The sequence below is a fragment of the Nelumbo nucifera genome, chromosome 1 (assembly GCF_055504915.1).
Source record: "Nelumbo nucifera cultivar China Antique chromosome 1, China Antique-T2T, whole genome shotgun sequence".
Lineage (NCBI taxonomy): Eukaryota > Viridiplantae > Streptophyta > Magnoliopsida > Proteales > Nelumbonaceae > Nelumbo > Nelumbo nucifera.
The window spans coordinates 27087176-27149447 of record NC_142649.1 but is presented as its reverse complement, the minus strand read 5'-3'; the positions used below and the strand labels follow the sequence as shown (position 1 = coordinate 27149447).

General features: G+C 34.2%; 1 protein-coding gene and 1 long non-coding RNA gene across 4 annotated transcripts; one reads left to right on the top strand and one right to left on the bottom strand.

Moving 5' to 3' along the window:
* Positions 1-17758: 17758 nt before the first annotated feature.
* LOC104609651 (uncharacterized) lies at positions 17759-22720 on the bottom strand. Of its 3 annotated transcripts, none has more exons than XR_016076628.1 (4): positions 22268-22720; positions 21630-21863; positions 21033-21083; positions 17759-18172 (listed from the first exon to the last, which is right to left on the bottom strand). It is a non-coding gene; the product is annotated as an uncharacterized LOC104609651 (long non-coding RNA). The 3 variants fall into 3 exon arrangements; XR_016076630.1 differs by lacking the exon at positions 21630-21863 and having other exon boundaries at positions 17759-17904; positions 17987-18172; positions 22268-22600; XR_002023343.2 differs by lacking the exon at positions 21630-21863 and having other exon boundaries at positions 22268-22620.
* A 31624-nt stretch (positions 22721-54344) lies between these two features.
* On the top strand, positions 54345-55948 carry LOC104609699 (uncharacterized). Its single transcript, XM_088889499.1, has 3 exons — positions 54345-54485; positions 54900-55825; positions 55936-55948. The coding sequence occupies exons 1-3, from the start codon at positions 54345-54347 to the stop codon at positions 55946-55948; spliced, it is 1080 nt and encodes a 359-aa protein (XP_088745625.1).
* The last annotated feature ends 6324 nt before the right edge of the window (positions 55949-62272 follow it).

Sequence of the window (62272 nt, the reverse complement as noted above, 5' to 3'; positions counted from 1 at the left end):
TCCAAGACCCTCTTTGTTTTAGCCTTCCTTGGTTCCTTATGAAGCCACCTCATCACTCCCTTCTCCCTCTCTCATATCAACACCTCGGCATGCCCAGCCCAGGTCATGGAATTGCCACATCAGCATGGCAATCTCTAAAATTTTTAGCAAAAAATAACAACTTATTTTATCACAATTCACCATCGTGACATAACAAAGACATATCTCTAATGATTTGTCATTCTCTAACTCTTCTTACCTTTCCATCTTCCTTCTCACTAATTTTTTTTCATTCTATTTATGTTTCACTATCCTTCATTAACTCTTTGTGCCTTCCCATCTTCCCTTTTATCAGCAATAGATTTTTGCTTGATCCATCATTTGAACCCCCCAATTCACCCTCAACCCTCAAATTAGACACCATCATTAGACTCAAGACCTTTCAAATTGCTTACCTAGCAAATCTCAACTCAAAATTCCTTAGTTTACCCTCTCATCAAGTAAAGATTTTATTTCGACCCCTCTCATTATCCTAAAACACCTACAACCTAGATCCCCTTAATCCAATCACATCTGAGCCCATCAAACCATACGATTGAGCCTTAAACACACCAAAACATCAACCCATAAAGTTTCAACCCAAGTTTCTCCCGTTTATCCCTTCATCAAACCAAGATTCCATTTCGAATCCCCTTGTTAACCCAAATTCCTACGATCTTAACTCTCCTAAACCAATCAGACATTGCCAACAGATTTTGGATACCCTTAAATACCCACTTGTAAAATTTCAACCAAAATACCCTTGTTTGCCCCTTCATCACATAAAGATTATATTATGAGGCCCTGGATCAATCGAAATAAGGCCTTTCCCAAATTTGCCTGGGGCCCAATTAACCCAATATGATATTGCCAACCAACTCAAAATGTTCTAAAACCCCATCCTGCAAAATTTCAACCAAAAAATACCCCAGTTTAACTATTGATTCGAAAAGATTCCGTTGTAGCCATCATTAGCCCACATACACAAGACCACTCTTTGCGCTCAAACCCATCTCAACCTTCTAGTTTCTGACCCAAAACCCCCTTAAACCCGGTTTAACCCAAATTTCACAAAATCATAAAATTACCCCTAGAAACCTTCGAAATTATAAAAATGGCCCTACATACTAATATATATATTTATATAGGGACGTAACTTTTTAATGAGAGGGGCACTGAAATTTTTGAAAAGGGACTGTTTGTCGTCTCTTTCCTACGAAAGGAATAGGGGAATATCCCGAATCTACTATTCTATTTCTACACTGTTCATCTTCGTTCCAATCAAACTAGAGTGGCAGCGACACCCTCCTCTTTGGTCAAATATTCTCTCTCTCTCAAGTTTCTTCCTCTTCCTCACCGTCTCTCTCTTTTCCTATCTCCTTCTTATTGCCTCCCTCTTCTCCGATCCTTTTCATCTTCCTCTCTCCGTTAACAGTCGATCCCTCTCTCCTTTACTTCTTAGTCTCACACCGCTACCACTGATCACCACTGGTTTCAGCTACAACAACCTAAATAAATAGCCATTGTCATCATCTAATTAAACTTCATATCTTGTCTCCAATCCATCAAAACCGAGACACGATTGCAAACCATTTCATCCCTTCCTTGGTCCTCTTGTTCATAGCATAATCGAACATACACGAGACCACCACCGTCGCCGCCGCGTCTTCTAGCAACAATGTCATTAGTCGAGAAGAACCACGGGTAGTAGTGCTACCATCCTCATTTAGAAGCAAATCAACCAGACTAAAATGGGTTGAGACACTACAACATGGGCTGATTTCAGGCGAAAATCCCAACTTAGGTGAAAACCATATCCAGACCGCCATTTCATCTTGCCAATCTTCAACATAAGTGCAAATCTCAAATTCCCTATTCTAGTAACCGTGTCTAGGCTGACATCCAAGTGACAATGAGGAGGTTGCTGAGTTAGCTCCCGTAAGCTCTCAATACCAGCCTAATCCCGCTATGATTTTTTCTATGATTGTTTTCAATCGTCATACAAATTTGCTTTGACTTTTATTAGTTTTATAAAGGATCAATCTCTCTTTTTTTTCGTTGCCTTCTTTTTTTTTTTTGTAATCATTTGATTTCTTTTTGTTGCCTTCTTTTTTTGTATCGAGTGGGAAGACTGATAAATCTTGAGGATTGCCTGCTATCTCTACTGTGCTTGGACCAATCTTAACTTAATGCTTGATCTCTTTCATTGGTTCCTAAATTGTGCAGGTTATCCTTTTCGTCTTTTATTTCGCTTACCTAAATTTGAAAGAAATAGTTGTTTAATTTGGATTCATGAAATTGTTGTAAGAGAAATTGTTCTGGGTTGCTAGCTACCCCTGGCATCGAAGTCGGAGAAGGTTTCCTAGTTGAACTCTTTGGTAAGCATGAGTCTTTTCTATAGCATACAAGATAAGTAATAGAAATAACGCATAAATAGGAAAACAATTGATAAAAAGTCAATTAAAAAAAGAAGGGAAGAGATCGGGGGTGATTCGGTCTCTATGCAGAGTAGAAGAATGAAGGAAGGGATATTGGTTGTAGAAAGCAAAACAACTTAAAAAAAGAATAAAAAATAATGATAATATTAAAAATAAAATAATAAAAGATATAAAAAAAAGGAAAAAGCAGAAAAAAGTTGAAAAATAAAAATCTACAATAATGGGCTTGATCAGTAGATCCAGGTGTTTAGCTTGATAGATTAGAATTAATTTGTTTGTGAGGAGAATCGACTCTTAAGAGGTAAATGGTGAGGTAAAAAAATAATGATAAAAAAAATGGATGAATAAAAATAGGCAAAATTTATTTTTATGATAGCTATTCTTGTGGTTTGCTCTGTTTATTTTTTTAGTTTGCTTAATTAATTGTTATTTATGCTTGTTTTGTACCCCCATTGGACCCCACCTATTGGACCCAGGAGAGGGGTTCCTAATCCCTTCCCTCTCCCATCCGAGTTTTACCCGGATTGGTGTAGCCAGTACCTCGGGCTTTGGAGTCATTACAAACGAAAATAATTTTTAGTGCCATTCTTAGGGGTCCCATCACCTCCAGTTCATGCAACTGATGGGTGGTGACTCCAAATCCAGCCCAAGTGATCCATTTTCCAACACTCACAAACTAGCGGCTCCCCTAGGGAACTCTTGGACCATTGGTAAAGCCCACATGAGGGAACCCAAGTTGTTTGTTTCCCTTCGAATAAAATTAGCTTTGTTTTGCTAGTTAGTCTTCCATTTAGATATTGCATTTTGATTGCTATATCTTGTCTTGTTGAAAATAAGATAGCTCTCTTGTTTCATTGTTTTTTTTTTTCTTTTTCTTTTTTTTTTTCTAGCATGCATAGCTTTAGGTTAGGTCTTTGGGATTGTCATTTAGTTTAGGAAATTTGCTTGCATCTTCCAACTTGAGTATGCTGTTTCTTCATTTACACTCATGGGTTTGTATAGAGTTATAGGTTTTTAGGAAAATTGCTAGAATGGATCCATGCTTATCCCTCCCACGCAATAATGTTGTCTTTACTTCTCTTACTTCTTTTCAAATTAGATGTTTTCCCTTTTATTTCTAATAATGGGTTTTTGAAGGAGATCTTGCATAGTAGAGTAAATTAGAGGAGCAAAATAAAGGGTTGAAATATTCTAGCACCGATACTTATTTCCTATGAATCATCTCTCCCAAAGAATTTCCCAAATGTTTAAGTTGCTTTTAATCCATCCAAGAAGATTTTCAAACATGTGCTCTTGTGCCATCATTGAAAATTGCAATATGAACGAGGTAATAAGTGCTAAAATGCACTATGAAGATGTTTATTCTCTTTTGGAGTATTATTGAATCTCTTTGTCTATTGCTTGATGGGAAAATGTTGGGGCTCACAAAGAGGTAAGTTTCTTCCTCATGCTTCATTCCTTTTTAATGCTACAAATTGATAACATGTTGAGATTCTCGAAATTTTTATTTGGAATGAGATGGTGTAAGATTTTAGGTGAGTTTACATTCTTGAAAGCATGACATGATAGGAGGATAGTGGAGCATTTATTTGTATGATTAAATTTCATATTGTTTGTTGTCTTTGAATCTAGTATGTGATAAGTTGGGATGTTTTAAGTAATGTGTCTATGTTGAAATATCATTTGTTTTCATATGGTTTATGAACTCAACACATGATGGAATTGATGATTTTTTATTTTTTTTTATTTTTTTTTATAAACAGGTCATTGCTGAAATTTCTGGGTCTTGGGTTGCTTTTGTTATTAACATGTGGATTTGAAGGTTTTAGAATCATGTCATTGATGAAATTCATGGGTCTTGGGTTGTTTTTTTCTTAACATGTGGATTTGATGGTTTTTAGAAACATGTCATTGCTGAAATTTCTGGGTCTTGGGTTGTTTTTCTTCTTAGCATGTGAATTTGGTGGTTTATAGAAGCATGTCATTGCTGAAATTTCTGGGTCTTAGTTTTTTTTTTTTTTTCCTTAGCATGTGGATTTGATGGTTTTTAGAAAAGCATGTCATTGCTGAAATTTCTAGGTCTTGGGTTCTCTTAACCTCAATATGTGAGAAATGTTTGTTTTTTAGAATCATGACTATGCTGAAAATTTTGCGGTTTTGGGTTTTTTCTTTTCTTTTTATTTAAATACATGAAGAATGCATGATTTCAAATGCATGTTCTTTGCTGAAATTTCAGGTTTTGAATTCCTTTTGACTCTAACATTTGAAGAATACATGATTTTAGAAAACATCTCTCATGATAAAAATGGAAGTTCTACATGGTTTTTGAATGCATGGTGTGGGGGTCATGTTGACTTAGGAACTTGTTTTAAATGCTGAAATGAGGTGCTTCATGATGAGTTGGGACCGACATATGATAAACATGATGCTTCTTTGATCAAATGATAATGTTGAAGGGCTATAATGTTCATGATAGTGAATGATTATATCTGTTCATGGGCCATGCTTTGCATCTTTATCAATAGAAAATGTTTAGGCTCGAATCTGAGCCCGGCCCTTATATAAGGCCCGAAGCCCGATCTACATATAAAATGTCCTATTTTTTGTGTAATTTAATAAACTAATATTATATTAATTTGGTAATAATTTAATAAATTAATACATTAATTCATATTTTTGTAAGTAGTAAGTTAGTATTTGATAATAGTTTAATAAATAAATAAATACATATTATATATAAATAATGTATATTTCTATTATATGTAATAATATCGGGTTGGGTTTATTTGAGAAAGCCCAAACCCGGTTCGAAAAATAGTTGGGCTTGGTATTTAAAGCCCAAGCCTGAGCCCGCGGGCCTAAACTGAAATGCAAATACTTATTTGTTTTCTTGGAATCAATACTTGAAGGTAAATAAGCTTTTGGGATGGGATTTTATGATGAAATAAGCTACACATGTTAGGTTCAAGGATATGAATAATGCAAAGATGTTGGGTGTTTGCGCTCAAATAAAGAAAGAATTTTGTTTAATTAGGCTAATGGAAATATGTCACATAGTGGAAAAATCTAAAATTTGAATCTTGGAACTAAAATAAAATGTGTAAGATAGGGGTAGGTGAGAGCTTTAACATCTTTTTGTTCTAGGTTAGTAGGTGAGTAATGTAATTAATTGTTCCAAGGGTAATCATGAATAAAATGCAAACAAATTGGGCATCATGTGTTGTGAGGTAGAATAAATCAGCTTTAGGATAGAAAATCAATTCCTCTTTTTCTTATTAATAAGCAATAAAAGAAACACTTAGGCTAATTTAGTTTGGGTGAGCGACTTCTTTGTGGCACTTGATTCTTGGGCTTGTTTATCATGGAGACATTAGAAGAGATTCCAGCTTTGTTCTTTTGATGTTTATTGACTTGGAATGCTGAAATTAGAGTGAGTTTCTAGCTTCTTGGGTAGATTTGGCTCTCTTGAACTTGATTAAGTCATTGATTTTCTTGTTGGGAAGATGATTGGGAGAATTTTGTAGCATTAATTAATTAAAAACAATTAATTAATTATATATATAATTAAATAAAAAAGGAAAAAGAGAAAAAAGAAAAAAAGTAAATATATATAATAATCAAAATTCAAAAAAAAAAATTAATTAAAATCAAATAAAGAGTAAAAAAATATAAAAATAAAATCCAAAAACTAAAAAGAGAAAAGAAAATTTAAGAGGAAGTTTTTGTAAAAAAGAGAAAAAGAAAAATATAAAATATAAAAGTAAACTAAAATAAAATATAGAAATGTAAAGAAAAAAGGGTAAAAAATTAAAAAATAATAACAAAAGAATAACAAATTTATATAAATATAAAAAATAAAGTGTCAAAAAATTAATAAAATAAAATAAAATAAAAGTAAAATTGAAGGAAAGAAAAGGAAAAGTGAAAAAAAAGAAAAATAAAAATGGGAAAAAAGAAAAAAAAAGTAAAATTGAAGGAAGATAAAGAAACAAGAAAAAACAAAATCATTTAAATAAGAATGATTTGCGATATTTATTTTGAGAAACTAAGAAGAATTAATCATAACACGAATATTTAAAAAATCTGCAGAAGCATATATAAAAAAGTAATCAACAATTAAAAGTCCAAAAGATAAAATAAACAAATGGTATAAATTCTTAGTAAGTAAAAAGTTTAAAAAATCTAAAAAGAAAAGAAAATGAAGAAAATAGGAAGAAAAAGAAAAGATCAAAATTTCAAAAAATAAAAGTAAAAGTCAAAAAATGAATAAAATAAAATTCAAAGAATAAAAATAAAAATAAATAAATGAAAAATAAAAATATATATGAGAAGTCAAAAAAATATGATAAAATAGATTATAAAATTCAAAAGAAAAGAAGAAGAAAGAACAGTCAAAAATAAAAAAGGGAAAAAAAGTAGAAAACTTGAAATAAAAAGGGAAGGAAAGGTTAACAATATTTTTGGTTAATTAGTATGAGAAAGGCAGTAATAGCATAAATACAAAAAGATATTAAAAAACGAGAAAAGGAGAAAAAAGAACAAAAAATTAAAAAAGAAGAGAAGAACAAAAAAGAAAAATAACAAAAATAAAAAAATAGATAACTAAAAGGGAAAAGGAAAAAAGAAAAAAATATTTAAATAGGAATTATTAACGATACTTCTTTAGGATAAGTAATTAGAAGATAAGAAAAGTTAATCATAGCACAAATAAAATGCCTACATATTCTCTATGGGGCTTGCGTAGAATGACAATATAAAGTAACAAAAAGTCGAAAATAAGTCAAAAGTTCAAAAAAATGTAAAATAAGAAAGCAAAAAATAAATAAGATAAAATAAAAGTAAAAAATATAAAAATATAAAAATGCAAAAACATATAAAGAATAATAAAATGTATTTATAAAATAAAAATTCAAAAAAATCAAAAAGAAAAAAAATCAAAAGAGAATAAAAAGGAAGAAAAAGAAAAGAAAGGAAAAGATAAAAAAATCAAAATAAAAAATTAAAAAGGAGGTACATAAGGGAATATTAAAAAATAGTAATAAAATGAAATAACGATAAATAATCAAGTTTAAAAATTGAAAAGGACTAAGAATTAAAAAAAAACATAATAAAATTCAAAAACAAAAAAAAGAATGCCAAAAAAATAATAAGAAAAATTCATAAAGAGAGAGAGAGAGAGAGAGAGAGAGAACAAACATATTAAAGAAAGAAACAATTGCTAACTAAGTTATGTTGATAGGAAAGAACCATCAAGAGTCCTCGACCAATTCCTCATCGAATAGTGACTAGATTAGTTACCGAGTTGTGGCATAAAATCCTTTCCAAAATCTTGCAATCACTTCTTAACTATCAAACTTGACTACTTCCTTGTTAATAGAACCAAGGGTGTCAATTTCAGCCCCATACTGAACTACGTTCGGCCTAATCCCTTTCAAAGGGGTACATAGAGTAGCCCATCTCATGGGCCCGACCTCTTTCATCAATACATACTAGTTTTCCCAATGATTTTTTTTTGCCATATGCTTTTCTCTAAATTGCCTATTCATGGTGGAACAATAGGTCCTATTGGGTCCTACTACCCTTACAAGAAGATGAAAATTCTCCCTTATAAGAGAGTTTCATAATTGAAGCCTAAGAAAATTGTGGATCTGCAATAAATCACAAGGACATGTCTTCATAAAAAGCCACTTGACAATTATTGACTCACCTTTGAAAATATTCGACAAAGAGGATAGCATTGTAAATAAAAGCATTGATTCCTGCCTATACCCACTACATTATACATTCCAAACAACCTTGAGCTTACATCCCAATCTTTTTTCAAGACCACCCAAGTATCATAAACTGGGGCTTTTTTGATCATTTAAAGATGTATCCTCCAGCAATTCTCCCCCCCTCGAGCTAGTATAGAGAGCAAGGGTATCATCATGACCTAGTGCTTCACCAATTGATAAAGGAAAGGGTTATAGTTCACCTTTGGCCATCTTAATTCTTAAATGATCCTATTATCTCTTGAAATCCGCTAATTAGCTGGTTTGAGCTAATGCTTAAATACCTTTTCCTTAGTAAACTAGTTAAATTCCCAAGGTACCTTATGTAAGGTCAAAGAGAGGGAGAGAGAGAGAGAAAGAATGAAAAAGAAGAATAAAAATAAAAAACAAAAAAATGGTGAAAGAAAAGAAAAAAAAAAGAGTAGGAATGAACAATAAAGAAAAAACTGGGGCGACTTAATAGGAAGAAATGATCAAAGAAGATTGGTAAAATTGGAAAACTTTAAAGAAACGTAAGTCAAAGAAAATCAAAGTAGGGAATTTGGGCCAGATAAAAAGTGAGAGGGAATGATAGAGAAATATTTGTAGAAAATTGAAAGAGAAAGAAGTTGTGTAAAAAAATTCGGGCAGATATATGCTTTAATCATTTTAGAATCATTTGATTTGAGTATTTGTTTGTTGATTCTCTAACATGTGAACTTCTCCATAATTGGTGAAGAAACATGGTTCATATTAGAAAATGTGAAGAGTATGGAGAGAGAGAGAGAGGGGGGGGGGGGGGGGGGGGTAGGGATGAGGAAGAGAAGATAAACAAATTTGATGATGAGGAGAAAATAGCAGCCCTACATAAAGGTTAAGCATTCGGTTTCTCGTTGTAAATAAGCTTTTGAGCCATTTGTCCTTCATTTCAGATCGCCCGTCCTAAATCACATTTCGTTCTATTCACTAAATCCTCCTTGATCTTTTAGAAATTGGTGATTTAGCATTAGATAAACCTATTTGGCTAGCGATGAAAGTTTTGTTTTGAACTTTCTTTAGCCAAGCATTACCTCTAGCATAAACCCCATTGTTAACAAAAAACTAGGGCAGTTTTCCATAGTATTCAAGTGTTTCCCAAAGTGGATATATGATTGTTTCCTTCACATTTTTGATACACATGTTTTTATAATTGTTAGGGTTTTGATTAACTCTTTCAAAGATGGGGAAAATACTTTTTGTTTCTTGATAGGGCATGATGTGAGTGTCGTTGAACATAATTGTTTTATCTTGAATTAGTACCAGTGACATCTCTTGTTTCAATTCCATAGCCTCCAAAAGTGTACAATAACAGAAGAAAATTTTAGTCTCTTATCCGTTTGAACTTTCACATTTTTCTTTGTTCTTTAGAAGTTACAAGAACAAAAAAAAAAGAAAAAGAAAAAAATAAGAAAAAGCAAAATGAAAAAAGAAGAAAAGAGAGAAGGGAGGGATTGAAGGTTAAAAACTTTGCAACAATTGTCTCATATTAAACAGTTATGGTATATTAATTTTAGGACCTTGTTAAATCTTGATATATGTTACTAAAATCTTTCAAAATGTTCTCAAAAAAAAATTGAAGAATATTGGTTAGTAATTTGTGATTCTTCTTTGCAAGAAATTTAAGCCTTTTCTCCTACCTAGTATTGATGATTGATTTGTTTACATTTAACAATGTTGTCTTTGTGATATAGATACCCTAATTATGTAAGGTTTCTAATACCTAGGAGGGGTCGTTTTTCCAAAAAAGTAAATAGTGTTCACATTATGAGTTTTTTTAATATGGTTTTCTTAATGACAAGTATACCTTGATTCTGTAAGGTTTTTTATACCTAGGAAGGGTTGCATTTTCAAAAAAAAAAAAACAATTTTCACATTATGGATTATTTTTTATATGGTTTTCTTAGTAATACCTAGATTCCATAAGGTTTCTGATAGTTAGGAGGGATTGTTTTTCCTAAAAGGTAGATAGTTTTCACATTATCAGTTGTTTTTGATATGCTTTTCTTAGTGACAAGTATGCCTTGATTCTAAGGTTTTTTATATGTAAGAGGGGTCGTTTTTCCAAAAAAACGTATACAATTTCCACATTATGGGTTGTTTTTGATATGGTTTTCTTAATGACAAGTATATCCTGATTCCATAAGGTTTCTGATACCTAGAAGGGGTCATTTTTTTCCAAAAAAAAAGTAGTCAATTTTCACATTATGAGTTGTTTTTGATATGGTTTTCTTAGTGACAAGTATACCTTGATTCCGTAAAGTTTCTAATACCTAGGAGGGGTCATTTTTCCAAAAAGGTAAAAATTTTCGCATTGAGTTGTTTTTGATATGGTTTTCTTAGTGACAAGTATACCTTGATTCCATAAGATTTTTGATATCTAAGAGGGGTCGTTTTTCAAAAAAATTAAACAGTTTTCACATTACAAGTTGTCTTAATATGATTTCTTAGTGACAAGTATACCTTGATTCCATAAGGTTTCTAATACGTAGGAGGAGCCGTTTTTCCAAAAAAGTAAATTGTTTTCACATTATGAGTATTTTTTTATATGGTTTTCTTTGTGACGAGTATACCCTGATTTCGAAAGGTTTTTGATACCTAAGAGGGGTCGTTTGGAAAAAACGTAAATAGTTTTCACATTATGAATTTTATTTAATGTGATTTTCTTAGTGGCAAGTAAACCTAAGATTTTTGATGTGCAGGAGGGGTCATTTTTCCAAAAAAAAGTAGGTAGTTTCACATTATAAACTGTTTTTGATATGGATTTCTTAGTGACAAGTATACCTTGATTCCATAAGATTTTCGATACCTAGGAGGGGTCATTTTACAAAAAAAAAAGAAAGTAAACAGTTTTCATATTATGAGTTGTTTTTTATTTGGTTTTCTTAGTAACAATTATACCTTGTTTCCATAAGGTTTCTAATACCTAGGAGGGGTCATTTTTCCAAAAAAATAAATAGTTTACATGCTTTGAATTACTTTTAATATGTTTTTTTTTGTGAAAAATGCACCCTAATTCCATAAGGTTTCTAACACTTAGGAAGGGTCACTTTTCCAAAAGTAATTGATATTCACATGTTAAGTTTCTTTTATTGTTATTTCCTTTCTTATTCACATGTTGAGTAACTAATTTTGAAGGTTATGCCTAGGAGAGGCCACTTTGCCGATAACAAAATTAATGGCGTTTACATGATGTAATGATGCTGCATGGGAACCTTTCTCCTTCACCTCAATCCTTCTTCATTCTTTTCTTCGCCCCTCTTCTGATCCTACCCTTCACAAAAATATCAGTGTGCTTCTTTTGGTTTTTGTTGTTGTATAGTTTCCTACCTCACAATAAAGAGGGGCAGTTATCAACACCCGATTTTTGCTTGATCTGCCACTTGAACCCCCAATTCACCCTCAATTCTTAGATTAGACACCACCATCAAACTCGAGACCTTCTAAAAAACCTACCCAGCAAATTTCAATTCAAAATTCCTCTATTTACCTTCTTATCAAGCGAAGATTCCATTTCGATCCCTTTTGTTAGCCTAAAACATTCATAACCCGGATCCCCTTGACCCAATCACATCCAATCCCATTAGACCATATGATTAAGCCTAAAATACACCAAAACACCTACCATAAAGTCTCAACCCAAGATTCTCCTGTTTACCCCTCCATCAAACTAAAATTCTATTTTGAATCCCCTTATTGACCCAAATTCCTATGATCTTAACTCCTCCGAACCAATCAAACATTACCACTAGATTATGGATACCCTAAATATCCACTTGTAAAATTTTAACCAAAAATACCCTTATTTTTGTTTCCATCGCATAAAGATTCTATTATGAGGTTCTCGATCGATCGAATGAAGCAATTATCAGATTTGCTCGATATGGGCCCAATTGTTCCAACTTGACATTGCCAATCAACTTAAAATGTCCAAAAACCCCATCATGCCAAATTTCAACAAAAAAATACCCTATTTGACCATTCATCCAAAAAGATTATGTTTCGAAAATCTCATTAGCATGCACCTAAAATCAAGGTTTTTAAAACCAAACTGGACAGCGAACTAGTCAGGGGTTTTGTTCTCAGGTTGAATGGTTTGACCGTTCGAACCAAACGAACGACCCGTTCTAAAAAAAATGGCTAAACTGTTGAACGGTTCGAATGCCCAAGTCAGTGGTTTGTTAACCAAATCAACGGTTTTTTGGGAAATAATAGTTCTGGGGTAAAACAGAACTGGTCGCTTAACCAGTTCTTGGTTTTTCCCGTCTGACTGTCCGGTCTGATTTTGAAAACCATGCATAAAACCACTCTTTGCACTCTGACCAGTCTCAGCCCTCTAGTTTTCGACCCAGAATCCCATACATCCATCAAGAACCCCAGCCCGAATCCCCTTAGACCTGGTTTGACCCAAATTTCCCAAGATTACAAAATTATCTCTAGAAACCTCTAAAATTACAAAAATGTCCTTACACTCTAATATATAAGGGGACCTAACTTTCTAATGAGAGGGGCACTAAAATTTTAAAAAAGGGAATGCTCATCATCTCTTTCTAGCGAAGGGAACAAAGAAGTCTCTCGAATCTAATGTTCTGTCTTGCATTGTTCATCTTCGTTCAAATCGAACAAGAGTGGCGGCGATACTTTCCTCTCCAGTTAGATCTTTTCTTTCTCTTTCTCTCTAGTTTTTTCCTCTTCCTCTTCTTCTTCTTCCCGTTCCTCCTCCGTTTTTCTTTTGATTGTTGCTGCAATTCTTGGCAGCGACGATCTACTCTCTCTTCACCGCCTCTGTCTTCTCCTATTTCCTTCCTACTCCCTCCCTCTTCTTTGATCTCTTTCGTTTTTCTCTCTCTATTAACAATTGATCCCTCTCTCCCTTTCTTCTTAGTCTCACACCGCTGTCGCTGATCACCGTTGGTTTCAACTGCAACAACCTAAACAAATAGCCATTGTCATCATCAAATTGAACTTCATATCTTGTCTCCACTCCAAACCGAGACACAATTGTCATCATCGAATTGCAAACCACTCTATCCCTTCCTTTGTCCTCTTGTTTATAGCACAGTCAAACACACACGAGACCACCGCTGCCACCGCTCGTCTTCCGGCAATAATGTAATTAGTCAAAAAGAACCATAGGTAGCAGTGCTACCATCCTCATTTAGAAGCAAACCGACTAAACCGAAATGGGCTGAGATACACTGCAGCATCGGCCGATTTCAAGCCGAAATCCCAACCTAGGTGAAAACCATACCCAGACTACCAGTTCGGCTTGCCAATAGTCGGCATCGTTGTTGATCGGAAGAAGATTAAGTGCAAATCTCATATCCCCTTTTCTAGTAACCGCGTTCAGGCCAACATCTAAGTGATAATGAGGGGGTTGCCGAGTTCACTCCCATAAGCTCTCAATACCAGCCCAATCCCGCTGTGATTTTTTCTCTAATTGTTTCCGATCATTATACAATTTTGCTTTGACTTTGTTAGTTCTATATAGGATCAATCTCTTTTTTTTTTTTTTTTTGTTTTTTTCATTTTGTAATCGTTTTATTTCTTTTCGTTGCCTTCTTTTTCTATATCGATTGGGAAGACTGATAAATCTTGAGGACTACCTGCTATCTCTACTGTGCTTGGACCGATCCCAACTTAATGCTTGATCTCTTTCATAGGTTCCTAATTTGTGTAGGTTATCTTTTTCGCCTTTTATTTCAATGAAATAGTTGTTTAATTTGAATGAAATAGATTTCAAGGTGCATAACTGAGCTTATGCGACCATAGGGCACTTAGGTGCCTGGGCGATGAAATTTGAAACTATAAGTTTTATTAAAATTTTACTTTTCCTACACTTTTTAAACTATTTTATTGGTTTTGTATGCAAACTAACAAGCATGTACACTAAATATTAACACTAGAATCATTCAAATGAATATAAATTTTATATGAAATGCTAAAAACGTAAAAATATTATGAATTTATCATGTATTCGTCTTCAATATTTAAATATATTATTTTCAATATAAAGAAGTCAAAACCAAATATACTAAAAAAATAAATTAATAAATATTAAAAGTGTTTTAAGTTCAGAAATTCATACCGTTGAGGTGAATGTTGAGTATTGTCCTCCTTGAATGCTATCTTTTTTCTCATAACTTTGTCTTTAACAAAAAAAAAAAAAAAAGCCAACAATAAATTAAACAAATAGAAGAAGCATTACAAATTTACAACAAATGAACAAATAATAAAATATCCAAATTATGCAATAATAATTAAATTTTAACCAATCAAGCCCTAAAGGAATTAAACACAAACCTTAATTGAAAGTTTGATATCTAGGCATTTAAAAGGAATTATGTAGGAACCAAATTAAGCAATGAATAAAGACATAACAAAAAAATTGGCAATACCAACTCATCTATTTAGGAACCTAAATTAAAGAACATATAATAAAAAACTAAAAGAGTAGAAAAATCATCTCCAATTCTATATGAAAGGATAACAAAATATGAAGTTTAGAAGTATCATGTAAAATCAATAAAGAAAAATATTTAATTAATTTGAGTATCCAAGAAATATGAACCCGTAATACCTTTACTAAATCTACCAACATTATTAGTAGCACAATCAACATCATCATCATCTTCCACATGAAGTTCCTCAACATCAACATCAACATCAACATTGTTTTTGTTGTAGGGTTTTAGTAAAAAACCTTACAATGAGTAACGACAAGGAAAAACTCCTCCATCGTTCCTCAGCTCAGCCAGCTCCAAGTATGTATTATGTAATATTCGTCTTCTTCTTCTTCTTCTGAGTCCACCTTCCACCCAAAGTCCAAGTCCAAACGACCAAATCGACTAGACTATGATTACTTTTGTCTTTCTTCTTCTTCTCAATCCGCCCTCTGCCCAAACTCTAACATCCAAGTCCAAATGACCAGACTGACCAATCTTTGATTTGTTTTTTAGTTTTATCTTCTTCTTCTGCTTCTTCTTCTTCTCAATTTCAGTGCTAGAGCCTAGATGGCTAGTCCTTCTTTTCTTTTCTTTTCTTCGATTTTGAATGCAAAAACAAGGGTTCCACTCCCTTTGTTTTAATACATTTATATTTATTTTTTTCTCTTCATCCTCTTCTTTTTTCCTTATTCTTCCTTTTTTTCATACCTCTTCCTCTTCTTATTCAAACAAAAAGCTTTTCATTTTTGTGTGAAAAAACACCTTGTTCTTCACAAGTTTTGTGCAAAATATAATGTTCTTCACTTATTTTGTATAGAAAAATAGGGGATCTGCCCCTTGTTCTTCACATGTTTTGTAAAACAAAATAGGGCTTGTTCCAAACTCCCACTTATTATTCATTTGTAATCTATATTAATTTTTTTAGTAGTGTTGGAGAAAGTGGGGTCACTGTAACTTTGGAGGAGAATCTCTGAGGCGTGTTTGAAGACACTGTCTTTAGAACGTTATTTGCCCCCACTCAGTTTTACTGAGTTTGCTATTGGGTTACAGGAAAATTCGTTCCCAAGATACAACAGAGCCTTGGGCGAGAATCTGCAACCAGCAAAGTTGAAGAGTCTCCAAAGAAACCTTCTATGAGACTGTAGTAGACCGGACTGAGAGAGAGAGAGAGAGAGAGAGTGAGTGAATTTCGAAATTGTGTGTTTTGGAGTCTGATTCATGCTCCTTAAATAATTTGTGAAGAGGTATGAAGAAAAGGTAGGTGCTGGTTTAGAGAAGGCACCTTGAACAATCTCAATTTCAAACATTGTGACTGTTTAAAAAGTAGTTAACAGTTAGTGACTGTTAACTTTAAATTGTGCCTCTTGATCGCACCTGATCGAATTGTGACCGTTGATCTCATCAACGGTGATCAACAGTCAGCAACACACCAAAACCAAAGCCACCCATCGCGAGCCACGAGGGTGCGAGCAAAGTGCGCCTCTAAAGCGTCTCATTGCGTCGCATACACGCGTGCGCACGGTATCGAATCCCCATACTCTCCTCTACTAATTCTAAGGAGTGTAAATCAGCTCCTATTGAAATACTGAAAACAAAACTTATAATTTTCCAATGTGGGACAAATTCAAAACTGGGTTTTATAAGAGAAAAACTGATTTTTCAATCAAGTGTGCAGGTGCAATTTCTCATGTAATTGACCAATCAAACCCATTGGATTTAATCTCATGAGATTAAAATCCAACAAGTAGTAAGTAGAAAAATTAAATAGATGGACAAGGACTTGACTACTGAACTGATCATATATCATTCCCTCTTCTATCACTACGACAGTTTCCTCGATTTTTGGTATAAATTTTAAACTGTCGCTAAAAATACTTTTAGCAGCAGTTGCGACTGCTACTATAAGTTTGGCACGTGTTTTTAGTGGCAGCCGCGCCATTGCCGCTAAAAGTATTTTTTTTTCAAAATAACCTTTTTTATTTTTTTCTAATTTTCTTCAAATAACCTACTTTCTCTATATTCATTTAAGTTAAATTGGTTATTTTCTCTGATCAAATAATCAATTGATCAAAGACATTATCAGAATTGTGCAATGAATAAAGGAGCATATTTACATCTGAGTTTGTCTTTGAGGAGGATCTGAATCTCTGGTTGAAATAAATACCGGCTAGAAAGTTGGCTGCCAGGAAGTGCATTGCCCCATACCTAGCAAGATTCAAAACTAATGATGCTGTCTCCCTCACATTGTAAATTAAGTTTTTTTTGTGGACAGAGATCAATGGAGAAATTAGTTTAGTCCAATTCCAATGGTACCGGGTTGGTGAGAATGAGAAACAAATTTTGAACATTTGAATCATGAAAATATAGATTCTAAGCAATTCCAAATGAAGGGGTGGAAATTAAAGAATTTAAATACTTTATAGATGCATTGTCTGAAGATTGAATACAATTTTCTTTAAATGAAGCATTATCCATTAACCGTAAAACATGGATAATGAAAATTAAAATAAACCCATGATTTCCTCATCCACAACGGAGTTAATACTGAGACAGATCCACTTCTTGAAGACACTAATCATCCAGTAGCTGCAACAACAAAGAAAGTAAAGTGAGTAATCCATTCGGTTGTTCAACTGGATTCAAATAGAACCACCTCCTGGGGGGGACAGCTTTGATGATTACATCTTTGTAATTTCTGGGTTGGGCAACTTGATTTTCTTATATGTTTGCAAGAATTTAATTGAACATAAGAAAGAACTCATGGAATCAACAGAGTTCTAAGAAGCTGTATACCTTCGATGGGCTTTTAGATGGTGGCAAGAGGGGTCCTTCCTTTCTGTTTCTTGCCATAAGGCCTCTGGAAATGGGAGACATCAGTCGATCAATCGGGCTCATATACCTGCATTATAAGTAATCACAGAGTTATAGAATAAGTAGGAAGAAAAAGAAACCTATTAATGTTTTTGTTGAAGCTTCTGTGGCGAAATCCATCACCTTTCAGAGTACTTGAATGACTTGGGGACTTTGAGAGCATCAGTGGTGATGGCTTTGTGCATTTCATTGCCGGAACCTTAGGATTCCAGACCTTGCTGCAGAGTTTGAGGAGGCATTCTCTCTAAAGAAAAACTATTCTCAGGTTGGGTTGGCTGTTGCTGAAGTGTTTCCTCTTCAATAGCTTCTGATGAACCAGCCCAAGAATCTTCACTACCCCCATTCCTGTCAGGGCCAGGCTTCAAGATCACTATCCTTGTTGGTACAGAAGATCTAGGCTTACCCAATTTGTTATCATAAGTCTTACCAAATTTCTAATCACAATCAATTAGGGGGATCTGCTCAGAGTGACTAGATTTTGTTCCATTGTTCAGGTTCCCTTGAGCAAGCCATTGCCCAGGAATTCTGCTAAGTTCAACAACCTTTGGATGTTCCCAAACTCTGGCTGCTTTCCATGCTTCAAATTCTTTCTTGAATTTCTGTAGTTCCTCCTCTTGAGTAAAAGGATAATTTGAGTGCATGCACAAGAGAGAGCTAATAGTTAGTATTATCTCTCAACATTTTTTAATTTTCTCTATCTAATATTCAATAAGTTAAGACAGTTAAAACATCAATGTAGATCCAACCCATTCCTTGCGTGCTCATGTATGGGTCAACCAACAGTATGGCCTAGCATATAGAAAGTTTAAACTTTCTAGCACCTATAAGATACAACACTAAAAACAATAGGTGATAGGAGAATTAAACAAATAAAAGTACTCAGACAATGTACAGCTTTATGTCTCAGAAACCTATACATGCGGTGAACAAATTACCGGTATGTTTCCAGATGTAGAACAGCTTGATTCTTATCTACTCTAATCGATGTGCTTTTGGCCTGCCCTTAGCTCACAAAATGACAATTCAAGATTCATGTTCATGGCAAAAAGTACAGACCTAACTAGGGCAGCAGGTCTGGACTCTGAAATCATAGGTCGCCTTTGAAAAGAACCTAAAGTCACCCAGTATGCTGCATTTACAGTTCTATAGTGCATACATTGTCACTCATGGCCCATCTTGACCATGGATGACTGGGTGAGAATTAGATTAGGCCTGCTGTTTACTACCCCACCCCAGCTCACCCTACATATTTTAATTCAAAGCCATACTCAAGCTGAATCTACTACAAACAAGACACACACAATGGGCTACAAACCAGTCAAGAGTATGTGCATCAGAAATCCATATATTCACTGATGATTGGGTAACCCATTGTACATGTCTTATTTGTAGCAGATCCTGATCCTAAACTCACATCCTATGCAGGGTGGTGCACAAAATTTTTTGGTTTCTGAACCAAACCAATAGCAGTTTGCCATCCAGTACATTCCTATTTCAAAATTAAAATCATTTTTTCTAGATGGTGTTGCAGAATATTTTTTTTTCACCAGACCAATAGCAATCTGTAAACAAGGAATGGCGGTTTACTTCATGAGTTCCTCTATCTAATTTATCTGAACAATCCAATCAATTAGCATAATAAAAGAATTCATGTATATGAATTGCTTTTGGGCTGTCAGTTAAATTTTGGGGAATAGACCTACCAACATTGATTGAATGGTTTGGAGATATGGACCATTCAAATGACGCCTAAAAGAGTTAAATCCATAAATTACATATCTTTAAAATTTTACAGGGAATAAGAAAGTGGAAGAAGAAAGAAAAATAAATAAAGCATGCTTTTATGCATGCATAACCTGATTGTGAATTAGTATAATGTTGGATATTAGAGTTCCCTCCATGTCTTTTCATTTGTTTGTTCTGTTTTTTGGAATAAGAATAATGGAAACGATGTACCATTTTTCACTAAGACCCTCTACACCCTATCGGAAGGTGCATCATATCTCCCCTCTTTAGCCTTCTTTTCCCCACCTTTTGGAAACACAACTCCACAACATTGGTTTAGAATACATAGAAATACATGTATATTTTTTCTTAATCTAGCCACTAGAGAAGCTTGCTATATGATCTCCCATGTGGAAGAATCATGCATGTAATCCAGACCTATCACTGGATTAGGGATCCTCTATATCAACACCTCCTCCCTGAACTCCAAATCAGCCTTAAAGACTACCTTGTACTAGAATTCTTCCCATCTTAAGCCAGCCATTCAACTTTGAAATATTTTAATTTAGAACATACTCCTAAGGAAGATTTTTTTTGCATAACTGGAATAATCTTATTGTCAAAAAAAATAATAGAAGGCTACAAGATAGATTGTGTCAACACCCTAAAGTTACATTAGGAAGCTAGTCTCCCTTCCCTACACATACCCCTTCTTTGTATATAACAAAAAATTCTCTTGCTTCCAATGGGTGGACCCCGTTACATTTGATCCCTATTGTCCCTTCTCTTGCTAGAACATCTGGCATATCATTTTTTGTTTTCCCTATCCACTTGAAGGTGGTTCTCGATCAGCTCCCTTGCAAGACATGCTACTTCTCTCAAAGTGTGCCTATTAGCACCAAGGTCCTTGGCTATTCAGCTCCCTTTCTCAAGCCTATACCACTAAGAAAAGGTTTATTTTGGCAACAAGGGAAAGCATTTTAAGCTGAAATTCTCCCCATAGAGTGTCTAGAGGCCCTGTTGAGCTCCCAACCAAATTTCCACATAGAATGTTTGAGGGTTGTTTAGACTCTTTGAGTAAATCTGATAAGAAAAATCATATTGCTTTTACTAATGTGGCAGTTATTTTTGCTTTGAAAAACAAAATCATACATATTGGCAAACACCCACTAAATAAATACATAATACATTGACTCTTGGTTTTCCTCTAGGAAATGTAATCATTAATAGTTTTACATTATCTTCCAACATTATAGCAAACTGCAAACCTTCACAGTACATCTCATATACATGCATTGTGACTTGTGTATATTGCACAAGGAAGGGTTGGTTGCTATTAATGTAATCATTAACAGTTTTTTCTTCTGTTGAAGAAAAAACAGCATAAAACAAATTACCATTCCTATCAGTAGCAACCAAATGGAGAGAAACTAATGAAATGCAGGTTATTTACAAAAATCAGACTAATGAAATGCAAATACTAGTGAACCATTATTTACTAATTATGATGCCTAGCAGTAGCAACTAAAATCCCAAGCAATAGAAAGATAAAAGTAGGTATCAGTTACAAATATACCAGTCCTAGTTTTCCAACATTAGTGTAGAAAGAGTCAAGCCAAGTTATTTACAGAAATCACACTAATGAAATGCAGATACTAGTGTGCCTTTGTTAATTATGATGGCCTATCACTACCAACCAAAATTCCAAGCAATAGAAAAACAAAAGCAGGTACTAGTTACAAATATACCAGTCTTAATTTTCCAGCATTAGTGTTGAGTTTGTGAGAATTGATCCAATCCTGCTCAAAACAAAAAAGTTACACTTTTTGTCAAGTCATTAGAAGGAGGAAAATGGTTGGCAAAGCCACTAAGAAATTAAATATTTTTGAATTAACTTGTTCCTATAACTTTGCATTCATGTCCTCCATGATCTTCCCATAATAAGTTCTGCACCAATACAGCAAAGCAAATTTATTTGGCTCTCTAAAACACAATCTAAATTGATGTCCATCTTTATGATTCATAGATTGATATTACTTCTTCTCTTTCAGTTTGGCAGAGGTATTGACCCTTTCTTGTATAATAAGTTCCAAGGTCTGTACAGAAAAGGACATTATGAAAAAAAAAAAAGAAAAACCAAAGAAGAAAAAAGGAAAATAAATATTGCAGAGTATTGAAGTGCTTCTAATTGACAAAATATATGTTAACATGGAAAAAACATTTGGAGGTTATTATCTTTCTAACAAAACCAATTTTTCAAAACAAATTGTCTTAAGAAAATAACCTAGAGATTCTAAAATAATCCTCCATTAAATTAAAAATAAAAGACTAAACTAAATTTATACCTATTGATTTTGCTCTCCGGCTACCAAGAGGATCTAGATTCCTGACACAAGAGGGAGGCAGAACACAATAGTGCAAAGCCACAATAGATTGTGAAACATAATTCTTTTTCTTTTCTGATGCAACTATAGATGGCTTTTCTGTCTTAAGATCATCTTGATCAAAAGAATCAGATTCAAGAGTCATCACTTGATTGCAGAGCATGCTGGAACTGAGAGAATTAGCCAAGAGACCCTCTGAGAAAATGAGGAATGTTTACATGTAAATAAGCGGGAAAAGACTAGAAAAAGTCATATCACTAGGAGAGATATTAAAGTGCAAAAAGGAAAGTAAAAAAGGATAGAAAAGCATTCATTTACAAGTATTAAGAAAAATGAAACCATAAAATGCAACTAAAATTCAGAAACAATAGAAGAAATATAGGTAATATTTAGATATCTAGCAATCATCAATTCATAATACATGACCAAAATTGCTGTTTCCTTTTTCCTATCAAGAGGTAAATAAAAAAAAACCATAAAAAAACCATATCAAGAGGTGAATACGCAAAGAAAATCAAATATGAGATTGAATAGAGAGAAAGAGAAAGAGAGAAAGACAGAGAGAGAGAGAGAGAGAAAGAGTAAAGATAGAGATTTACCGGTGGTTAGATGTCGTCCACTGGTTCCGTCCGTGCTGGTGGTGCGAAGCTTGAGTAAGAGAGAGAGAAAGAGACGACTTTGGGAGAGAATGAGAGAAATGGGCGGGAAGAGGATGAAAATCAGAAGAGAAAGAGGCGGGAGCCGCGAGGAAGAAAATCTTAGCAATTAGCACCTCTTTTCTAATGGCTGTCAACTGGTCTTTAGCAGCAATTTTAATTGGATGCCGCTAAAGATCAATATTTCTAGCGGTAGTCACTGAATAGTCACTTCAGAAATTACCACTAGAAATGTGTTTTTTTTTGTAGTGTATTTATTATGTTTTTTATTTTTTTTCATGTATTTTGCCTATCCATGAATTTGCACTTATATTAGCCTTTCTAATATTACCTTGATTTGTTGATCACTTGATGTTTATTTGTGTTTGTTAATTAACTTAAATTTATTGTTGTCATTGACTCATTACACATTTGCTCATTGATTTTAATTTCATTAAACAATGGCAAATAAGGATGAAAATTGAAATACTTCTATCTCTAGGAATAAAGCTCATTTAAAGGATACTGCATGGAAGTATGAATATTGGCATGATATGGAGGATAAAAATGTTGCCATGTGCTCCTTATGTGGCAAGATTGTTAAAGGATGAATTAAGATAATAAAACAACATTTAATTGGAGCATATGGGAATGTTACTAAGTGCTTCAAAACTACAATGAGTATCGAAAAGGAGATGCAAGACTATATGTTAAAAAATAAGTGGAAGAAACCATTATATGATTTCATAATTGAGAACAACTGTAGGCCATGGGAGAATATTATTTCTGAAAAAGAATCCCATCATGAAAATAACCAACCTACAAAAGTAGGTGGCTACATTTCAACTGGTAGGAGTGCTCAAACATTAAATATCATATTCTTACAAAAAAAGAAGGAAAATGTTAGAAGACCCATAGATGCTTTTGTAAAGCCAAGTCCAAAAAAAGTGATAGAGGCAACATACAAGGGACAATCAGTGCAAAGAAGAATAGAAAGCCAATTAAAAAGGTAAAAAGGAAAAAAGAAAAAATGCGAATGAATATGTTGCGAAGTGGTTTTGCCAAGTTGAAATACCCTTCAACACAACAAAATTGAAGTTTTTTGAGATTATGGTGGAAGTATGGGTAGAAACCTCTAAGTTATCATAAGTTAAGAGAACCACTCTTAGAAGGGAATATTGAAAAAACAAAGTTGTTTTTCAAGGAATATGAAGCCTCATAGAAAACGTACGAGTACACTATTATGTCTAATGGATGGACATAACAAGAGGCAAAGAAATTTGATAAACTTTTTAGTGAATTCTCCTAAAGGTACCTTTTTTTTTTAAATTAATTGATTCCTCAAATAAAATCTACAATACAATTTGTATGAATTGATTGATAAGGTTGTTAAGGAAATGGGAGAAGAACATGTGGTGCAAGTAGTTAGTAATAACAACTCTACTTATATGGCTATAGGTGGTCTTTTGAAGATAAAAAGAAAAAACTTACTTTGGACTCCTTACATTGCTCATTATTAGACTTCATGTTGAAGGATATTAGAGGAGTGGAGTCTCCAAAGAATTATGTTGCCAAGGCAAGACAAGTGACAGCTTCAGTTACAAACATCCTATTCTCCTTGTTTGTATGAAGGAAAAAACAAATGGAAGGGATCTTGTTAAATTTGTTCTCACAAGGTTTTCCACTTCATTTCTTACTTTTCAAAGCTTGTTCACTTTCAAAGAGCCATTACGTTATTTATTTGTTAGTAGTACATGGAATAAATGTAAACTAGTGGAGTAACTCGTGTTGAGCACGGGGTTGTCAATTTGTATATTTGTGTCCGTTTACATTTTAAGTAAAATGAAATGTTTGGTCTACACTCATTTTTGTTTTATGTAATTCTAGATTAACTGAGCAAACAAAGGTAATGTAAGAGAATTTAGAGTTGATACTACTTGTTTTTGTCTTAGAGTAGTCATGAAGTTTTTTTAGAGACTTGTCTTGCAACCAAAAGCTTTACATAGAATAAATTGTCATTTGAATAAGTGTTTTTGGTCTTTTTTTACATAGAATAAAATTTACACAAATTATTTTCTTCTTTTAGGAAAAATTCCATTTTAGTACCCTAAACTTTAGGGGTAGTGTCAAGTTAGTACCTGAACTATCGAACGTGCCACTATAGTACCTAAACTTTTAAAAAAGTGTCAAGTTGGTCCCTGCCATTAACTAACTGTCAGTTATTTGTTGAAAATGTCAAAACTACCCTTCAAAAGAAGACACTGTTCAATGTCTTTTACCTTGAGACTAAATCGATTATCTTTAAATAAAAAAAGAGAAAAAACATAAAATATAACAGAGGGAAACAATAACTAAAAGCAAAGAACTAACTAGACAATAATGTCTTTTAGATCTAAAGGTAGAAGACAATGATGACTTAGTTTAGAATCTCAACCACCTCAACTGGTTCAATCCCTAGCTAGAAGACAATGAACAGTGTCTTCTTTTGAAGGGTAGTTTTGACATTTCCAACAAATAACTGATGGTTAGTTAATGGCAGAGACCAACCTGACACTTTTTTGAAAGTTTAGGTACTGTAGTGACACGTTTGAAAATTCAGGTACTAACTTGACACTACCCCCAAAGTTCAAGGTACTAAAGTGAAAATTTCCCATTCTTTTATTATGTTATACACTAAATTACAAGGCAAATCCCCCTTCCCTTTGAAAACAAAAAAACAACTTACTAATTGCTTCAGAGACATGGAACAACAAAAGATTGATTCTACTTATTACAAGAAAATAAGGTACAGCTTGGGTTGGATTTAGCATGAACTTGGCAAGACCATATTCAAAGCCAATTTAATGAAATGGGTTACAACCCTATTAGGACATGATATTCAAGTTATGGGTTAATATAAATCCATACCAAACCATCATTTCCACTTTTTGCACTCTTATGATCTATGTAAAAATCATTTTTAGAAGAGAAGAAGATTGAATGAACCATACTCACATCCACAACAAAAACATCTATCTAAATTTAATAGCAATAAAATAAAAACAACATGAACAAATAAATTACAATGCTCAAGAAGATTAATTAAATGTTTTAAACACTTCATCAATAAAATAAGACAAAAAGAAAATATTTAATATTAAACAAAAAATCAAAATTAATCTGTTAAATAAACTACATACCTAAACATGCAAACGAAATAGCTTTCAATAAATATTTATAAGAAATCCTCTCTCCACTATCCATCATTACACCCTCCTTATTTTCGGAGCATGTGGCAAATCTGTAAAAGCACGGTGAGATTAGTAGGACATTTATAAAATCAACTCTACCCTAAATGTAATAGAAGAACACATAAGCCATAATTTGTAAAAAGACACGTGTAATTTTTTTTTTTCAATTTAAATATGTAGAAGAAAATTGATTAGGTCGGTAATAACAAACGTGTGGTACATCTGTTAACAGTAACCACTTGTTACCATCACCTATGCTAAGAGTCCCCCTTAGGATCCCAAAAGGGGTGGTAAGTATGTTTATGAGGCTTTCACAAGAACTAGCATTACTGAGGATTGTGATGACTACCCACATATAGCTTTGGAGATAACTAACCAAAAAGAAAGTTGCTTTAAAATGCAAGAGAGACACACACCTTCTTTCATCATATTTACCTCTCTTTCTCTCTCTTAGTAGATCTTACCTCTACAAATTTGTTGATATCCATATCAACGCATGGAGATCTGGTAGGAACTTATTGATCAGCACAAGGAAGAATTCAAATAGAAACCAAAGGATGGATGCCTAGACAAGGTGATGGTACCATGGGACAAAAAGGGAAGAGCATCTATAGATCTAAGGGATCTAACCAAATCCGTAGAAAGTGGCACCTCTCGTCCTCGCTCTTACTCTCTTTCAAACATTAGAATATCACAAGTTTGTTAACGAACATTTGCAGAGATATAGTGATTAAAACGATAAATGAAAAAGACAAAAAAACCAAGCATTTGAATAAGAAATCAGACCATCATTCGTGATCTATCCGCACAAAGAAAAATATTTCACATGTGCATACCATTTACTTCATCATGTATAGAAAGTCAAGTTGCCCAAACAAAACCCCTTCCCATTTTAATCTATCTATCTCTCTCTCTCTCTCTCTTTCTCTCTCTCTTATGGTTGGTTAATGGTGATGAAAAATCAACAACGGAATACTTCTACTATGCAGTGGAACTGGTTAGAGAAAAGGTAAAAGAAATTATTGGTAGGAAAGAAACAAAATATAAGCCCATTGTAGAAATTTTTTACAAACATTGGAATAATATGATGCAACATCCTTTGCACATTGTGGGGTTCTTCATCAATCCAACCCTCTTTTATAAAGCTGATGGTGAAGAATCAGTTGGGAAGTTAAGATAAACTTTATACATTGTATTAAGAGGATGGTGAGTGACATTGAAATTCAAGATCAGATTTTTCATCAATTTAAAGAATAAAACCATGCCCGTGGTGCATTTTCTAAGGAAATGAGAATTAGACAATGGGAAATAAAATAATTAACTAATATCTTTCTCTAGAATCTTATGGTTAATTCATTAATATTTATATATTGTTATTTTTAATTTGTATTCTCTAATTTTATTTTTTTCTCTATTTTGTAATTTGTACTTTGTAGTTGATTAGTGGCATACTTATAGACATTGCACACTGGACCTTAGGCATATTGCAAGACATATATTAAGTTTCAAGTGTACATCTTTTGCCTGTAAGCGTAACTAGAGCATCTTTGAGAATATAAGTAATTCTACTATTAATTAGTGGATTGGTAATATCTAGTAGCGTCAATAATAAAATTAACTATAAAAGTTAAAATACTTTATTTTTATAATTTTCCTATTTTGTTTGTTATGAATGTATATTTTTATGAAAAATAGGAATCTACTTAATCAAAAGAGGCTTAATGATATTGTCTTCGTCTTCGTGAGAAATTCCTAACAAGATGTTTAAACCCAATGCAATTAGATCCCATTTGCTTTTATGATATTGATGAGAGTTGTGAATGTGAATGGTTTATTAGAAAGACCCATCAAATGAGCCAATTCAACAATGTAGTTATCTCACATGGAATCAAGCAAATGAAGCATTAGGAGCAATTGAAGTCATTAAAGGGTCAAATAAGCCAAGGAAAAGCGGATATGCAATTTATACATGTGCAAGTCAAAGTAGAGGTAGAGGTAGTAATGGGAAAAGTGATGGTAGGGGTTAAGACAAAGGCAAAAGTATTGTAAAAGAACAAAAACAAGAGGAAGAACTCAATATGGTTTAAAAATATTGAGGATAAATGAAGATGAAGACTTATAACTTCATGTGGAAGATGATGATGATGTTGATTGTTCTACTAATATTGTCGGTAGATTTAGTAAAGGTATTACAGGTTCTTATTTCTTGGATACTCAAATTAATTAAATATTTTTCTTTATTGATTTTACATGATACTTCTAAACTTCATATTTTGTTATCCTTTCATATAGAATTGGAGATGATTTTTCTACTCTTTTAGTTTTTTATTACATGTTCTTTAATTTAGGTTCCTAAATAGATGAGATGGTATTGCCAAATTTTTTTTGTTATGTCTTTATTCATTGCTTAATTTTGTTCCTATATAATTCCTTTTAAATGCCTAGATATCAAACTTTCAATTAAGGTTTGTGTTTATATTGCACAAGGAAGGGTTGGTGGAGAAAAGAACTGTTTATGTATAAGGAAATGGAGAGAAATTAAATATAAATGATATTCTGTTGAAGAAAAAACAGCATAAAACAAATTTCCATTCCAATTCCTATACCAAATATGGAGCATCCAATTACAATAAATGTGGATTACCCCCAAGGACTTCAGCCCTAGTGTCATCTCATCTAGTGAGGGATCACAACCCTAGGGAATGTATCTTGAGGAACACATTTCCCTTATCAGTTGGCTGAAGCATGTGGAAAGAGAGGAACATTGCATTTTTTTTTTGCATTTACTTATAGAAAAGTTGTCCTGTAAATGTGGTGAAAGACAGCTGGCTTGTTGAGTTACAAATATTTTTGTTGAGTTTCAAATATTGAAGAGTTTTCATGAGTTCATGTTCAACTACTTCTGTAGACACTAGACAGTGTGATAATATACTTTTTTTATCAGCAAAGAAATTAATTAAGCATTAAAATTAATTTAAGTCAGTTACAACATGTTTGGGCACTCCAACAATACCCAAATACAAAGATCTATACTTATATAAAAAAAACTGATGTCTATTGACCCCCTACTTTGCCAGTACATCAGCCATTCCATTTGCATTTCTACTAACTCAATTAAATGTGATATTGAGTTCCCTTGAAAGGTAAGCTACTCCCTAATGTGTGACTATAAATACAAGGAGCTAAATTGTTTTTTATTGTCCAAGATATGACTAGTTTTGAATCCACTTCCACTTCCAACTCTTGGAGATCAAGCTATTTTGTTAATCTTAGTCCTTGCAGCAGTGCCATCACAGTTCAGCTCTAACTGAGTCACCATCTCCAATTGATCCAAAATACATAGTCACGATTGAGCTTAAGTGGTTCCTATATACACCCTCTATGCCTGCCCTTCACTTTGAAAATATACATTTTGATTTCTTTTTTGATGTAAAGAGGCTTTCACATATATATATATAATACATGGTTCTAACTTATTAATCATGTAAACCCATGTATATGGGCCTAAGGCCTGTTTTCTAGTAATATTACTTTCATCTCTAGTTAATTATGAACAAACATTTAACGCCAAACCAAAAATGTAACTTCTAGAGGTTTCTCAATCAAAACAATAAATGCATTTCTCAAGTAGTAGAGAAATGTTTCCTGCTAGATCTAATACTAAGTGGTCACTAATACTGAGAAATTGCTAACTAATTTAGAAAAGACCTCTTAAACTATAGAACTAACAATTCTTACAAAAAGAACATGATTTAAAACAACAGGAAGAGAAGTAACAATATAAGTAGTGGTAGTACTAACACTAGTACTAGTGGTAGCATTAATAGTTCATATAAAAAAAACAAAGTTTTGGAGATTTGAATAGGAAATAGCAAGTCAAGCCTCACTTACCGAAATCTCTCTTCCTTTTGATAAATTAGATTAATTTTGAAGTTTTCTTCCCAAAAAGTAGTGTCTCGATCCATTTTCCTGGAGACTTTCTCATTGCAAGAAGGTGAATATAGAAAAATCACCAACCTGACTTTTACACACTACACATATACATATAAATAATAAGAAATACAAATATGAAAAGAACTAAATCAAGAAAACTCCCAATTTGCATCCAAAGCTTCAATTTCTTGGTGTATGAATTCAATCATCTTCCTCCAACACCAATAATAGCAATAGCTAAAATGTATTCTGAGAAAAAAATACCAAAAAGGTGGACTTCCAAAAATAGAAAAAAAATGTTTTGCAGTTCTAGGTTTCCAATTCACATAACAGAACCATCTCAATCAAATATTCTCCATGTTTTTGAAGCAACTTCTAGGTTTCTATTTATATGTCATCCTTCTTGATCTTGTATCTCTCCAACAATCCATCTTGACAAGTTGCTTATGTTACACTCAGTCCTATAGTTCCCCCATTGAGAAAGGGAAAGACTTACACAGGTTGGAATGCAATTGCATTGACAGGATAGACTGTGTCTCTTCCAGCCTCTGATTTTCGATGGCACTTGAATTCCATCCACCCCCACCCCCTCAAAACCCAAAGTAGAATTCCATCCAAACATCTTGGAGCAAAGCCAAAATCTCTCCTTTAATGGAATCATAGTCACCAAATGGACTAGAAAAAACCAAGATGATCTCCCCGTACCATGGCCTCCGAAACCACCTCTTAACCCTTATGCCTAATGGTCCAAGCCTTCAAGATTCTTCAAGATTCCCCAACAAGAACACACCAAAATTAATCTTGAAGGCACCATCTGAGGGAGGTGACAACAACTTCAGCCACAACATGTAAACTACAAATAAAAGAGCTCTTGAAAAGCTACATACCATTGGATTCTGAAAGGGGGTGACTATAAAGTGAAAATCCCTTGTGCTTCCTTGTATTGGCATAAAAAAATCCCTCTTTAAATTTGGGTTGTTTACTCAAACACCCCATAAAGTTACTAAAATCTTTCTAATAGTTTGCATTTTACCAAAACATCTCTTATAGTTTGAAATATTTACTTAGGCTGTGTTTGGAATCAGTGTAAAATGTCATCGATGTAAAAGTATACCGGTAACGTTTTACACTGAACCGTGAAAGTGACCGTTGCTTTTTGAAAAACACGAGGGTGGAAGAGTGTAAAGTTTTACATCGATAAAATTGATGTAGTTTTTACATTGATTATTGATGTAAAACTTTATGCTTGATGAGGTTTTACATCGATTATCGACGTAAAACTCTACTCCATCCAAATGCACGCACAACTGAACCAGAGTGCAGCTTTATATCGACCATAATTACATACTCCTTCCAAATGCCTGCAAAACTGAATCGATGTAAATGTTACATCGGTTCTTGATTTACATTGCTTCCAAATGCAGCCTTAATTAATCTTTCATTAGATGAAAGTGGAAAATGATGATTTTGACCATATTATGATATTATTTGTTTAAATAGATTTAAACAAAAGAAAATAAAACTAGAAATTTGGTATGTGGGCAACCTCTCAATTTGGTCAAATTTATAATTTGTTGGAAGAAGTTCTATCGGTGCTTTCGAAATAAACAACTATAGACTCATGCCTTTAAACATTTACACTCAATTTAGATGAATGATTGTGATAGACAGTTTTGAATGCCCTTAGCTCCAATCAGTTTGATGTACTTATGACATTTATTGTAAATGGATAAAATGCTTATTTGATTCATGTTATGTGGTGTGTTTCTGTGTAATACCCTTAAAACTGGACACTTATGAGATTTGTGTTGGTTTAGAATGTTCATAGCCAGTGGGCCGATCTAGGGAGATCTACCCTGATAAGGCTGACACTGATGTGCCGCCAAGTCGGTTGGGGTGGCCTGTCTCTGCCACCAGGGTGAGACCCGAGGTACATGTAGTGTGGGATTAGCTTGAGACCTTGAACCAGACCAGAATTCTAGTATTGCCCTGGACCTTGGCGATTAGTGGGCAAAACTGGAATGTTACACCTAATCCATAGACTCAATTATGGTACCACACTAGGTGGCAGATTGGGCCATCTTTGATATGCCAATCAGTGAGACCCTTAGAGGGGGTCAAAACCTGGTTAAGTTGAGATGGTTCATGAACCCATCTGAGTGGGTAATCATAGTGACAGGATCAATCCCTTTGTCGGACAAAGGTAATGATCGGGGAAATGCACTCTCTCTGATGAAAACCAAAACTGCCAGCAGTTGATTTCAATCGTTGAAATTTTGTTTTACAAAATATATTTATGCGGTATAATATATATTATAGGTTTCCAAAATTGTTTGCAAAATGTTTTAATCCCCGGGGTCCATGTAAGAGGAGAGTGCAGCACTGTACCTTGCAGTCAGGGGAGAGGTCCTCCCTTGTTGGGCAGTGTTTGATCATTATGGGCTGGGAGGTTAAGTGTAAGGCCTTTGAGGGTTAAATCTGATGGGCTAATCTTACATCTGCTCACAGTCTTTGGGTGTTACAAGGTGGCTTGGCCCAAGGACCACTTAGTGTAAGTGTTGGACCCATAGAGTCCATATGATGGGCTCAAGGGGTTTACTGGGCTTTCCAGTGAATTTGGCTAAGCCTTGTGACAGAGGCTGAGCCGAACCCTTGTGGCTGATGTGTAGATCAACGTTTGGGTCCCACGCCATACAGAGAAAGCCCAACTAGGCAGCAATTTGGAAGGCTTAAGTGAGTACATACACTTAATGGGCCAAAAGCCCAATACGAGCTGGGCTAATTAGATTAGCTTGAATGGGGCAAATCTGAGATATGGACCAACCTTAAAGGATAAGGGAAAGTCCCTATCCTCTTAGTAAGAGTCCAGATTTGAATATGATTCAAATCTAAAAACTCCTAATCAAATTAGGAGGGCTGATCATGATCTACAGATTAGATAAGGACTCTACCTTATCACTTAAAGGGATCAATATCTCCTAATAGGATTAGGAGCTGATCCCTTTAGGATTATAAAAGGAGGAGGGAGCGGAAGCCTCAAAACACACTCATCTGAGATACATATACAACACAAAAGAGAGAAATCAACATACAGTGAGACTGTGCCGATTTCTCCCTACTGCCTCCTTCCTGCCGCTGCTGCCTTCAACAGTTCATCTCCACTCACGTGGGAGTCATCAAGAAGGGTTCTTGATTTCAGTTCTTTGTGAAAGAATTAAAAAGTAGTTGTGCTTACTTGCTGTCCATTGGGTTCTTGTGAAGGATCCAGTTCTTGTGAAGAACGTTGCTGATTCTACTCCGTCCTACACTGCGCCATCTTCAGTGGGAGCAGTCTTTGGTGACTTTTCTGGGCATGAACACCTTCGTTGGGGGATACTAATTCTCCGTATCAGGTATTTCCTTCTCCTACTATTTTGTTCAGATCTGGTTCGGTTCTTGATTCAATATTGATCCTTGAAAATTAGTTTTCTAAAATAGGGAATGCGATTCCCAGTTGTAGGAAGGAAATAATTTTTTTTGAAATTCGCCCATTCTATTCCGCTTTATCTGGGCGTCCATACGATGGATCGTTCCATTCCTTCAGCTTGATCATTAATACAAATGATTCTTAACATATTGATTAAGTAAGTCGGTTGCAAATGATAGGGAATGCTTTAGTAAAACAAAAATTATAAGGTAGGTGATGCTGTCCGATTTGAGGTGTATTGAGACGGGCTATGCTGAACCGAACACGTAATAGATAATCCTGCCAACTATATGAAACTAAGGTGGAAGGACAAGGTTGTGCATCGAGGACATCTACAAACAAGAAAGAGTTAGAGGCTCGGGGATGAGGTCCCTGAGATGGTACTTCGACATTCAAGTCAGTAATGGGGGGATGTAGTCAGTTGGGCCAAGTGAGGAGAATAGTAAGTGAGTAAGAGAAATAGAGCATTTAGAGAGTTCCAAGAGTTGAAGCCCCTTTACTTTGATGAGGGATGCCTTTAAATAATTGAGACCTCACTCTTTTTGGGGTCATTGGGATGAGGCCACCCACTGAGGTTTTTAGGGAGTTTCACCTTCCTTGGAGAGGGCACTTATCCTTGGGAGGCAATGCTTATTTTTGTCCATGCGGGACTCGACTTCTACCCTAGGACTTTAGTGTTGTAGTTATCCACACTTGTAGTTGAGTAGTGCGTTGACATGGTCCAAGGACGTCCGCCACGGAGGTGCCCATGTGGCAGCTTTGGCGAGCTAAGGCATTGCCTGAACACCAGTCCCCTAGTTCTGAAGTTGATGGGTGAGTTGCTCGACCGTGGTGGAGTGGAAGAGCTCCTGAAGTGTTTGGCTAAGGAATTTAATAGATTTCTTTGGTTAGTTGAACCAGGTCTGATGGTTCAAGTGTTCCATACTCTTGGCTTTGGTAAGATGTCTTCTTCCTCGTCCCCTTCTTCCTCCCCATTCTAGTAGTTTCACTTCAAGTAGTAAGTTTGAGCTGAGGCCTCAACTAATGGTTGCTGGGCTCATTGTGTTGAAGACTAATTCCAACATGGCCTAGCTTGAGGTTGAGGAGACCAAAGGTGAGGTCGAGTTGGTCACGAGGAGCTTGAAGGTGAGATCAAGTCGGCCGAGCCGAGGAGGTCGAGGTTGGGGAGAGCAAACGTGAGGTTGAGCTAGCTGAGGTTGAGGAGACCAAAGGTGAGGCCGAGCTGGCCAATGCCGAGGAGACCGAAGGTAAGGCAGATTTGGTTGAGGTTAAGGAGACTAAAGGTGGGTTCAAGTTGGCCGAGGTCGAGGAGACCCAAGGTGGGGCTGAGTCAACTGAAGCTAAGGAGACTGAAGGCGAGAAGAAGAGGCCGAGGTCAAGGAGACCAAAGGTGATGAGGCCGAGAAGGCCAAGGTCCCCAAGGAACCAACTTCGGTCATTGGTTGGCTTTGATTCTCCTAAGTTGGCCAAAGTTTTTGGTTGGTCAAGGTCTTAGACTTGATGGCTAGGTGGCTTTTGTCTTAGGTTGGTTGAGGTCTCGGGCTTGATGGCTAGGTGGATAAAGTCTTAGGCTGCCCGAGGTCTCGGACTTGATGACTAGGTCACTTTGGTTAGCTGAGGTCTCGAACTTAGTGGCTCAAGGAACCCCTAAGCCTAGTTGGCCGAGGCACTTCCAAGCTCTCAGGTTTCTTGGGGAGCTTAGTGGAGCTTGGTCATCTTGAAACTGGTTGGCTACTCCTTAATGGGTTAGCTGTAATGCTCGGATGACTCTTCCCTCAAGAACAGGTTGAGGGGCATGCTCGGCTGTTCCCTCAAGCCATGAGTGGTATTGATTCCGTTCCCTCTTCATCTAGTTTGAGGTAGGAATCTCGTGTTCATGCTTGGCCGTTAGGGTTCAGCTTGGTCACCATGGAGGGACTTAGTGTGTGTAGTATGACAAACACATATCATTAAGAAGTCTTGGAGGATCTATGGGGCGCCTTCTATCATTAAGATGAGGTGGTCGACATTCTGTAAGGCGTTGAACTCTTTAAGATTTACTTGGTTTTGCAGCTGAGCTTAATGGGGGGAGAGTTGCTTCATGAATGGTGTAGAGATGGGGAGTGAGCACCAGAGCGGTCAGAGGTGTTTTTGGGATGCATGATTGCTTTTGGTGCACGAGGAGAAAGAAGATTGGAAATAGGCTTTTTGTGTCGATTCCCACAGGCGGCGCCAATTTGATGTTATCCGATCCGATGTGTGCCAAACCGAACATGTAATAGATAATCTTGCTAACTGGACTAAGCTGAGGTTGTGCACCTAGGAGATTTGCAAACAGGAAAGAGTCAGAGGCCTGGGGATTAGGTCTCCGGGATGTCATTCCGACACTCAAGTCAGTAATGGGGGGATGTAGTCAGTTGGGTTGAGCTAGGCTGAGCCAAGGAGAATAGTATGTGAGCAAGAAATCTAGAGTGCTCAAAGAGTTCCCAGATTGAAACACTTTTACCTTGAGGAGGGATGCCTTTAAATAATTGAGTGATTGAGTTGTACCTGGACACGCTCCTTGCGGGGTCATTTGGACAAGGCCACCTACTGACGTTTTCAGGGAGCTCCGCCTTCCTTAGCGGTGGTGCTTATCCTTGGAAGGCAGTGCTTATTCTTGTCCATGCGGGACTTCACTTCTATTCAAGGTGTTTGATGATGTAGTTATCCATACTTGTAGGTGAGTAGTGCGCTGACATGGTCCAAGGACGTTGACTACAGAGGTGCCTACATGGTAGCTTTGGCCAGCTAAGGCACCGCCTGAACAATAGGTTTTCGCAAATCCATCAAACTACAGGGGTTACATTAGCAATGACCCTTCAAATTTTGTCCTTTTTGATTTAAAAGGATAACTCCATTTACAATTCTTTAAATTCTATTATTAGGAAGTTTTGGTCTAACTAATTGTTGTATCATTTGTATATATTTCATTTCATATCTTCTCCATCACAAACTTTTTTATTTTCTATTTGAAGATATGGGTGTCAAAGGTATTTGAAAATCTGATTTCGAATTTGAGATTCGACATAATGGAATTGAATTCGGATAATTCAAATATCTAATCGTTTGAATTTGGATATCCTATTCATACTAAATAGCTAATCGCATTCGAATTTGGATATGACCTAATTTGATTCAATAAATATCTGAATTTGATGGATTATTTAATTTTTATATATATTATATAAAATATTTAAATACTTTATATAATTTATATATAATAATTAAATTATATAAATAATTTATACATTTATATATATATATAAAGTATTTATTTTATATATTTATTATTTACATAAAATAATAACTTGTTCGAATTCGAATTGAATCGAATATTAATTTTCAATATCCATTGGATATCAAATTTTCTAATCGGATTCGAATTTAGATATTTCCTGATTTGATTTGAATTCGATCTCAGACTTAATGGCTAAGTGGCTTTTGTCTTAGATTGGTTGAGGTCTCGGGCTTGATGGCTAGGTGGGCAGTCTTAGGCTGGCTGAGGTCTTGGACTTGATGACTAGGTCACCTCGGTCTTAGGCTAGCCGAGGTCTCAAACTTAGTGGCTTACGTGACCCCTAAGGCTAGTTGGTGATGTGTGCACAATTTACATGTAAATTCTGGTGTTTATGCATGGTTTTGATGCTGATTTGTGTGAATTGTTACCCTAATTGAGCTTGATTTTAAGAAATTGTCAAAGGGGACAAGTCTAGGGAAAAAGAGCATAAAACCATGTTAAAGGAGGCCAAATTGAAGGTGATACAGCCCAGTTGGGAGCAAGGCCCAGCCGAAAGGTCAAAGGAGGGCTATTCGGCCCTTAAAGCCCATGCAACACTCTTTGGGAGAGCCCAAAGAGAGAGCCTAGCCGCAGCCTCCAAGGGAGCATATTCGGCCCAGCAAGGAGGAGGCCCATTTGCAGCTCAAGAGCAACCCAAATTGCAACTCAAAAGAAGCTAGGGGCGGCAACTTCTAGAAGGATCAAGAAAAGCTAAAGGCGCCAAACCTTCTTGATGAGAGAACTTTCTAGATGAGAGAAAGGGGCTGAAGAGAAGGCTATAAAAGGAGAAGAGAAAGAGGGGAATAGGGGTCAAAAACCTTTTGGGGCAAATTCCTTTTGGGGAGAAGAGAAAGACAGGCACAAGAGAGGAGAAGAAAGGAGAAGATTCAAGAATATTCAAGAGAAGAAGAAGCTGATTTCGAATTTGGACAAGAAGCCATTGGAAGAGATCAATCTAGGTTGTCTTCTTCCTTGATTTCTGCACAAGTGGTAATCGAATTCAGCTAGGGTTTTCATGTTTCTTTTTCCCATTACTTCAAACTTTCTTGCTGTAATTGAATGATGTTTCATATAATTTCAGATCTGTAATTAGTTCTCTAGGGTTATTCGAATGGATTAGATTCAATTATGATGTTTCTTGATTAGAAATTTAATTGTTAGAACTGCTAGCCGAATTGATCTTAATCTTTGTAATGTCTGAATTGCTTGAGAAAGAATTTAGGCAATCTCAATTCTGCTTGGCCGAATTGTTCTTCTTTCTTGGAGTTTTTAGATTGCTTAAGAAAGAGTCTAGAAATTCGAATCTGCTAATCAAGAATCGAATTGAGTGCAATGTTAGAAATAACTTGCACAATTCGGTTGGTGATCATTCAATCTAAAATGATGCATTAGAATTTCTAGATCTTAATGCATACATGGGGATTAGATTCTTGCTAGAGATAGAAGGATCATCACTCATGCATAGAATGAACATGCGCTTGAGAGAGGCTGTTCATTGCCTTGGGGTTTCACCAAACCATGGCTGAATCCTAATCTAATCGAATGACCTAGAGATCTAATTGCTAAATCAATTTTGTGCATAGTTAGCTTGTCTTTTCAATTTGCTTGCAAGGGGTTTGATCCAATTTCTTAAAGATAGGTTGTTAGGTAGGATTTCAGTTCTGAAGTAGACATACAATTCGTTTAATCAGATAAGAGTAGACTGATATACTACTAGTAGTTGCTACATAAGTTCTCATGGGAACGATACTCTATTCATCACTTTATTACTTGAGCGGCTAGTGCACTTGCTAGTGTAGCAAATACGCATCAGTTGGCCGAGGCACTTCCAAGCTCTCAAGTTTCTTGGGGAGCTTGGTCATCTCGGAGCTAGTTGGCTACTCCTTAATGGGTTAGCTGTAGTGCTTGACTGACTCTTCCCTCAACACTAGGTTGAGGGGGATGCTCGGTCGTTCCCTTAAGCCATGAGTGGCAGGGATGTCGTTCCCTCTTCCCCTAGTTCGAGCTAGAAATCCCGTGTTCGTTCTTGGCCGTAAGGGTTCGGCTAGGTCACCATGGAGGGCACTTAGTGTGTGTAGTATGACAAACACATATCATTAAGAAGTCTTGGAGGATCTATGGGGCACCTTTTGGGGTCCTTGGCATGAGGATTAGCCACCGTAGGCACTTGTAGGGATGGTTGCACTACTGTAGGGGCATGTCATTGTTGCCCCAACACTTCTATCATTAGGATGAGGCGGTCAACATTTTGTAAGGCATTGAATTCTTTAGGATTCCCATGGTTCTACAGCCGAGCTTAACAGGGGGAGAGCTATGTCGAGAATGGAATCCCTGAGATTGGGAGTGAGCACTGGAGCGGTCGGAGGTGTTTTTGGGATGCATGATCTCTTCCGGTGCACGAGGAGAGAGAAGATTGGAAAAAGGCATTTTGTGTCGGTTCCCATAGGCGACACCAATCTGATGATGTGCGATCCGATATGTGCCAAACTGAACATGTAGCAGATAATCTTGCCAACTGGACGAAGCCGAGGTTGTGCTCTAAGGAGATTTGCAAGCAGGAAAGAGTTAGAGGCCTGGGGATGAGGTCCCCGGGATGGTACTCTGACACTCAAGTCCGTAATGGGGAGATCCCCGGGATGGCACTCCAACACTCAAGTCAGTAATGGAGGATGTGGTCAGTTGGGTTGAGCTAGGCTAAGCCAAGGAGAATAGTAAGTGAGAAAGAAAGATAGAGCGCTTAGAGAGTTTCAAGAGTTGAAGCCCTTTTACCTTGAGGAAGGAGGCCTTTAAATAATTGAGTGTCTAAGTTGTACCTAGACACCCTGAGGTTTTTAGGGAGCTCCGCCTTCCTTGGCGAGGGCACTTATCCTTGGAAGGTAGTGCTTATTCTTGTTCATGCAGGACTCTGCTTCTATTTGAGGTTTTTGGTGACGTAGTTATCCATACTTGTAGGTGAGCAATGTGCTGACATGGTCCAAGGACGTCGGCTATGGAGGTGCCCACGTGGCAGCTTTGGCCAAGTAAGGCATTGCCCTGACAATAGGTTTTAGCAAATCCATCAAACTACAGGGGATGCATTAGTAATGACCCTTCAAATTTTGTCCTTTGTGATTTACAAGGCTAGCTCCATTTATAATTCTTTAAATTCTATTATTTGGAAATTTTGGTCTAACTAATTGTTGTAACATATGTATATATTTCATTTCATAACTTATCCATCACAAAAAACTTTTTATTTTCTATTTGAAGATATGGGTGTCCACGGTATTTGAAAATCTGATTTCAAATTCGAGATTTGACATAATGGAATTGAATTCGGATAATTCAAATATCTAAACGGTTGAATTTGGATATCCTATTCATACTGATAGCTAATCAGATTCGAATTCGGATATGATCTGATTTGATTCAATAAATATCTGAATTCGTCCAATTATTTAATTCTTATATATAATGTATAAAATATTTAAATGTTTTATATAATATATATAATAATTAAAGTATATAAATAATTTATATATTTATATATTTTATATAAATAAAATATTTATTAATTACATAAAATAATAAATTGTTCGAATTTGAATCGAATAGAATATTAATTTTCAATATCCGTTGGATATCAAATTTTCTAATCAGACTCGAATTCAAATATTACCCGATTCGATTTGAATTTGATCTGTTTACACCTCTATTTGAAGATTACTTTTACCGGAACAATTTCTCCAACTTTTGAAATATGGATAGGCCAATTCACTAGAAGATAATGAGATCTCTTAGTTCAAAAAAAGGGTTACCTAATTACCTTATTAAGTGATTATCTTTTCTATTTATGCTATTAAAAAGTGATTATATTTTCTATTTATGCTAAAAGATGTATAAGTAGTGGACCAACCTAGGAATGTTAGTGGGTGAGGTTAAGCAGTAAACCTGCACTGACCCGACCCTCTTCATTTAATTGGATTGAATCGGATTTGAATGGAATTATTTCAGGCTGCATGTGTTTTTGGTTAAACCAAACCTGCACCGAAACTGACCCATTAACATCCCTACACGAAACTATCTTTATTTATTTTTATAGATAGAATCAATATAAAAGAGAGCAGTCATCAAAAGCTTAATTAACCCAATTGATTTAGCTTCTAATTAAATTAGCTCAAGTGGTGGAACTTTCAATTTTGGCTTGTAATATATTCTCCCATGCGGAAGAATTTTTTTTTAAGCAAATCAGAAGAAGTTGTTTTCTAAAATATTTGAATCTGTACATGAAAAAGAAAAGAAAAGACAGACAATGAGATAATCTAATCCGAACTGCCCCTTGTGCAGGAATTCTCTGGCGATATGTCTCCACTTTAATAAACTTCTTGTATAAATAAACAATGAGGCATGCCGTGCATACATCATTAGCTATAGCGTAGCTAGTCTACTGATGAAGCATGAAGCATTCTAATTCCGAATAAAATACAGAAAATGACATGACAGTTTTATATCATTTAATTAGTAGATATGAAAGAATATTACTTAATAAACCCATATTCAGCCATGTTTTGAAAAGATGGGTTTATTCCAAAATTCTCAGTTACGGTAAGAATTCTTTTCTGGCCACGTGGCTCTGCATAGGACAATCATGATTTGATAGAAAAACCAGAAAAAATGAGTAGAAAAGGAAAAAGAAATATTATGATTCTACAGATGAGGGAAGATTTGAGAAGTTTTGCTAATAATGCAAAGAGTATTTTCAAATACAAAATGATGCTGTCTTTGCAAGAGAAACGTTTTATTCCTCATGCTGTGTCTAGTTTTTTTCGGAAAACAAGTGAGAAAGCAAAAGCTGTGAGAGAGAGTCGTTAATGGATTTTATAAATTATCTTAAGGACTACTTTCCTACAACTTCCCTTTAGGCTGCGTTTGGTTTGCAGGAAATGGTCAGATGGCTCAATCGGTGCTAGGGTCTTTGGCTCATTGTTGGAGACTTGGGATCAAATCCATTGCCACCAGGTTTTTTAACTTATTCTTTTTGGGGGGAGGGGGGTGTTATGGGTGATGTGTAGGAATGGCAACGGGTGGGGACCATATTCCCTGTTTGTGGTCCCGATTTTGAAACAAATCCCTATTACTGACCCCAATCCCCATTGCAAATAAAAATGACCCTTCAGGGGATGGTTCCCCGTTTGGAGACCTAAATCCTGGAATTTTTTAAATTAAAATTATTTTTAAAAAAATAAATTTACTTACAATAAGGAAAATTATGAAAATTTTTTAAATAAAATTTAATATATATAATTGAGGTCAGGGCAAGGTTGGGAATTCATCCACTCCCCATCCTAGTCTCTAATCACTATCAATCCCTGTTCATCAGACAAAAATGGATTTGGAGAAAATGAAGGCATAAAAAGGAATATTCTCAAACATTTTTTTTCCACAAAAAGACATTATTGATTATCATCAATTTTCAAAATGCATGTTTATTATTTCGAAAATACTAATAAGTATTAAAACTCTAGGCAAGTTTATTATTTCGAAAATTTACGTAATCTCTACAGATTTTTACTTTTTCTATTTTAATTTTTTAAATTCTTATTATGTTACTTCTGCATTAATCTCTCAAAATTACAAGCTCTCAAGAAACACTGACCTTAAATAAAATTTGGAGCTTCGACTATACGTCCTATAATGTGCACATGGTGGTTCTATATTTGGCTACACAGTGAGTCACACACTATTACAACATGAGGAATGCGAAGATTAAATATTTACAATATTTGAATCTACTTCAACTCTCTGCCATACAAACTCTAATATATCCCAGTAATTATTATCCACAGAAACAGTGTCGATACTTCAATACGCATCTCTTAATTTCTAAAATTATGTCCAAAATCAATAGCTAGTTGCAGACCTTCGCGGACAATGAAGTCTTCTACCTCTTTAGCAGCTATCTAGCTCTACATACAAGGCTCTAGAGGAATTTCTAATAGCCACTCCACTATCAAGTATCAGCTCTTAAACTTGAGGTTCCATCGATATTGGCTTTCAGCAATGACTTAGGCTTCATTTGGCATTCCCTTTTTTAAGGATATCTCCTTTTTTTATAGTTAAAATGCTCATACGAATACTGAATTTTTAAACTAAAAAGGAGATAAGGAATGCCAAATGCAGCCTTATTAGAGGTCATGTCAAAAGGTTGGTTTGAGAAGACAAATTGGCCTGTGGGCTGTGGCTAGAGTCAAATGATTGTATTTTTTTGTCTTTTTATCTTGTATGGACTGGGTTGTGGGTGTGAGGGAGTGTGTTATAGTCCTTTAGTTGGAGGCAAGGCGGGCTAAGTACTGTCCCTGTAATCTTTTTTGTCTTCTGTTTGTTTATTGATTGTTGATAAAATTTAAGATGATTGCCCTTCCACCAGAATATTGTTTAGTCCAGGTTGTTTACGGGGCAGTTGTCTCTGTTTTCAAGCATTTTAGTTTATTTATTTTTTGTTTGGATATAACTTTGTTTCAATTATTTCAAATGTGCCACAAAATTATGGCATCCTAAGGAACAAATATAGGGTAAAATTCAGTACATGCTAAGTTTCTGTTTGGTTTACGGTTAGAATCCGAATGGTCTATTCTCATAGTCTGTTTGGTTCAGACAAGGATCAGAATGAAAATTGGAATTAGCTGGAATGAGATTTTATTTCTAAGAAATGGTGAGGGAATGACCATTCCCTCAAATGGGGAATGCCATTCTACTGGGAGTAGAAATTGGATTTCAATTCTGTCCAACGAAACAGTTAAAATTGGAATGGCTCATTCTGATTCCAATTTCAGACCCCTATTCTCGCGAACCAAACAGGCCAAAACATGCACCAAACTAATTGTAGATTTTTACCTACAAACAGCATCTTAGATTGTGTGCATCTTTAGAGACCCACAAAGAGGGAACGTTGAATGGACATTAAGGCCTTGTTTTGGCCATCTCTCCTCTTAGTGATGTGAGGACATTAGACAACACCATAATAAGAAGGATTGCCATGGAGGTACATCCAGCCATTTCCGGAAAGCTTTCCAATTGAGCTCAGGCATTGCTTCTTAGTGCACGTATGAGCTAAAACTTTACAACTTGGGCAGTGACTAGGGGCGTTAATTTGGTACCAAATTATCTTGTCCATTATTTGAGTACCTTTCCAAAGCAGCTGAATTCAAATGAATGAGTCCGCGGTTGCTTTGTTAAATACTCTTTAGACGGTGTTTCTAGTGTTTATTATTTCTAAATGGGCTTTTCAAATAAGTGCTTATCAAATAAGCCGTTCACGAGTATTTGGTGAAAAAGTGCTCTTTAAATGAGGGGTATTATAGGTATTTTGATAATTAGGTGGCGGATCAAAACTGGCCAGAATTGCAAGAATTACTTGTTTCAAACGGATTTTTTTTGGTGAAAAAACACTTACTGGGCTTTTTTTTTTTTTTTTTAAACACCCATTTCTGCTTATTTGGGTGCTTTTGGAATCTTCTTTGTTCTTATCTCAATAAGCGCTTATTAAGGACAACCAAATACAGCCTTAATTTCACCCATCGTACATGGATTATCATTTGGGTCAATTAAGTCCCAACATCATTAATTTCCAAGTCTTTCTCATAGTTGGAACCTCATTGAATAGAGTTATTAGGAATAGGGGTGGATTCAAGTGAAGCTGAGCCAAATACTTGGCATGCCTATATATCAGGCTTGAATTCGGCACGAATCTTGGTTTAAACTGAGTCAAATAGAATTTTTTATGAGCCAAACTTGAATAACTCTTAAAAGGCTTGGCTCATGGCCACCCCTAATTAGAAATTGTAATTCTGAAGTTTTATCATTCCATAGAAAATTATTGACCAAAGTTTTATCACTCTTAAATTTCTATTCCTTTAATTTATTCCTTACTATCTTAATGATTTAATTCATTGTCAATTGCCAGGTGATAATAAGGTGCCATGCACCTAAGCATGTATCCTATTGAGTCATTTGTTTTATGCCAAAAGTGTGGCAATGAATGGTAATACATCATTTGCGTTTAACTTGAGTTCTGGTCATCAGATAGAAAAGCTTTTAAATTCACCAAATCATCGAAAAACATTTTGGCTCAGTTAATTGCAACATATATATATATTAAAACAAAGCAGTCAAGAAGTTTTCTCATTTTTTCTCCATTTTTATTTATTTTTTATTCCATGTCATTTTTGAACAACCAATGAGATGCACTTTCCCAATAACCTAAATAATCTCTTCTAAAATTTCTCCTAAACTACCTCCCCCACTATCCCCTACTTTCTCCAAAATTATCTCTACTTCCTATTTATCTTTTAAATTATCTTAGTTCCTATTTATCTTTTAAATTATCACTAATTCCTATTTATCTCAAAAATCATCTCTAATTTAGTAGAGATTTTCTCTCCTAAATTATCTCTAATTCCTATTTATCCTCTCCCCAACATTTTATCTGTATCCATATAAATAAAGTTTAGATTAAAAAAATTAAGAATTATTTAAATATTCTAACAAAATTATATAATAACTTTAAAATATTTATTAAAAACACACAAAAAGTGATTTTATATTTTTTCAAAATATATCATGAAACTATGTACTAACAATTTAAATTCTGTTTTTCAGGATTATCAATTTACAAATATATAAATAACTATATAACAAAATATTTAGTAATATGTAATAGCTTTAAATAAATAAAATTCAAGTAACAAAAAAATTTAAATATTTTACATATTATTTAAATAAATATTTAACATAACTAGATTTTAAATAGTTAAAATAATGAAAATATGTAGTAAATTTAAAAATTTTCATAAAAGTAGAAAAATAATTATAAAATAATATTTTAATTAATAATAATTTAATATCTTACAAAATTAACCATGAAATTATGTATTAATAGTATAAATTATAATTTAATGGATTACTAAATTCAGTAAATACAAAAAAGTTAAATATTTTACATATTATTTAAATATTTAAATAACTGAATATTTAACATAACTAGATTTTAAATAGTTAAAATAACGAAATGATGAAATAAATTTAAAAAAAAATTCTTAAAGGTAGAAAAATAATTATAGCATAATATTTAAATTAATAATAATTCAATATCTTACAAAATTAATAATAAACTTATGTAATTGTATTATAAATTATAATTTTATGGATTATTAAATTAATTAAATAATTATTATTTTAAATTTTAAATATTTTACATATTATTTAAGTAGTTAAGTAACTAAATATTTTAAATAACAAAATATTTAACATAACTAGATTTTAAATTAGTTAAAATAAAGAAGTTATGTAATAAATTTTAAAAAATATGAAAAATAGAAAAATAATTATAACATAATATTGAAATTAATAATAATTTAATATTTTACAAAATTAATAATCAAATAACTTTAATAATAATTTAATATTTTACATAATATTGTAAGTAACTAATTTCATAAAAATTAATAATAATTTTAAACACTTAATATATATTTATTATATAATTATATATTCTAATATTAATATTTATTGTATTTTAGTAATTATTTATTTATTTTTGTGATAAATTTATTTTCAATATTTATGTATAAATTTATTTTTGTTTTCTTATTTATCAAAAACTTTCAATAATTATTGGAGATTAAACTACTACTATTGAAATTTTTAAATTTTGTTTATTGTACTTAATGTATTTATTGTATTTTTTATATAACTTGTTGATTAATATTTATTATAGATTATACTATTATTTGAGATTATACTATTTATTAACTAATTTAATATATTTTTAGTACTTATTGTATTTTTTCATTATCAATATATTTTTCAATAATTGAGTATTTTTGCTATAAATTTTCAACAATTATTGGAGATTAAAATATTATTATTTATCAAAGATGAGACTTTTGGTTTGGTTCGGTTGTAGGTTGTTTTGCCAACCAAATTGACGTGGTCAGTTGAAAGCAACTGACCATTTGTGAAAACCGACCCACTCAAGTTGTATCAGTTTGGGTCGATTTTTTGGTTTGCTTAGTTGGTTCAAAAGATTTAAACTTGAAAATTAAATTTAAATTTTAAAAATTACAATGCAATTGTTAAAAAATAATTTTAAAAATGAAATTTATGATATAAAACATTTTAGAATAAGAAATATGGATAATTTCCCACTTTTCCATATTAAAAATTATATTTAAAATATAAATTTTATATATATATATATATATATATCAATTGTAAGTCTTCTGATTTTGGTCGATTTACAAATGGCCAAAGCGAAAATGATCCAATATGGTTAGGTCAAGTTGATCGGGTTGGTCGGTTTCATCAATTTAATGAATAAACCTAACTGAAATTAATTATTTATTTTTGTATTATAAAAAAATTATTAAAAGTAGTATATAAAATATGAATAATTATTAATTATTTAAAATTTTGAAAATATAAAATAGTTGTATAACTCTTATGTGTTTCTATTAGGGTCATTTAGTAGAACACACCTTAGAGTTTTCATTTGAATAAAATATCTCATATATTTTACAATTTATTTACTTAATCAACCTTTCATTAAGGAGTGTTTGTTTTGCCATTAGGGCCATGATTTTTTTTCTAAAAATACCCTTATCACTTTTTTGTATAGAATATAAAATTGACCAAATATAGCCAATAGAGCGGTTGTCCATGTCTTTTTAGGGGAAAAATGATATTTTTATTTTTATTTTCTTTTGATAAAATTTATTTAAATGAACATTAGGGTCACCATTGTCATTTTCCACTGTCATCTAATGGAAGATTGATTAAATCCATAAGAAATTATAAGTGGTGTTTTAGTAGAATACAAACTATAGGGTAAATTTTAGTAAATCCATAAAACAATAAGTGGTGTTTTAGTAAATGACCCTTTCTATTATTTAACTTTCGCTTAACAAATCCCGTGCATCAAACGGGTCCCCGCTAGTACAAATTAATCAATAGATCTACTCTACCAAGCACCAATCAATCTATCTATCTATATTATCCTCTCAATGTAAAGATGAGACCACCAAGCCATTTGTTACTAAACGTGATTGATGAATGAGAGTATTTACATCAATCTTTTAACAGCTATGCAATGCAATGCTGAGAAATTTTTGTTTCATAGAATGGCACAACTTCAAAAATTCCATGTTAAGAAGTAGGGGTGTTTACAGGTCGGTTCGGTTCAGTTATAGTCTGTTTGGCCAATCAAACCAATTTGGTTGTATTAGGGAATTGATCACTCGGAACCAACCAATCATTAATAAAAACTGAACAGATTGGATTGTATCAGTTTGGGCTTGATTGGTCAGATAAAAGATTTAAACTTAAAAATTTTTCAAATATGACTGTATTGATTGTGAGTGTTGACATGCTATGGCTTGTTAACAGTTCTTGCACTCTCTTAGGTGGTTTTTAGGCTTAGCCTCTTAGGGGACAGGTTGTGACTTGTGAGTATTGACAGGCTATGTGACTTGTTGACAGTCCTTGCCTTTGAAGTGTCTTGTTGATCCCAAAAGGGCAATAAATCAAAAATTTTGAATTACCTTTCCTTTTTGGTGTAAATTTTCCAACCCCAAGAAAAGAAAAAGATAATTACTAATAAAAGAATAGATATTATAGGTATAGTCTTATAGAAGTATATGTTTGGGTCAGTTTCGGTTCTTAAGTGTAAAAACCACAACCAAACTGACCTATCGGTTTATTTTAGTTCAAGAACCAAAATTGACCATAACATTTGAAAAACCAACCAAATCAGATTGGGTTGGGCCGGTTTGATCGGTTTAGGTCTCCATATAAACACCCTCATTAAAAAGGTTTTTGGGGATCCCTAGGAGGATCTGGAGGCGCTGGCTCTAGGGTTCCAATCTCTAATTCGATGACACTAAATCAACTCTATTAAGTTCAAATAAATGCACCTGCTCTTAACCTCTTAAGACCCAAACCACTCATCTATCTAATATGCTTTTGGGTAAGGGTGTAATTGAGCTGAACAGAGTCGAGTTTTAGGAGGCTTGAGCTTGAGCTTAACTTAAAAACTCAGAGCTGGAAATTCAATTCGAGCTTGATTGAGTTTTGAGTTTCATACTCGAACTTGATTTGAATCGATACTCACTAGCTACTTGAGCTTGACTTGGCTCAAACAACTATAAATAAATCAATATCATGAAATATTATAAATAATATATTTTATTAAAAGCCCAATTAGACAAATGAGCTAAGCTCGAACTTGGCTTGACTAGCTACTCTGTTTGAATCGATAATCTTCGAGCCGAATTCGAGTATTTAGCGAACCAAGCCCAAGTGACTTGGGGGTTGTCTTGGCTTGCTTACACCCCTACTTCCAGGCGTAATATAGATGTTTCTTCTAGTTTAAAGATTTCATGTAAGATGCTTAACAATGCCAATAATTTCATATGTGAAATATAATATTTTGAGAAGAAAGTCTGAGAACTAGCAACCCCATTGATATATAGTAGGGCCAGTTCTTGGTCTTACTTACAGACCCCATAGAGTCTAGGTGTCTGAGCTAGATAGTATTTCTTTTCGGTTCATGAAGGGGTCTATCCTGAGCTGGACTGGCCGACCCATTAACTGCCCTAGACATTGGATCCGAATTAGGGGTGTAAACGGTATTCGAAAATTCGAGTTCGAATTCGAGATTTGACATAATCGAATCGAATTCGGATTATTTGAATACCATTGGCGGTCGAATTCAAATGAAGCAATTTCGCCAATTAATTAATCGGATCGAATTCGAATAGGAGTCGATCCGATTTGATAATTATTCGATTTGACAATATCCATTATACATATATATATCGAGATATATTAATATATTATTTTGTTGGAGTACCAAGTACGTACAATGAATGATAGCTTTTGAAAAATTTCTTTTATAATATTATTTTTAGGGAAAAGTACGAGAAGGCCCATTGCAGAAATCTGAACACCAAGCCAACCCATACAGAATTTACAATGACTCTCGAATTCAACTTTTGAAATTATAAGACCGATTCCCATGCCATGTAAGTGTCACACTTCTACCTATGCTTTTCCTGTGAGGTGGAAATCCAACTCGGATTACATGTCACAATAACATTATTTAAAATTTTATTTTGAAATTTACCCTTAAATTGCAAAGAAATGACCCTGTTAGGGCCCATGGCCATTGTTCTCTCCCGCCCTCCCTATTCTCTCTTTCGTTCTCTCACACTCTCAACTCTCTTCTCTTTGACTGCAACTCCAATTGCAACTTTCGTTCTCTCACACTTTCAACTCTCTTCTCTTCGACTGCTTTTGCAACTGCAACTGCAAGTTCTCCTCCCCAGCGTCGCTCCTCTTTCTCACCCTCATTTTCTCCTCCTTCGCTCCCCCTCAGTCTCCCCAGCGGTGCTCCTCTTCTCTTACTATTTTTCCCTGTAACTTTTCCCTTGGCCTTTGACTGACCCTTGACTGAACTTCGGCTGCTCTCCCTCTCCTTCAATGGTTTTTCCCAATGCGTTGAAGACAATCCTTACTGAAGAAGCATACTAACAGGTATTTAATAATTTCTATGTAAATAGTTCATTTTGTTTTAGTTTATGAAGAAGTCCATTCATTACATTTGTTTGTTGATTCTCCCTGCATGCCTGTTGTACTAAATGGACAGTTGTTTCTAATTCACTTTCTAACATTGGTTAGTTGGCATGGAATTCCCAAATCTGAAATGGGCCAAATTCCCAAATCTAACAGTTTCGTTAAGTTAGGTATGAGTGAGGATGCATGACAATGACATGAGCTAACCTATATTGGTACCCATTTACCAGTTTAGGGAAGTAGAACATATTTGCTCTATTTCTAATTCATTTTCTAACATTGGTCTTTAAAGTAAAAATTATAATATACCCCACCTCAATGAATAAATGGGTTTTAATGACTGGAGTGTTGCATGAAGCATACGTTGCAAACAGTATTCCATGTACTTAACAATTACATATTGCCTTCTTCAATTTAAAAATTATTCATTCCTTGTTGTGAAACCTCAAATCTTTCTCAGGCTAGACTGGACAAATCATTATTCATTTATTAATTGTGAAGCCAAATACACTAACTTGTTTTACTATTATTAGCAGAACATTGAGGACTAGGTTGTCTCTAAAACTTAATTCATGGTGTCTTCAGTCCAATTTAGATGACATAAGTATCAGTCTACAAGTCTACACTATCTGTCTCGTGTTCAAGCAGTACAAATACAAAGCATTAAACTTTGATCCAAGTCCCACAAGCACATGAACACACAGCAAGAAAAAGTTAAAAGAACTGTGAAGATTTACTGTGAAACCTTGACACATGGCACTCTGATTCTGAACCCACCAGGTCTATCCCAGCCTTTGATGCCCTTAAACATTAAATATTTCTTGGTGTGATCCAGTTCTGAATCTTTTGAACCAAAATGCTGAGAAGAAAAAATCAACTGAATTTAAAGCAGTGCAAACTGCAAACCAGAATTAAATAACGCCTTACCATCATTTTCCCAGAAAAGTGACAGATGGCATAAAGATGATTCTTACTTCACAATTTCATACTTCTAGATTTCATCAGACAAAATTCCCAACCTGAAATCTTTACTGGTAGGGTTCATTTGATCAAAATGGTCATGACTCATGAAAGCAAAAACATGGATGAAGGGAAATTGCAAATATATGACTATAGAACCATTTTCAATTGATTTGAAAACTGATTTATTCCCTTGAACTATCTTATTGATTTAAGATTACAGGAATACCACAAGGCTTCAAAAATCAAATAAAAGGCACCACAAATTAAGAATAAAATCTCAAGTCAAAGGCATTGATAATTCAGATATAGTGCAAAAGAATAGGTAACCTATAATATTGATCCAAGTCTATGGAACCTAACCTAAGAAAAGAATAATAGGAAAAAATCACATTAAACAAAAGGACAAAATGTTGAGCATGCACCCAAGAACAGCCAAGAAAGTATACTTTTTAATTGTAAATTGAGAATGGAATTAGGTACTGAGGTAATAAAAGGGCCATAAATGAAAAATACTGCTCCTCGGGCCAGCCTACCCATCAACCCCTATCCTTGGAGGTATGGCAGCTTCAGGGGCATTGCAAGTTTAACTGTTTTCAAACCAAAACAACCAATCTTTATTTCGAGTTCAGATTTTCAGTGACAGGGAGCTCTACTTCAATGTCATCATCATGATCATCCATGCTTTATCCCAACTATATGAGACTGGCTATATGAATTCCATTTCGTCAATCCGTTCTATTTAAATCCATATTCATTATTGAATTATTGATGTTTAAATCATTTCTTACTACTTTTGCCCATGTCCTTTCTGACTATCCGAGCTCTTTTACTTGTGAAAAAAAACCATTGTTTTCATGATTGATACTCAGCAATGGATTCTGAAGTGTGGCAACAACTACCATCTTCCTAATAAGTAGAACAAATTACTTCTTTAACTCCAAATCTGAAATCATAGGAGAAAAAGTAGGTCAATGGACACATCAATCTGTTGGCTAATGGGTCATATCCTAAAAGTGGTGTAAAAAGTTAGACCACCAATGATTTAGTTCTGGAGGTTATAAAAAATCACCATGACACATTCCGAGAAAGTCATTAATAAATCAACGGGGTGTTTGACAACGTGGTTGATTTTGTTTTTGAAAAAATTTATAAGTAAACCCTGTATAATACATTACAATGTGGATGTATATTTCTAAACAAAGGGTGAACTGCCAACCAAGAATGAGCCATCCCCGGAATTTTACGTAGGATTTCTTCCTTTGAAGCCTGAATCTCTTCAAACAATCTCCTCTTTCGCTACACACAGTCCATAACACTGCTGAAGGAAGTATGCTCCATTCTACCTTTCCAGCTCTACTTAAACCTTCTAGATGCCATGCCTCAATGAGACCCTTCACTGCAGCTAGGAAGCACCATTTGGAATAAAAAACACCTAATATCCTTAACCAGCTCCAATGAGTAAATTCAGTTCTCATTGACTCAGTAAGTGACCAGAAGACTCCACATTACCATTGCATAAGAGGCAATCCAAATCTGCCACTTGTAGACCTCTTTTGACTAAATTCTACTTTGTTAGGATCTTGTCTAGTACTGTTGACCAGAAGACTCCACCTTCTCAGGCCTGATTTTGAATTCAAGCATGGTGGGTTGGTTAGGGCTGATCTTGATGGCATAAGCCATGGAGTTTAGTATGTAAATGAAAAGGGCTAACTTCAATTCCACAAGTATTAAGATGATCTTATTCCTGGAAAGAACCAAATAATTTCGAAGCATTTGACACTATGCATATTATTAAGCTTGTGCATATAATTAGGAGCAGGACATTATAATTTAATTCTAATGCTATTTTTTTCCTCACTGTATGGTCATTTGTTCTCAGTACCTAAATCTAACTAACCTCCTTAATGGAAAGTTCTTATTGTTAAATGCTTCAAATTAAGTCTTAAGGTTAATCATATAAACATATGCAAACTTCTCTTTTTGAGACTATTCCCTGACTAACTGGAAGCTCTACTCAAAGGCCTAGGCTGAGGACCTAGGCTAGATGCTATATAGAAGTTCTTTAGATTATTTGATAGAATACGTGCCACTACTTTTTTTGATAAATTACCCTTGCCACTTCAGTTGAATAGGCTGACTCAAAGGCCAGAAAACAAAAGAAAAATCTCCTTTCAAGTGGTCTGGGAAACACCATTTTCTGAACTATTTTTACATTAGAAGTGCGTGAAGTTAAAGTTGAACAGATTTCTATAACCTATTTAATGCACTGATTCAAATAGTTAAAGAGCTAGTAATATCCACCACTAGATAAACCTATTCAATATATCAATTCAAAGAGTTTAAGAGCTGGTAAATTGTATCAAACTTGTACCATTCATTTATACATACTAGCATAATCTATCCAATGACAAACCTTAATCTGAAAGATTTGTTAATTCCTAAAATATCTATTTCTATTAACTGCACACATCCAATTAAAACACTGATGATATTTCTCTGAAATGCCAATAAAAGGTTGAAATGAAACTTACATGGGATCTCCATGAACAGAGCTGCAATGTCCTTGGAAGACCCAAACTTTCTAATGGAAGTATTCTTTAGAATAAAAATAATTTGTATCAAATGTCAGATTAAGATGACAGTAAATACCAAAGCTAGGTTCTATCTTCGTTAATAAGAAATAGCTAATTTAGGAAATTATAAAGGGGTTCTTAGAAAATGAAATTTCACTAAAACTTACATCCTATAACCATAGAAATTTTGTTATCATTCTCACCATTCAGAATCAAATTTGGCACTAACAAGGACACAACTCATTATGGTCATTTTACAAATAATGATGTACCTAAGGACATATTAGAATAACAATGCAACTTTTTGGAATATATTCTAGTTGATTCCAAGGTTGGCATTCTCAAGAACTCTAAACCATATAAGTACAAGACTCTTGTACAAGGTTCTAGATATGGAATTCACACTCAACACTTATGTTTTAGATTGGACAAGACTGATTTTGATTGCAACATTTTTTTCCTGTTTCAGACTTGCTTGAATTCCAATAATCCCACACTAAATCAGCAAAATGCAGCAAATAAAGAGAGTGCAAATGCTGAAATATAGAGTATGTATAAATTATATATTAAAGAAATGAATGGAATGATGATAATGCTTTTCCTTTTCCAACTTATAAATTATCTACCTTAGAAATCATATTTGAAGAGAATGCAAATGTTGAAATGCAGAGTATGTGACATTTTTTTTATTGAATTATAATTTAAGCATATATATTGTGATGATTAATGATTCACATCCCTACAACCATCATCACGTTGTCCAATAGATGTTTGAGCATCATAATATGAAATATGTATAGAGGAAAAGGATGGGATAAAAGATTAATATGAGTTGAATAATTCACAGTGGTAAAATTAGATACATGATTCATAATATTTACAAGATCGCATAGCCTATTTATTTAAATTTATATGTTCATGTCTTTATTATGATTTATGACAAGGTTTTCATATTGTTTATTGTGTAGAAATGGCAACAACTCCACGCAAGGTCTTATTATGTTATTGCATTTTTGAGGATACTATAATTGAGGTTCAGGTTGACAGCCAAACAGATTTTAATGAATTTGTTGATGGAGTGTGTGGTGGTTTGAAAGCTCATGCTAATAGCGTGAGCTTACATTATACAACATATCTCAACAAAATATGCTTTTTGCCACTAAATGGGCTATGTGACCTTTCAAATCCGTTGAAGTTTAATAATGAGAGTGCAAATGTGCATGTGTTTTGGAAGGGCATAGAGCAAATTAATGTTGAAACTTAGTCAAGTCCTCATGCACATATTGTATATGATTTGGCAACATCTTATAGACAATCAATAACTGAGCTTAACATCAGCAATCATGCCAATTTGTTAGCAGTTTGGGAGCATGAGATAATTGGAGTGGGGCAAACATTTGATAGTGGAGATGATTTTTGAAATGCATTAAATAAATTTTCTATTGCTAGAAGATTTGCATATAAGTTTCTAAAGAATGATAGAGAATACATACAATGTAGATGTGTTGTCAACACTTGTGGATAGGAAATTCGAGCAAGTGCAGTTAGTGGCGGACCAACATACAGGGTGTATAAGTATAGTCCTGTACATATACATTCAGTTGGTGATGAATCAAGTTGTCAGCTTCATATATCAAATAAATTCATAAGTGTTGTTTTGTTGGAAAAGCTTCATGATTCTCCTAAGTATCTTCCATTAGATATAATAAAGGATTTTAGTCGTAATCATGCAATTTCACTAACTTATAAACAAGCATGGCGGGGGAAAGAGAGAGCTAAAGAATTGCTTAATGGGTCTACAAATGATTCGTATAAGCTTATTCTTTGGTCGTGCAAAAAGTTGGTTGAGACTAATCTAGGAACAGTTGCTACTTTTACCATTGATGATTCAGGTAGGTTTAATCAATTATTTGTTGCTTTCCACTCATCCTTACATGGCTTTCGAGTTGGTTGTCGTCCAATGCTATTCATTGATGCGACACATTTAAAGGGTAACTATCAAGGTCAATTATTAGCTGCCGATGCATATGATGCAAATAATCAAATGTTTCCAGTTGCGTTCACAGCTGATTCATTTGAGTCAATTCCAGATTGGACTTGGTTTTTAGAGAATTTGAAAATTGCATTGAATGATGGTCGGAAGGTAGTAATTGTTTCTGACCGTAATACTAGCATTCGCCATGTAGTAGAAACTGTGTTTGACTCTGAATATCATGCTTTTTGTTCAAGACATTTGATGGAAAACCTTAAGGGATGCATGTTCCGTCTACGCTTATTAAAGGCTGAAAAAGAGGTAATCGAGGATTGTGTGAATCAATTAATTTATACAAGGGATACCGTGAAGTTTGATCTCTATCTCAGTAAAATACATAATCAGAATTTGGATATCTATGGTTGGATAATGGATAGTGATCCGCCACATTGGGAAAATTCTCTATTCAAGGGTAGAAGGTATGATAAGTTTACATCTAATCTTGCAGAGTCATTTAATGCATGGGTGTTAGAGGCACGAGAACAACCTATCATGTCCTTAGTCAACATAATTTGCTTGAAAATGACAGAATTGACATTTAGGAGGCAATGCGAAGCTAAGGGATATAAACAGCTAGTGGGCCCTAATATGGAGTATTTTCTTAAGTTTAACATATCAGAGTCCATAAATTTAAGGTACACACAATGTGGGGATGATGAATTTGAAATTCGCTATAAGGGAAAACAAGAAATGGTGCACCAAAACCAATTCCTGATTTGAGGAGGCTCCTTCCTCCTCATCTTTTGCATCATCCAACATAGCCACTTCTTCACTGGAGGCAGGAACTAAAATTTTAAGAACCTTAAAAAAAATGAAGCACAAAATGTTTTAGAACAATAATCTATGTTAGAAGATTGATAGTATAGATAAAATCTCATTATATTACCTCATCATCTGCAAGCATGGCAATAGCATCACTATATGTTCTCCTTCGACGATAAGTGGTGCTAGACCATTTTGCAATTCTTGGAAATGCATCTATCATGGAAGGAATCCATACAGTGGAATGTTCAAACAACTAAATTTGCAGGTGACAAGATAAGAAGAACTCACTCAACATTATCATACAAGGTTTATTAAATGGAATTAATTTTTATACAAAATGTAAACTTACGATGAGTATAGTAGCATAACCACGTAGCCACCCAGATTTGGGTGGTGCCTCCTTCATCATTGACATAGAGAGTTCATTCAAACTATTTAGTAGTTCCCTATGAACAGTAACAACCCAATCATAATCTCTTAATTCTTCAAGCTTATCAGTGTACTCAAACCATTTACAGTCAATGTTATAGTAGGTCTTTGTAAAAAGGAATTGACCCAATATATAAACAATAAGCAACTTTGGGACGTATTTCCTTTCTGCCTTCTTGTTTCCTAACAACTCCCTAATTTTTTCTTCTAAATCACCCCATTGTATCATCTTTTTTCCGAAGATTTTCGTTTGTAGATGTAATGTATGGTGGGGTCATGTACAAATCTACAAATTTGCCTCTCGTAGGCAAACCCAAAATCAAAGCTACATTAGATGCCATGAATGTGACAAGCTTTCTCCCTAACCTAAATGAAGCTGACTGTATGTCCCAACAATTCACAAGTGCACATAGAAGTGACTTCTCAGACATTACATCTAGGAAGTCAAGAAAATGTGCAAATGGTGTTTGTCCCATGACAAATGGGTGATACTATTTATAGTATATACTTGCATCTTGCGTTGTAAATATCTGTAGAAAATAATCAATGTCAGTTGGAACAAGTTTATATACATAAGGAAATAATGAAGAATTCATAGTGCCAAGTATATCAACTTGAGATAAAACCAATTGTATAAAATTTACCCTTTTGTCTGATTAAAAGTCAAACAACTTGGCACACCATTCAACAAGAGGAAAAAAATGAATAACAAATACTATGCAACCAAACAACCTCATGTCAATTTCGGTGATACACACCTTCTTAAGCACAACGGTGATGGAGGAAATAGGAAATAGGAAGGGATTAAAATTGATGTTGGTCGCCCAAAGGAAGGAATTGAATTAAGTGACATAACTCAAATATTGATGCTAGGACATTAATTCCAATTACGAATGATTATATCCATATCAATAAACTTAAGGAAATTGTAAAAGTTTATCAGTTTGGCATTTAAGGAAATTGTGATAACATGATGGAAGTGTAATTGACACTAATATGTGTAGTAGTCCACATTCAATTCATTACCTAACAATATTAAATCAAACTACAAAAGGTAGGGAGGAGGAGATGTACATCTCAATAAATGATTTGTCAACATGAAAAACCATATAAAGATTAGATCAAACTGCAAAAGGAATCAAAACATTTCAATGAATTAAATTGCTTTGGTGAGCTTGTTGTTTAGAGAAAAGATGATAAGATTTTGCCTTTTGGTTCTACGGGTATTAGTATTGGATCTGTGAGATCAATGTTGGGCTTTTGGAATTCTTTATGGTTTATCACCATCCTAATGTATTTTTTTTCCTAATGGATTTTATCTTATTTTCAACAAAAAAGAAGACAAATCTTAATGGCCCATTGGCAAATAAGGTGCCAATTGTGCCAACCTGGTAACCATCACCTAACTTGGTAAAAGTTTACCAAGATGGAGTTAAAATGACATACAAAGACATCCGAAAGCCTTTGGAAACAAACAATATCTTTTGACAATAAAATAATACCTTGGTTTGTATTATCAGACTGTGATGGAGGTTGTTTGGAGAAAATATTATTAGATTTTGCCATTCGGTTCTAGAGGTATTAGTATGGGACCAGTGGGATGATTGTTAGGCTCTTGGGTTTATTTCCTCTTTGGGTGATGCTTTATCACTTTCCTAAGGTATTATTTTTTCAAATGAATTTTATCTTATTTTTCAAAAAAAATGATATCTTAATGGCCCATTGACAGAGACGAGGCCAAATGTGCCAACCTGGTAAGCATCATTTAACTTGGTAAAACATTACCAGGATAGAATTAAAATGACAATTTGAAATATAAAGGTATGCAAAAGCCATAGAAAAGAAGCAATATCATGTGACAATAAAAGAATATTTTGATTTATTTTCTGGACGGTGATAGAGGTTGTTTAGAGAAGAGATGATAAGATTCTGCCTTTCGGTTCTATGGGTATTAGTATTGGATCTGTGGGATCAATGTTAGGCTTTTGGAATTCTTTATGGATTATCACTATCCTAATTTATTCTTTTTCTTAATGAATTTTATCTTATTCTTCAACAAAAAAAAATCTTAATGGCCCCTTGGCAAATAAGGTGCTAAATGTGCCAACCTGGTAACCATCACCTAACTTGGTAAAAGTTTACCAAGATAGAGTTAAAATGACAATTTTTAATATAAAGACATCCGAAAGCTTTTGGAAACAAACAATATCTTTTGACAATAAAATAATACGTTGGTTTGTATTATCGGACTGTGATGGAGGTTGTTTGGAGAAAAGATTATCAGATTTTGCCATTCGGTCGTAAGGGTATTAGTATGGGACCAGTGGGATGATTGTGGGGCTCTTGGGTTTATTTCCTCCTTGGGTGATGCTTTATCATTTTCCTAAGGTATTTTTTTTCAAATGAATTTTTTCTTATTTTTCAAAAAAATTATATCTTAATGGCCCATTGGCAGAGACGGGGCCAATTGTGCCAACCTGATAAGTATCATTTAACTTGGTAAAACATTACCGGGATAGAATTAAAATGACAATTTGAAATATAAAGGCATGCAAAAGCTGTAGAAAAGAAGCAATATCATGTGACAATAAAAGAATATTTTGGTTTGTTTTTTGGACGGTGATAGAGGTTGTTTAGAGAAGAGATTATAAGATTCTGCCTTTCGGTTCTACGGGTATTAGTATTGGATCTGTGAGATTAATGTTGGGCTTTTGGAATACTTTATGGATTATCACCATCCTAATTTATTCTTTTTCCTAATGAGTTTTATCTTATTCTTCAACAAAAAAAAATCTTAATGGCCCCTTGGCAAATAAGGTGCCAAATGTGCCAACCTGGTAACCATCACCTAACTTGGTAAAAGTTTACCAAGATAGAGTTAAAATGACAATTTTTAATATAAAGACATCCGAAAGCTTTTGGAAACAAACAATATCTTTTGACAATAAAATAATACGTTGGTTTGTATTATCGGACTGTGATGGAGGTTGTTTGGAGAAAAGATTATTAGGTTTTGCCATTCGGTCCTAAGAGTATTAGTATGGGACCAGTGGGATGATTGTGGGGCTCTTGGGTTTATTTCCTCATTGGGTGATGCTTTATCACCATCCTAATTTATTCTTTTTCCTAATGAATTTTATCTTATTTTTCAAAAAAATGATATCTTAATGGTCCATTGGTAGAGACAGAGCCAAATGTGCCAACCTGATAAGCATCATTTAACTTGGTAAAACATTACCATGATAGAATTAAAATGACAATTTGAAATATAAAGGCATGCAAAAGTCATAGAAAAGAAGCAATATCGTGTGACAATAAAAGAATATTTTGGTTTGTTTTTTGGACGGTGATAGAGGTTGTTTAGAGAAGAGATGATAAGATTCTACCTTTCGGTTCTACGGGTATTAGTATTGGATCTGTGAGATCAATGTTGGGCTTTTGGAATTCTTTATAGATTATCACCATCCTAATTTATTCTTTTTCCTAATGAATTTTATCTTATTCTTCAACAAAAAAAATATTAATGGCCCCTTGGGAAATAAGGTGCCAAATGTGCCAACCTGGTAACCATCCCCTAACTTGGTAAAAGTTTACCAAGATGGAGTTAAAATGACAATTTTTAATATAAAGACATCCGAAAGCCTTTGGAAACAAACAATATCTTTTGACAATAAAATAATACCTTGGTTTGTATTGTCGAACTGTGATGGAGGTTGTTTGGAGAAAAGATTATCAGATTTTGCCATTCAGTCCTAGAAGTATTAGTATGGGACCAGTTGGCTGATTGTGGGGTCTCTTGGGTTTATTTCCTCATTGGGTGATGCTTTATCACTTTCCTAAGGTATTTTTTTTCAAATGAATTTTATCTTATTTTTCAAAAAAATGATATCTTAATGACCCATTGGTAGAGACGGGGCCAAATGTGCCAACCTGGTAAGCATCATCTAACTTGGTAAAACATTACCAGGATAGAAATAAAATGACAATTTGAAATATAAAGGCATGCAAAAGCCATAGAGGTTGCTTTTTGGACTATGATAGAGGTTGTTTAGAGAAAAGATGATAAGATTTTGCCATTCAGTTCTACGGGTATTAGTATGGGATCTGTGACATCAAAGTTGGGCTTTTAGAATTATTTTCTCTTTGGGCGATGGCTTATCACCGTCCTAATGTATTTTTTTCCTAATGAATTTTATCTTATTCTTCAACAAAAAAAAATAAATCTTAATGGCCCCTTGGCAAATATGGTGCCAAATGTGCCAATCTGTTAACCATCTACTAACTTGGTAAAAATTTACCAAGATGGAGTTAAAATGACAATTTTTAATATAAAAGACATCTGAAAGTCATTACAAATAACCAATATCATTTGACAATAAAATAATACCTTGGTTTGTATTATTGGACTATGATAGTGGTTGTTTGGTGAAAAGATTATCAGATTTTGTCATTCGGTTTAAGGGTATTAGTATGAGACCAGTGGGATCAAAGTTGGGTGATGCCTTATCACCTTGCTAATGTGTTCTTTTTCGTAATGAATTTTATCTTATTTTTCAAGAAAATCTTAATGGCCCTTGGCAAATGTAGGGCAAAATGTGCCAATTTGATAAGCATCAATTAACTTGGTAAAAAATTACCAAGATGGAATTAAAATGACAATTTTTAACATAAGGAGCTGCAAAAGCCCTTACAAACAAGCAATATCAGTTGGCAATAAAGGAATATCTCAATTCGTTTTATTAGACTGTGATAAAGGTTATTTGGAGAAAAGGTTATAACATTTTGTCATTCGGTTCTACTGGTATTAGTATGGGATCTATGAAATCAAAGTTGGGCTCTTGTGTTTATTTTCACTTTGGGTGATTCTTTATCACCTTCCTAATGTATTCTTTTTCCAAATGAATTTTATCTTATTTTTCAAAAAAAATATCTTAATAGCCCATTGGCAGATATTGGCCAAATGTGCCAACCCAATAACCATCATCTAGGATATTATTTCATTTACTTTGTGGAAAATCTAGCTCCAAGAAATGATTGAACTTAAGAGTTGCTGCTTAGTCCAAGCCATTGAATATATTTGTATGAGAGGGCCATTGGCGGTGCAATGGTAATGTCCTGGAATGCCAAACAAGAGAATGCTGGTTTCAGTCTTGTCCAAAACTGCCAAAGATTAGGACTTAATTCTAGAATGCCAATCCTTGGGATCATTGTAAGGTAAAGTCCCTTTATTGGATGGTTGGATAAGAACTTATGTCTGGAATACGAAAACCAGGATTCAATTCAGTGTAATATACATTGCAGTACTCTCCCTTATTTAGTTCTCTGTATCCCATGGGGATGGTAAGGTTTGGGTTGAGGAGATTCTTAACCTTTGTTTTTCATCAGTCACATATCTCAATTTTCTGGATTTTCATGCTAATGTGTCTTCAATCCCAATCTATAACTTATCTTCATTTTGCTTCACACTCTTTGGTTGTGGTTTTGGAATGACAATAGGTTATGAATGGTGTGATGGAATTAACTTATGTTTTATTCTCGAACTTTTGTTTGTTTAATTTTTTTTCCACTGATTTGCTTTGTTCCACAGTTACTGCCTATTTGTTATAAATTTATTTTTATCATAAATTTCTTTTCCTCTATTCAAAACATGTTTGTTTGCTTTATTCCATGCT

Bases quoted from the DNA above. Each gene is read 5' to 3' on its own strand.
- LOC104609699 (XM_088889499.1), top strand. From the start codon at position 54,345: ATGGCAACAACTCCACGCAAGGTCTTATTATGTTATTGCATTTTTGAG. The intron at 54,486-54,899 runs GTGAGCTTACAT...ACTTGTGGATAG, and splicing joins TGAAAGCTCATGCTAATAGC to GAAATTCGAGCAAGTGCAGT.